This window comes from Phoxinus phoxinus (genome assembly GCF_949152265.1).
Source record: "Phoxinus phoxinus genome assembly, chromosome: 8".
Taxonomy (NCBI): domain Eukaryota; kingdom Metazoa; phylum Chordata; class Actinopteri; order Cypriniformes; family Leuciscidae; genus Phoxinus; species Phoxinus phoxinus.
This window is the reverse complement of record NC_136883.1, coordinates 15,744,568-15,816,656: the sequence shown is the minus strand read 5'-3', so window position 1 is coordinate 15,816,656 and position 72,089 is coordinate 15,744,568. Positions and strand designations below refer to the sequence as shown.

General features: G+C 41.0%; 1 long non-coding RNA gene across 1 annotated transcript; it reads left to right on the top strand.

The window, feature by feature from the left end:
* Nucleotides 1-17,876: 17,876 nt before the first annotated feature.
* LOC307002986 lies at nucleotides 17,877-62,101 on the top strand. Its single transcript, XR_013798592.1, has 4 exons — nucleotides 17,877-18,487; nucleotides 20,081-20,391; nucleotides 21,891-22,124; nucleotides 61,800-62,101. It is a non-coding gene; the product is annotated as an uncharacterized lncRNA (long non-coding RNA).
* The last annotated feature ends 9,988 nt before the right edge of the window (nucleotides 62,102-72,089 follow it).

The following is a 72,089-nucleotide window of genomic DNA, read 5'->3' as shown; positions in this document are numbered from 1 at the left end:
GACAACCAATCACAATCGATATACTCACCAGATGCATCTTATCACTCCGTCTTGGATACCACTCCATCAACACCTCCTATACATTAGAAGCTATGTTCATCCTAGCATTCTTCGGTTTCCTCCGCTGTTCCGAACTGACCATCACTTCCTTATTCGACCCAAATATCCATCCCACTATTTCAGACCTTCAGGTCGTAGATAATGATACCATATTATTTTTCATTAAACAAAGCAAAACGGACAAAGATAAAAGAGGTCACTTCGTATATATATTTTCAATCTACAAACTCCCATCCACGTACCATGCGCTTTTTAATTACCTGCAGTACAAATGTTCCACGTCCAAATCCCCACTCGACCCACTTTTCACTAACGACTCCAATCATTCAGCTATGAGATTCTGGTTCCAAAAGCATCTTAAAGCAGTCCTCATCAAATCCGGCGTCTCAGCAGAGCATTTCTCAAGCCACTCATTCCGCATCGGAGCAGCTACCACAGCTGCACAAAAAGGTCTCTCCCAACAACAAATCAAAACCCTCGGTCGCTGGTCATCGAATGCCTTCATAACCTATATTAGATCTAGCCGTTTTTACATCAGAAATGCTCACCAAGCGAGGCTTACCCGTACGATGCCGTGAGCATATAACTTCCCATCGGATGCCGCGAGAGCCCTCCTAGGTGAACGGTTAAACTCGTCCACAAATTCACGCTCGCATAATTCTTGCGTCAGCGAGCTGTCAGTTCAACTGCAGAATGGGCTTATCCGTCCGATGCTGTGAGCATCCAAGTTCCCGTCGGACATTGCGAGAGCCTTCCCAGTCGAACAGGCAAGCTTGTTCCTTGGTAAATACATACCCTTCACTTTTTGGGGGATTAAATTCTACGCTCGCTGTCCTTCGTTTATCTGGCATTTGGGGGAGTACTCTGGGGTCGGGCCGAATTCTGAGCTCGGAGCCCTCCCCCCGGACAGCAAGCCAAATACGCATTATAATATTACATCAGATTTCATTAACATGTAAACTCGTGAAATGAAGTTTTATGTAACAAAGTTCGGGAGGAACATGTTCAGGTAATCATCCAATCAGCACAAGAAGGAGCCAGTATAAATAAAGCCTTCCCTTACCTCCTGTCTCATGACTAATTTCTCAGCATCCCACCTCCACCCCTTCACCCCACATTCGGCTGGGTCCGTTCATAGATACCTATGATCTCTAAAAGTGTGGAGGAGATGACGACAGCCTTCACGTGGCCTCCTCCGTGAGTAGCAAGAAATGGTGCAAGACCAGCTTGCGAAACTAATGTCGCCAACCAGTCATCATCATCATCATCATCATCATCTAGCTGGCAGACCGAGGTACAAGAGACCGAAGGGACATGGTGCGTCCTTGTCAGGACGAGTGACCATCCCGACCATCGAGTACCAAGGTCTGGCGGTATTCCAACTTAATGTAGAGGGCCTTACCACCGCCAAAATGGAAGTCATCTGCCATCTCGCTGACTCCCACAAAGTAGCAGCCGTCCTCCTCCAGGAGACACACTGCGACAGTGATAACATCCTCAAACTGCCCGGTTTCCAGCTTGCTGGGTCTACCCTCTTTGTAAGGTACAACCTTAGTTGGACAGCCACTGGCCAATCTCCACCAGGCTCGAGTATCGAATGGCTGTCCACTAAGGTGCAGACCACAACAACTGTTGTCAATGTCTACAAGCCCCCACCATCAATGCTGACCATGGCATCACTTCCACCGGTACCTGCACCCGCCATCTATGCAGGGGACTTTAACTGCCAACACATAGATTGGGGTTACAGTCATACTACACCAAATGGAGAGATATTAAGCCAATGGGCCTCCAGTGCCAATGCGTTGCTGCTGTTCGACCCCAAAGAACCTCCAAGCTTCTTTTCAGCACGCTGGAACACCCACACCAACCCGGATTTGGCTTTCGTTGTGTGGCACACGGCTCAAAAGCCAGAGAGACGTGTTCTGGATAGGTTCCCCCGCTCACACCACCGACCGTCCATTATAAAGGTCCCATCCCTGGTGCAGCCAGTTGTAGGGAAACCCGTCAGGAGATGGAACTTTCGTAAGGCAAATTGGCGGTCATTCACTGAGGAGACAGAAAAAACATCATTCTGTCTCCCAGATCCAGACAACGCCAATGTGGATGCTGGGTATGCAGCCTACTGCAGAGTACTCCTTGGGGCAGCAAGGAAAACCATCCCCCGTGGCTTTAACACAAATTACATCCCGGGCTGGGATGGAGAATGTAGCCACCTCCTGCATATCCACCAGCAGGCAAGCTCCAGGGAGGAAGTTAAAGAATCTGCAACGGTAATTCTGCAGAAGCTAGATGCCACCCGAAGGTCAAGGTGGATAGAAGTAGTTCAGTCAATTGACTTCACCCACTCCAGCCGTAAGGCGTGGCGGACAATAAACCAGCTGACAGGTAGAACACCATCGATCTCAAGGTGCCCAATAACAGCAAACGCCATCGCATCACAGCTCCTTAAGAACAGCTGTTTCCCTGATGCTGATAAGAACTTTGCCCGCACAACATCACACCAGGTGACTTCCCTGTGTAGAGCAGCTAGTGTGGACGCCAACTTGTCAGGGGAATTTACAACAGCGGAACTCCAGACTGCCTTGAGTAAGACCAAACAAGGGAAAGCACCAGGCCATGATTACATCCACCCTGAGTTTGTGACTCATCAGAGTGTAAGAACATCTGTATGGCTCTGCTCATTCTATTCGACATGCCTTCGGAGGTCCAAGCTCCCGAAGATATGGCGCCGCGCTACTGTTATAGCCCTCCCAAAACCAAACAAGCCTGCTGAAGACCCCAAATCCTACCGACCCATCTCACTGCTCTGCGTTCCATTCAAAATCCTGGAGAGGCTGATCTATAATCGTATCGAGCCAATAGTGGACCCTCAACTCCCACGGGAACAAGCTGGCTTTCGGCGCGGTCGGTCAACGGTTGACCAGGTGACACTGCTCACCCAAGACATTGAGGACAGCTTTCAGGAAAAACAGAAGGCTGGAGTAGTGTTGCTTGATCTCACAGCCGCTTACGATACCATTTGGCACCGCGGACTCCACCTAAAGCTACTAAAGATCATTACCGACCGGCACATGGTGAAGTTCATCATGGAGATGGTGACGAACCGTAGCTTCACCTTAAAGACCAGTGATGGTCAATGCAGCAGGCTTAGAAGGCTGAGGAATGGTGTTCCGCAGGGTTCTGTCCTCGCACCGATGTTATTCAATATCTACATCCATGACTTACCGGAAACAACATCCCGGAAATATGGTTACGCCGACAACCTGGCCATTATGATGAGACGACAAACATGGGAGCAGATGCAGGCCAGCCTAAACCAGGACATGGACACCTTGGCAGCCTACCTGCGTGAGTGGCGTTTACAGCTCAGTATCGGCAAGACAGTTGCAGCAGCTTACCACCTGAACAACAGTGAGGCCAGACGGGAACTGGACATATTCGTTAATAACAAGCGTCTTGAGTTCCAGCAAGCCCCACGGTACCTTGGCGTACGCCTGGATAGATCCTTAACATTCAAACAACACCTTGAAGAAGTGATGGCCAAAGTGTCATCAAGGGTCGCAATAATTCGACGTCTGGCTGGTACTAGCTGGGGTGCAACTGCCAATGTGCTTCGAATATCAACAGTAGCTCTCGTCTTCTCCACAGCTGAATACTGTGTCCCAGCCTGGTGCAGAAGCCCACACGCCAGGAAAGTCGACACTGCCATAAACACCGCCCTTCGGACTATAACTGGCTGCCTGAATTCTACACCTGTCTACCATCTGCCAACACTAGCGGGAATTGCCCCGGCCGGCCTCCGACGAGAGGCTGCTACCCTCGCTCTTGCAAGGAAAGCCCAAAAATACAACTGGCATATCCTGCACAATACCACCACAACAGCACTGCCTCCTCATAGACTGAAGTCCTGCCACCCGTACAACAAGACGGCACAAGATCTGCTCAGGTCCATCACTGAGGACCTGTCTACAGAGTCATGGCTCGAGGCAGCTTGGAAGCAGGAGTGGGATTCAGCAGGGCCCTCACGAATCCACCGTTACATCTATGACCCTGGAGGCGGTCTTGAAGGAGAGGATCTGCCACGCCGGCAATGGACTCTGCTAAACCGCCTGCGAACTGGGGTTGGACGTTACAAAGCATCGATGAGGAAGTGGGGCCTGGAGGACAGAGCAGTGTGTGAGTGTGGGGAGCCAGAGCAGACCGCTGAGCACATAATCACCAACTGTCCACTGTATAAACCACCTTCGGAGGCCGGCCTCTTCGACGTGGGACCTGAGATGAGAACGTGGCTGCACTGAAAAAAGTGATTTTGGAGAGTGGTAAATATAATCTGTGGAAACCATATAAAATGTACATGATTATTGCAGCCAGCCAACGAATTCTAAAGTAATGGGTAAATTCTACATATGCTACCCATTCGTCAACAGTAAGAACCATCACATAGAAAAATGCAGTAAAATATACCCCCAAACCAAGAGATTTTTGCTTTAAATTGCGCATGCGTCAGTCCGCGTTTTTGAATGAGTGTGGGCGACGCTGGATCCTCTCATGGCTGCCATCGAACAGCAGAAGTGAAGGTAAGCTATTTACATAGAAGTGCTGTATATATATTTTTTAATTATGAGATATTACACTTCACTTGTATTCGGCTTTCGTTTGTTTAACATGCCATTAGCCTACTTGAAATGTAAGTTTGAATCTGTCGCTTGCGTCACCATGGCCCGGGACACATCAAGCCGACGGTCGGCCGTTGGGCAACGTGTTCAAAGTTACTATCAGATTTAATGTGATTACCTTGACAAATTATACATTATTAAAAAGATATAAGACGCAGGTTTCAGTATTTGACCACTATTTTATTCTGATAAACTCATAGTGAGCGTTATGTATTAATTTATTTCAGGAGTTATGCAATAAAAAAACAGTCGATACCTTTAATATGAATTATCCACTCCCATTCATAAATAACTCTGTTGTCGTCATGACAGAGCTGACCTAACAACGTCCCTCAGTGCTTTCAGCTCAAAAATATGCAGATTCGGATAAATATTTATAGATTATCATAGGTTTATGTCAGATTTCTGTATAGAGGAATTATATTTATTATTGAATATATGATGTAATCATAAGAGCGCTGGATACTCAGACGTAGTGTGTTTTCAATACACACTGGCAGCCGGGGGGCGCCGTGTGCACATTATTATACTCCATATATATATTACGAAGAAGAGCCACATGACATGTCCATGTGACACCTGAAACAACCTGACCACAACAAAGTTTCCAAAGATCGCTGAATACATGCAGATAAGGATGTTTTGGACACAAAAAACTTGATTGCAACGATTTATGATGTATTTGTGTTCTTCAAGCCATGCAGATATCTTCATAATAATATATTATATTTATAATGTAACGTTAATGCTAATCGATATAATCTTTATGATAGTGCAGAATAATACTATATTTTATGTCCGATTTTTTATCCGAAGCCAAATCAGATCAAAAAAGCAGAGGTTAATTACCTCCATCCGCACCCTACTGGTGAAAGCCAAGAGACTCTGGAGAAAGAGAGGCTTGAATTAATTTGTGAAATTAAAAAGAAAAACAATGCAAAGATAATTGCAGTTAAAATGAATAAAACCTTCTCTAGCCGAAGAGTTGAAGTGGTCAGCCTCAGCCCCTTTGTGGGTGTGTTTAAAGAAAGGTGGCCAGCATTATTCACTGAGGCTCAGGTGAGAATGTCTTGTAATTTTTTCTTCCCACTAGGATACATTCATGTGATTACTATGAGAGCTGGTCTTTAATTTAAAATGTAATTTTTGGTCCTTTTACTTCCTAGATCAATGAGGAGTTTAGACGCATCACAACAGTTTCCTTGGAGGAGACATTCATGCGGAAGCTTGATGAGTACACACCAGGTCTTTTGCGGCTAATGCGTGCCAAAGGAGGAGCAGCTGGTAGCAAGATGCGTCCTCTGCTGGACACTTTAAATGACGTATGTTATTTTATTTTTTCACAAATATGTAATTATTGATATGAGTGAATTAAAAGTAAAGTAATTTGTAAACAATTGCTTTGTTGTGCGCAAAGTTGAGCTCCTTACCAACTTAAACCTTTTAACATCAATGTGTGAATTCGGTCTTATCCATCCATTTTCTTTACTGCTTTGTCTGTTCGGGTCACAAGATTTTTGAGCCAACCCAGCATGTATCAGGCGAAGGGGCAGGGTTCACTCTGGACAGGTCGCCAGTCTGTTGCAGGGCCAGAATTCGGTCTTAGTATATGTAAATCACTCCCCACTCCGCTAACAGTCTTATCACTAAATTGTATCTCCCTACAGACACAGAACATTGAGAAAAAAGGAGATGCTGTTGTCTGCTGCCTTTATTAACTACCTCGGTGAAAGACAAGAATATATTTTTTATGACTGCCAGGTATGTCATATTGATAACAGATTTTTGATTAACTCAAGGGATCCTCCTCTCCTCTCCACCTTCTCCTTTTGCCTTCCACTCCGCCTCTGCTCTCCTTTTAGATAAACTGAAATATATTGAAACAGCATCTTAAATAAAATAAAAATGTGTATGCTTTTTGTTTGTTTCTTTTTAACATGTAGGAATGTGAGGACTACACAGACAAAACGAAGGTGATTGTGAAGCACAATGTCATGGCTGAGGAGGATCCATCAGATTTGTCTATTGTAATCGAGGGAAACCAAGTGATGGAAGGATCCGGGAATAAAGGCGAAAGGGAAGCCGAATAAAGGCATGCATACTGCTAATGGGACTCATTTATGCAATCAACATCGAATATCCAAAGGAGCTGAAGAACACGTTTGAAGCTTTTCAAAAACTTTTTTTGGAAATTGACGGGGCAAATCTACTGAAAAAGGTCCACAGCCTCAAAAATAAGCTCATGCAGTAGACACACATTTCCCCTCTTGTTTGAACAGGATCTTTTGTCTGGACATACTTTTAATGGAGTTGTAATGGTTCTTTACTTGAAATGTTGTGTAAAGCTGTTGTGCTGCACTATATTTTGAGTGTCCATAAGATTTTTTGGATTAAAAACATTGATCTGATGAACCATCTGAATGTCTTTATTGTGGGGGGGTACATTTTACCTTCTCTGAATAAGTAATTGTTATTAACTGATATTAATAAACTTTGATTTGAAGAGATTATTTTTACCTAATTTTAATGTGTTGAATATATACCTAAATGTGAGGTATTGTTACCCAATTTATGCAAGTATTTAATAGCTTTTTTCTTCAGATAGTTTATACTCAATAAAAATTAATGGGATTAAATCTACCCCACCAAAGTCGATGCAAATTGTTACCTCACATTTATTGGGTAAATTCTATAGATTAGTTTTTACAGTGTGAGTTCTACTGAGCTGGACATTTGATGACGACACACGAAAGAAGAAGAAGAAGAATCTCTAAAAGTTATGGGGGGAGTACTCTGGGGTCGGGCCGAATTCTGAGCTCGGAGCCCTCCCCCCGGACAGCAAGCCAAATACACATTATAATATTACATCAGATTTCATTAACATGTAAACTCGTGAAACATCACTGAACTTACTTAAGCTGGACTGTGACGCTATTTTCTTTTGGGGGAAAAAAAAACGTTTTAGCATTATTTTCCTGTTATCTCTGTAAAGATGCTTTGAAACAATCTGTATTGTAAAAAGCGGTAAATAAATAAATGTGACTTGACTTGACTATATTATAATTCAAGATATGTCATAATAGCAACAATGTGAATTCAAATTAAATTACTTTATTCAATTAGCCTACAGGTTGTAATGAATAGCAAAGATATCTAAAATGGTCATCAAATCAATAAATAAAAACCCTGTAAATTAGTTTTACATTAAAGGGACAATCTGTAGTTTTTTAGGTATTTTATTATCCAAAATCAACATTTTTATTCATAAATATGTCCTCGGTGGTGTACAAATACCTCTGCCAATGATCTGACTTATCCTCGTAAACGGAGAATTTATCATCTTTATATACATGGGACGGGTAGGTCCATGGAGGCTTCCATGTAGTTCCGCCATCAAAACTATAATAGCAGAGAGGGACAAAAAGTACTAGGCCAACGCGTTTTTCAGGTGGAAAGAGCTAATGCAGGAGAAAGATTTCAAAAGAGACGCTCAAGTTGCCTGCTTTCTTCTCGACAGGTAAGTCAATGTTACAGTCTTAATTACAAGCTTTTTTTCATTGCTTGGTTGTGTACTTTATTATAAGGCATCTTTGTTGTCCTGGTATTGACTCTCGCTCTCCTCCTATTCCTCGTTGTCCACCTCCTCGCCTAGATCCCATTGATCCACTGCCTCTCTGTCCTCGCTCTCCCTCTACCTCTTCCTCTCCCTACTGTTGAATCATCTGATGATGATATCTAACAATGCACGTATTTCAGAAAATATAACGAATAAAGGCATAACTACTAATTACAATAGTTCATGTTTTTCACAGTCAGTAATTAATACTGTAACATTCGTTTATATATATTCGTTAAATAAACAAACCTGTTCACCCGAAGGAAAACTCGATGAAGTGCTATTAGAAGACATTCTGTCATAGCTTTTTGATACATATCGGCTACCATAGATGCAACACACATTTGAAAAAGCAAGGCGCTGGAGAGCACAATTCATTTGAATGCAAAATACAATTTCACCGCTAGATGGGAGAAATTCCTACACAATGTCTCTTCAAATAATAATAATAATAACAACAACAAATATAGCTGCAAGCAGCAATCACCGGGGCCAAGCGCAAGCAAGACGACAAGACATGCCAAAGTGGCTGGAAGTGAGAGACCAACTGCAGCAAGGAGCAATTGAAGACATTTAAAGATGAATTTTGGCAAAATGGTTGAAAAATCACATACAATAACTAAAAATATGATTATCACTTTCGACCAATAGGTGGCGCAGTTACGAAACTGATGTGATGTGGTCAGAGTGAAGTGACAATGACACATACAAAGTTTGGTGTCAATATGTCAAGGCATTGCAGATATAAAGCCTGAATAGTCATTTTGGCATCATGCCTCAACTTTGCCACAGCGGTATACGAAAACGGTTTCGTCTATCGACACGAAATCCATAACTTTTACTCGGCACGGTCTGGAGATGACACGATCCAATTTTGGTGAAAATCGGACGTTCGGTCTAGGAGGAGTTCGAAAAAGTAGGTTTTAAAAGAAAATAAAGATGGCGGACAGGAAGTTTGACTGACAATGGCAAAATTGGTATCTATGTTTTCAGCATAACCCAAGGAATCTATTGAGATCAATGTCATTACTATAGGCAAATTTATTCAAAAGTTATTAGCATTTTTGGAAATTTCATTATAACTTTTGACCAAAAGGTGGCGCTGTCTCATAATCTTTTGAGTACCTTTAGGGCCTTGTACTGATGACCCATACTGAGTTTCGTAACGATACGTTCATGCGTTCATCAAATACAGCATTTTAGCACATAATTCAAAATGGCCGACAGCCAAAATGGCCGATATGGGAAAATTGGATATCAGTCAACTCAGCACGACGCCCTGAATCTAACGAGACCACTTTTGTGATTTTTGGACAAACCGTTCAGAAGTTATAAGCAAAAATATAAATTCTTCATATCTCCGGACCAGTAGGTGGCGCTGCGCCGAAACGCTGCATGTAGCCTCAGGTCATGCTTATGATGACATGTACCAAGTTTGGTCTGAATACAATAAAGCGTTGCGGAGATACAGCCTTACGTCTGTTTTCGCAAGTGCTATGTAAAATTTGTTTGTACGTTTATCAAAAACGGTTAAGCGAATCAACTTGAATTCCATAACTTTTTGTCGGCACTGCCTGAAGATGATCTGGTTCAATTTTGGTGAGAATCGGACAAACCGTCTAGGACGAGTTCGAAAAAGTAGTTTTTTCGGAAAATTCAAAATGGCGGGAAAACTATTATGACGGAAAATGACGTCATAGGGTGCAGTCGAATCGTCGTGAGCTCAGGAATCAGAGGAAAAAAGAATTTTGTTTCTAGCCCGTGTGGTACAAAAGTTATTAGCATAAACATGAGTGAAACTTTGGACAGCTGGTGGCGCTAGAGGGAATGAGTTGGAGACTCCAAATTTGCTATGGTGATAGTTCAGGCTGTCCTCTATCACTGTGCCAATTTGTATAAGTTTCCCGCAAACGGTTCTATAGGCTGCCATAGACGCCCAGTCGGAAGAAAAAAAAGAAAAAAAAGAAGAAGAAATATAGCTGCAAGCAGCAATCACCGGGGCCAAGCGCAAGCAAGACGACAAGACATGCCAAAGTGGCTGGGAGTGTGAGACCCACTGCAGCAAGGAGCAATTGAAGACATTTGAAGATGAATTTTGGCAAAATGGTTGAAAAATCACATACAATAACTAAAAATATGATTATCACTTTCGACCAATAGGTGGCGCAGTTACGAAACTGATGTGATGTGGTCAGAGTGAAGTGACAATGACACATACAAAGTTTGGTGTCAATATGTCAAGGCATTGCAGATATAAAGCCTGAATAGTCATTTTGGCATCATGCCTCAACTTTGCCACTGCGGTATACGAAAACGGTTTTGTCTATCGACACGAAATCCATAACTTTTACTCGGCACAGTCTGGAGATGACACGATCCGATTTTGGTGAAAATCGGACGTTCGGTCTAGGAGGAGTTCGAAAAAGTAGGTTTTAAAAGAAAATAAAGATGGCGGACAGGAAGTTTGGCTGACTATGGCAAAATTGGTATCTATGTTTTCAGCATAACCCAAGGAATCTATTGAGATCAGTGTCATTACTATAGGCAAATTTATTCAAAAGTTATTAGCATTTTTGGAAATTTCATTATAACTTTTGACCAAAAGGTGGCGCTGTCTCATAAATTTTTGAGTACTTTTAGGGCGTTGTACTGATGACCCATACTGAGTTTCGTAACGATACGTTCATGCGTTCATAAAATACAGCATTTTAGCACATAATTCAAAATGGCCGACAGCCAAAATGGCCGATATGGGAAAATTGGATATCAGTCAACTCAGCACGACGCCCTGAATCTAACGAGACCACTTTTGTGATTTTTGGACAAACTGTTCAGAAGTTATAAGCAAAAACATAAATTCTTCATATCTCCGGACCAGTAGGTGGCGCTGCGCCGAAACGCAGCATGTAGCCTCAGGTCATGCTTGTGATGACATGTACCAAATTTGGTCTGAATCCGATAAAGCGTTGTGGAGATACGGCCTTACGTCTGTTTTCGCAAGCGCTACGTAAAATTTATTTGCGTGGTATTCGAGAACGGTAATTCGAATCAACTTGAATTCCATAACTTTTGGTCGTCAAGGTCTGGAGATGATCTGGTTAATTTTTCGTGAAATTCGGAGCAACGGCCTAGGAGGAGTTCGAAAAAGTAGGTTTTTCGGAAAATTCAAAATGGCGGGAAAACTATTATGAAGGAAAATGACGTCATATGGTGCAGTCGAATCGTCATGAGCTCAGGAATCAGAGGAAAAAAGAATTTTGTTTCTAGCCCTTGTGGTTCAAAAGTTATTAGCATAAACATGAGTGAAACTTTGGACAGCTGGTGGCGCTAGAGGGAATGAGTTGGAGACTCCAAATTTGCTATGGTGATAGTTCAGGCTGTCCTCTATCACTGTGCCAATTTGTATAAGTTTCCCGCAAACGGTTCTATAGGCTGCCATAGACGCCCAGTCGGAAGAAAAAAAAGAAAAAATATAGCTGCAAGCAGCAATCACCGGGGCCAAGCGCAAGCAAGACGACAAGACATGCCAAAGTGGCTGGGAGTGTGAGACCCACTGCAGCAAGGAGCAATTAAAGACATTTGAAGATGAATTTTGGCAAAATGGTTGAAAAATCACATACAATAACTAAAAATATGATTATCACTTTCGACCAATAGGTGGCGCAGTTACGAAACTGATGTGATGTGGTCAGAGTGAAGTGACAATGACACATACAAAGTTTGGTGTCAATATGTCAAGGCATTGCAGATATAAAGCCTGAATAGTCATTTTGGCATCATGCCTCAACTTTGCCACTGCGGTATACGAAAACGGTTTTGTCTATCGACACGAAATCCATAACTTTTACTCGGCACAGTCTGGAGATGACACGATCCGATTTTGGTGAAAATCGGACGTTCGGTCTAGGAGGAGTTCGAAAAAGTAGGTTTTAAAAGAAAATAAAGATGGCGGACAGGAACTTTGATTGACTATGGCAAAATTGGTATCTATGTTTTCAGCATAACCCAAGGAATCTATTGAGATCAGTGTCATTACTATAGGCAAATTTATTCAAAAGTTATTAGCATTTTTGGAAATTTCATTATAACTTTTGACCAAAAGGTGGCGCTGTCTCATAAATTTTTGAGTACTTTTAGGGCGTTGTACTGATGACCCATACTGAGTTTCGTAACGATACGTTCATGCGTTCATAAAATACAGCATTTTAGCACATAATTCAAAATGGCCGACAGCTAAAATGGCCGATATGGGAAAATTGGATATCAGTCAACTCAGCACGATGCCCTGAATCTAACGAGACCACTTTTGTGATTTTTGGACAAACCGTTCAGAAGTTATAAGCAAAAACATACATTCTTCATATCTCCGGACCAGTAGGTGGCGCTGCGCCGAAACGCAGCATGTAGCCTCAGGTCATGCTTGTGATGACATGCACCAAATTTGGTCTGAATCCGATAAAGCGTTGTGGAGATACGGCCTTACGTCTGTTTTCGCAAGCGCTACGTAAATTTTATTTGCGCGGTATTCGAGAACGGTAATTCGAATCAACTTGAATTCCATAACTTTTGGTCGTCAAGGTCTGGAGATGATCTGGTTCATTTTTCGTGAAATTCGGAGGAACGGCCTAGGAGGAGTTCGAAAAAGTAGGTTTTTCGGAAAATTCAAAATGGCGGGAAAACTATTATGACGGAAAATGACGTCATAGGGTGCAGTCGAATCGTCATGAGCTCAGGAATCAGAGGAAAAAAGAATTTTGTTTCTAGCCCTTGTGGTTCAAAAGTTATTAGCATAAACATGAGTGAAACTTTGGACAGCTGGTGGCGCTAGAGGGAATGAGTTGGAGACTCCAAATTTGCTATGGTGATAGTTCAGGCTGTCCTCTATCACTGTGCCAATTTGTATAAGTTTCCCGCAAACGGTTCTATAGGCTGCCATAGACGCCCAGTCGGAAGAAAAAGAAAAAGAAATATAGCTGCAAGCAGCAAACACCGGGGCCAAGCGCAAGCAAGACGACAAGACATGCCAAAGTGGCTGGGAGTGTGAGACCCACTGCAGCAAGGAGCAATTAAAGACATTTGAAGATGAATTTTGGCAAAATGGTTGAAAAATCACATACAATAACTAAAAATATGATTATCACTTTCGACCAATAGGTGGCGCAGTTACGAAACTGATGTGATGTGGTCAGAGTGAAGTGACAATGACACATACAAAGTTTGGTGTCAATATGTCAAGGCATTGCAGATATAAAGCCTGAATAGTCATTTTGGCATCATGCCTCAACTTTGCCACTGCGGTATACGAAAACGGTTTTGTCTATCGACACGAAATCCATAACTTTTACTCGGCACAGTCTGGAGATGACACGATCCGATTTTGGTGAAAATCGGACGTTCGGTCTAGGAGGAGTTCGAAAAAGTAGGTTTTAAAAGAAAATAAAGATGGCGGACAGGAACTTTGATTGACTATGGCAAAATTGGTATCTATGTTTTCAGCATAACCCAAGGAATCTATTGAGATCAGTGTCATTACTATAGGCAAATTTATTCAAAAGTTATTAGCATTTTTGGAAATTTCATTATAACTTTTGACCAAAAGGTGGCGCTGTCTCATAAATTTTTGAGTACTTTTAGGGCGTTGTACTGATGACCCATACTGAGTTTCGTAACGATACGTTCATGCGTTCATAAAATACAGCATTTTAGCACATAATTCAAAATGGCCGACAGCCAAAATGGCCGATATGGGAAAATTGAATATCAGTCAACTCAGCACGACGCCCTGAATCTAACGAGACCACTTTTGTGATTTTTGGACAAACCGTTCAGAAGTTATAAGCAAAAACATAAATTATTCATATCTCCGGACCAGTAGGTGGCGCTGCGCCGAAACGCAGCAAGTAACCTCAGGTCATGCTTGTGACGACATGTACCAAATTTGGTCTGAATCCGATAAAGCGTTGTGGAGATACGGCCTTACGTCTGTTTTTGCAAGCGCTACGTAAAATTTATTTGCGCGGTATTCGAGAACGGTAATTCGAATCAACTTGAATTCCATAACTTTTGGTCGTCATAGTCTGGAGATGATCTGGTTCATTTTTCGTGAAATTCGGAGCAACGGCCTAGGAGGAGTTCGAAAAAGTAGGTTTTTCGGAAAATTCAAAATGGCGGGAAAACTATTATGACGGAAAATGACGTCATAGGGTGCAGTCGAATCGTCGTGAGCTCAGGAATCAGAGGAAAAAAGAATGTTGTTTCTAGCCCTTGTGGTTCAAAAGTTATTAGCATAAACATGAGTGAAACTTTGGACAGCTGGTGGCGCTAGAGGGAATGAGTTGGAGACTCCAAATTTGCTATGGTGATAGTTCAGGCTGTCCTCTATCACTGTGCCAATTTGTATAAGTTTCCCGCAAACGGTTCTATAGGCTGCCATAGACGCCCAGTCGGAAGAAAAAGAAAAAAAAGAAAAAGAAAAAGAAGAAATATAGCTGCAAGCAGCAATCACCGGGGCCAAGCGCAAGCAAGACGACAAGACATGCCAAAGTGGCTGGGAGTGTGAGACCCACTGCAGCAAGGAGCAATTAAAGACATTTGAAGATGAATTTTGGCAAAATGGTTGAAAAATCACATACAATAACTAAAAATATGATTATCACTTTCGACCAATAGGTGGCGCAGTTACGAAACTGATGTGATGTGGTCAGAGTGAAGTGACAATGACACATACAAAGTTTGGTGTCAATATGTCAAGGCATTGCAGATATAAAGCCTGAATAGTCATTTTGGCATCATGCCTCAACTTTGCCACTGCGGTATACGAAAACGGTTTTGTCTATCGACACGAAATCCATAACTTTTACTCGGCACAGTCTGGAGATGACACGATCCGATTTTGGTCAAAATCGGACGTTCGGTCTAGGAGGAGTTCGAAAAAGTAGGTTTTAAAAGAAAATAAAGATGGCGGACAGGAACTTTGATTGACTATGGCAAAATTGGTATCTATGTTTTCAGCATAACCCAAGGAATCTATTGAGATCAGTGTCATTACTATAGGCAAATTTATTCAAAAGTTATTAGCATTTTTGGAAATTTCATTATAACTTTTGACCAAAAGGTGGCGCTGTCTCATAAATTTTTGAGTACTTTTAGGGCGTTGTACTGATGACCCATACTGAGTTTCGTAACGATACGTTCATGCGTTCATAAAATACAGCATTTTAGCACATAATTCAAAATGGCCGACAGCCAAAATGGCCGATATGGGAAAATTGGATATCAGTCGACTCAGCACGATGCCCTGAATCTAACGAGACCACTTTTGTGATTTTTGGACAAACCGTTCAGAAGTTATAAGCAAAAACATAAATTATTCATATCTCCGGACCAGTAGGTGGCGCTGCGCCGAAACGCAGCAAGTAACCTCAGGTCATGCTTGTGACGACATGTACCAAATTTGGTCTGAATCCGATAAAGCGTTGTGGAGATACGGCCTTACGTCTGTTTTTGCAAGCGCTACGTAAAATTTATTTGCGCGGTATTCGAGAACGGTAATTCGAATCAACTTGAATTCCATAACTTTTGGTCGTCATAGTCTGGAGATGATCTGGTTCATTTTTCGTGAAATTCGGAGCAACGGCCTAGGAGGAGTTCGAAAAAGTAGGTTTTTCGGAAAATTCAAAATGGCGGGAAAACTATTATGACGGAAAATGACGTCATAGGGTGCAGTCGAATCGTCGTGAGCTCAGGAATCAGAGGAAAAAAGAATGTTGTTTCTAGCCCTTGTGGTTCAAAAGTTATTAGCATAAACATGAGTGAAACTTTGGACAGCTGGTGGCGCTAGAGGGAATGAGTTGGAGACTCCAAATTTGCTATGGTGATAGTTCAGGCTGTCCTCTATCACTGTGCCAATTTGTATAAGTTTCCCGCAAACGGTTCTATAGGCTGCCATAGACGCCCAGTTGGAAGAAAAAGAAAAAAAAGAAAAAGAAAAAGAAAAAGAAGAAATATAGCTGCAAGCAGCAATCACCGGGGCCAAGCGCAAGCAAGACGACAAGACATGCCAAAGTGGCTGGGAGTGTGAGACCCACTGCAGCAAGGAGCAATTAAAGACATTTGAAGATGAATTTTGGCAAAATGGTTGAAAAATCACATACAATAACTAAAAATATGATTATCACTTTCGACCAATAGGTGGCGCAGTTACGAAACTGATGTGATGTGGTCAGAGTGAAGTGACAATGACACATACAAAGTTTGGTGTCAATATGTCAAGGCATTGCAGATATAAAGCCTGAATAGTCATTTTGGCATCATGCCTCAACTTTGCCACTGCGGTATACGAAAACGGTTTTGTCTATCGACACGAAATCCATAACTTTTACTCGGCACAGTCTGGAGATGACACGATCCGATTTTGGTGAAAATCGGACGTTCGGTCTAGGAGGAGTTCGAAAAAGTAGGTTTTAAAAGAAAATAAAGATGGCGGACAGGAACTTTGATTGACTATGGCAAAATTGGTATCTATGTTTTCAGCATAACCCAAGGAATCTATTGAGATCAGTGTCATTACTATAGGCAAATTTATTCAAAAGTTATTAGCATTTTTGGAAATTTCATTATAACTTTTGACCAAAAGGTGGCGCTGTCTCATAAATTTTTGAGTACTTTTAGGGCGTTGTACTGATGACCCATACTGAGTTTCGTAACGATACGTTCATGCGTTCATAAAATACAGCATTTTAGCACATAATTCAAAATGGCCGACAGCCAAAATGGCCGATATGGGAAAATTGGATATCAGTCGACTCAGCACGATGCCCTGAATCTAACGAGACCACTTTTGTGATTTTTGGACAAACCGTTCAGAAGTTATAAGCAAAAATATAAATTCTTCATATCTCCGGACCAGTAGGTGGCGCTGCGCCGAAACGCAGCATGTAGCCTCAGGTCATGCTTGTGATGACATGTACCAAATTTGGTCTGAATCCGATAAAGCGCTGTGGAGATACGGCCTTACGTCTGTTTTTGCAAGCGCTACGTAAAATTTATTTGCGCGGTATTCGAGAACGGTAATTCGAATCAACTTGAATTCCATAACTTTTTGTCGTCATGGTCTGGAGTTGATCTGGTTCAATTTTCGTGAAATTCGGAGCAACGGCCTAAGAGGAGTTCGAAAAAGTAGTTTTTTTGGAAAATTCAAAATGGCGGGAAAACTATTATGACGGAAAATGACGTCATAGAGTGCAATTGAATCGGCATGAGCTCAGGAATCAGAGGAAAAAAGAATTTTGTTGATAGGCCTTACGGTTCAAAAGTTATTAGCATACAATTTCTGAAACTTTGGACAGGTGGTGGCGCTAGAGGGAATGAGTTAGAAACACCAAAATTGGTGTATTTGATGTTGGGAATGTCCTCTATCAGAATGTCAAACCAAAACAACTTTCCCGCATACGCTTCTATGGGCTGCCATAGACGCCCAGTCGGAAGAAAAAAAAGAAGAAATATAGCTGCAAGCAGCAATCACCGGGGCCAAGCGCAAGCAAGACGACAAGACATGCCAAAGTGGCTGGGAGTGTGAGACCCACTGCAGCAAGGAGCAATTAAAGACATTTGAAGATGAATTTTGGCAAAATGGTTGAAAAATCACATACAATAACTAAAAATATGATTATCACTTTCGACCAATAGGTGGCGCAGTTACGAAACTGATGTGATGTGGTCAGAGTGAAGTGACAATGACACATACAAAGTTTGGTGTCAATATGTCAAGGCATTGCAGATATAAAGCCTGAATAGTCATTTTGGCATCATGCCTCAACTTTGCCACTGCGGTATACGAAAACGGTTTTGTTTATCGACACGAAATCCATAACTATTACTCGGCACGGTCTGGAGATGACACGATCCAATTTTGGTGAAAATCGGACGTTCGGTCTAGGAGGAGTTCGAAAAAGTAGGTTATAAAAGAAAATAAAGATGGCGGACAGGAAGTTTGACTGACTATGGCAAAATTGGTATCTATGTTTTCAGCATAACCCAAGCAATCTATTGAGATCAGTGTCATTACTATAGGCAAATTTATTCAAAAGTTATTAGCATTTTTGGAAATTTCATTATAACTTTTGACCAAAAGGTGGCGCTATCTCATAAATTTTTGAGTACCTTTAGGGCGTTGTACTGATGACCCATACTGAGTTTCGTAACGATACGTTCATGCGTTCATAAAATACAGCATTTTAGCACATAATTCAAAATGGCCGACAGCCAAAATGGCCGATATGGGAAAATTGGATATCAGTCAACTCAGTATGACGCCCTGAATCTAACGAGGCCACTTTTGTGATTTTTGGACAAACCGTTCAGAAGTTATAAGCAAAAACATAAATTCTTCATATCTCCGGACCAGTAGGTGGCGCAGCGCCGAAACGCAGCATGTCGCCTCAGGTCATGCTTGTGATGACATGTACCAAATTTGGTCTGAATCCGATAAAGCGTTGTGGAGATACGGCCTTACGTCTGTTTTCGCAAGCGCTACGTAAAATTTATTTGCGCGGTATTCGAGAACGGTAATTCGAATCAACTTGAATTCCATAACTTTTTGTCGTCAAGGTCTGGAGATGATCTGGTTAATTTTTCGTGAAATTCGGAGCAACGGCCTAGGAGGAGTTCGAAAAAGTAGGTTTTTCGGAAAATTCAAAATGGCGGGAAAACTATTATGACGGAAAATGACGTCATATGGTGCAGTCGAATCGTCGTGAGCTCAGGAATCAGAGGAAAAAAGAATTTTGTTTCTAGCCCTTGTGGTTCAAAAGTTATTAGCATAAACATGAGTGAAACTTTGGACAGCTGGTGGCGCTAGAGGGAATGAGTTGGAGACTCCAAATTTGCTATGGTGATAGTTCAGATTGTCCTCTATCACTGTGCCAATTTTCATAAGTTTCCCGCAAACGGTTCTATAGGCTGCCATAGACGCCCAGTCGGAAGAAGAAAAAGAAAAAGAAAAAGAAAAAGAAAAAGAAAAAGAAAAAGAAAAAGAAGAATAAGAACGGGAACAGATACAATAGGTGCCCGCACCTTCAGTGCTTGGCCCCTAAATATAGCTGCAAGCAGCCATCACGGGGCCAAGCGCAAAAGCAGACGACGAGATATGCCTACATGGCTGAAAGTGTGAGACAAACTGCAGCAAGGAGCAATTAAAGACATTTGAAGATCAATTTTGGCAAATTGGTTGAAAAATCACATACATTAACTAAAAATATGATTATCACTTTCGACCAATAGGTGGCGCAATTACGAAACTGATGTGATGTGGTCAGAGTGAAGTGACAATGACACTTACAAAGTTTGGTGTCAATATGTCAAGGCATTGCAGATATAAAGCCTGAATAGTCATTTTGGCATCATGCCTCAACTTTGCCACTGCGGTATATGAAAACGGTTTCGTCTATCGACACGAAATCCATAACTTTTACTCGGCACGGTCTGGAGATGACACGATCCGATTTTGGTGAAAATCGGACGTTCGGTCTAGGAGGAGTTTGAAAAAGTAGGTTTTAAAAGAAAATAAATATGGCGGACAGGAAGTTTGGCTGACTATGGCAAAATTGGTATCTATGTTTTCAGCATAACCCAAGGAATCTATTGAGACCAGTGTCATTACTATAGGCTAATTTATTCAAAAGTTATTAGCATTTTTGGAAATTTCATTATAACTTTTGACCAAAAGGTGGCGCTGTCTCATAAATTTTTGAGTACCTTTAGGGCGTTGTACTGATGACCCATACTGAGTTTCGTAGCGATACGTTCATGCGTTCATAAAATACAGCATTTTAGCACATAATTCAAAATGGCCGACAGCCAAAATGGCCGATATGGGAAAATTGGATATCAGTCAACTCAGCACGACGCCCTGAATCTAACGAGACCACTTTTGTGATTTTTGGACAAACCGTTCAGAAGTTATAAGCAAAAACATAAATTCTTCATATCTCCGGACCAGTAGGTGGCGCTGCGCCGAAACGCAGCATGTAGCCTCAGGTCATGCTTGTGATGACATGTACCAAATTTGGTCTGAATCCGATAAAGCGTTGTGGAGATACGGCCTTACATCTGTTTTCGCAAGCGCTACGTAAAATTTATTTGCGCGGTATTCGAGAACGGTAATTCGAATCAACTTGAATTCCATAACTTTTGGTCGTCAAGGTCTGGAGATGATCTGGTTAATTTTTCGTGAAATTCGGAGCAACGGCCTAGGAGGAGTTCGAAAAAGTAGGTTTTTTGGAAAATTCAAAATGGCGGGAAAACTATTATGACGGAAAATGACTTCATATGGTGCATTCGAATCGTCATGAGCTCAGGAATCAGAGGAAAAAATAATTTTGTTTCTAGCCCTTGTGGTTCAAAAGTTATTAGCATAAACATGAGTGAAACTTTGGACAGCTGGTGGCGCTAGAGGGAATGAGTTGGAGACTCCAAATTTGCTATGGTGATAGTTCAGGCTGTCCTCTATCACTGTGCCAATTTTCATAAGTTTCCCGCAAACGGTTCTATAGGCTGCCATAGACGCCCAGTCGGAAAAAGAAAAAAAAGGAAGAAGAAATATAGCTGCAAGCAGCAATCACCGGGGCCAAGCGCAAGCAAGCCGACAAGACATGCCAAAGTGGCTGGGAGTGTGAGACCCACTGCAGCAAGGAGCAATTGAAGACATTTAAAGATGAATTTTGGCACAATGGTTGATACATTAACTAAAAATATGATTATCACTTTCGACCAATAGGTGGCGCAGTTGCGAAACTGATGTGATGTGGTCAGAGTGAAGTGACAATGACACATACAAAGTTTGGTGTCATTATGTCAAGGCATTGCAGATATAAAGCCTGAATAGTCATTTTGGCATCATGCCTCAACTTTGCCACTGCGGTATACGAAAACGGTTTTTTTTGTCTATCGACACGAAATCCATAACTTTTACTCGGCACGGTCTGGAGATGACACGATCCAATTTTGGTGAAAATCGGACATTCGGTCTAGGAGGAGTTCGAAAAAGTAGGTTTTAAAAGAAAATAAAGATGGCGGACAGGAAGTTTGACTGACTATGACAAAATTGGTATCTATGTTTTCAGCATAACCCAAGGAATCTATTGAGATCAGTGTCATTACTATAGGCAAATTTATTCAAAAGTTATTAGCATTTTTGGAAATTTCATTATAACTTTTGACCAAAAGGTGGCGCTGTCTCATAATCTTTTGAGTACCTTTAGGGCCTTGTACTGATGACCCATACTGAGTTTCGTAACGATACGTTCATGCGTTCATAAAATACAGCATTTTAGCACATCATTCACAATGGCCGACAGCCAAAATGGCCGATATGGGAAAATTGGATATCAGTCAACTCAGTATGACGCCCTGAACCTAACGAGACCACTTTTGTGATTTTTGGACAAACCGTTCAGAAGTTATAAGTAAAATAAGCAAATTTTCATATCTCCAGAACATTAGGTGGCACTGTGCCGAAACGCAGCATGTAGCCTCAGGTCATGCTTGTGACAACATGTACCAAATTTGGTCTGAATCCGACAAAGCGTTGTGGAGATACAGCCTTGAATCTGTTTTTGCAAGCTCTACATACAATTTATTTTCGCGGTATTCGAGAACGGTTATTCGAATCAACTTGATTTCCATAACTTTTTGTCGTCACGGTCTGGAGATGATCTGGTTCAATTTTCGTGAAATTCGGAGCAACGGCCTAGGAGGAGTTCGAAAAAGTAGTTTTTTCTGAAAATTCAAAATGGCGGGAAAACTATTATGACGGAAAATGACGTCATAGGGTGCAGTCGAATCGTCATGAGCTCAGGAATCAGAGGAAAAAAGAATTTTGTTTCTAGCCCTTATGGTTCAAAAGTTATTAGCATACAATTTCTGAAACTTTGGACAGGTGGTGGCGCTAGAGGGAATGAGTTAGAAACACCAAAATTGGTGTATTTGATGTTGGGAATGTCCTCTATCAGAATGTCAAACCAAAACAACTTTCCCGCATACGCTTCTATGGGCTGTCATAGACGCCCAGTCGGAAGAAGAAAAAGAAAAAGAAGAACTGCAAGCAGCAATCACCGGGGCCAAGCGCAAGCAAGACGACAAGACATGCCAAAGTGGCTGGGAGTGTGAGACCCACTGCAGCAAGGAGCAATTAAAGACATTTGAAGATGAATTTTGGCAAAATGGTTGAAAAATCACATACAATAACTAAAAATATGATTATCACTTTCGACCAATAGGTGGCGCAGTTACGAAACTGATGTGATGTGGTCAGAGTGAAGTGACAATGACACATACAAAGTTTGGTGTCAATATGTCAAGGCATTGCAGATATAAAGCCTGAATAGTCATTTTGGCATCATGCCTCAACTTTGCCACTGCGGTATACGAAAACGGTTTTGTCTATCGACACGAAATCCATAACTTTTACTCGGCACAGTCTGGAGATGACACGATCCGATTTTGGTGAAAATCGGACGTTTGGTCTAGGAGGAGTTCGAAAAAGTAGGTTTTAAAAGAAAATAAAGATGGCGGACAGGAACTTTGATTGACTATGGCAAAATTGGTATCTATGTTTTCAGCATAACCCAAGGAATCTATTGAGATCAGTGTCATTACTATAGGCAAATTTATTCAAAAGTTATTAGAATTTTTGGAAATTTCATTATAACTTTTGACCAAAAGGTGGCGCTGTCTTATAAATTTTTGAGTACTTTTAGGGCGTTGTACTGATGACCCATACTGAGTTTCGTAACGATACGTTCATGCGTTCATAAAATACAGCATTTTAGCACATAATTCAAAATGGCCGACAGCCAAAATGGCCGATATGGGAAAATTGGATATCAGTCGACTCAGCACGATGCCCTGAATCTAACGAGACCACTTTTGTGATTTTTGGACAAACCGTTCAGAAGTTATAAGCAAAAATATAAATTCTTCATATCTCCGGACCAGTAGGTGGCGCTGCGCCGAAACGCAGCATGTAGCCTCAGGTCATGCTTGTGATGACATGTACCAAATTTGGTCTGAATCCGATAAAGCGTTGTGGAGATACGGCCTTACGTCTGTTTTTGCAAGCGCTACGTAAAATGTATTTGCGCGGTATTCGAGAACGGTAATTCGAATCAACTTGAATTCCATAACTTTTTGTCGTCATGGTCTGGAGTTGATCTGGTTCAATTTTCGTGAAATTCGGAGCAACGGCCTAGGAGGAGTTCGAAAAAGTAGGTTTTTTGGAAAATTCAAAATGGCGGGAAAACTATTATGACGGAAAATGACGTCATATGGTGCAATCGAATCGTCGTGAGCTCAGGAATCAGAGGAAAAAAGAATTTTGATTCTAGCCCTTACGGTTCAAAAGTTATCAGCATAGACATGAGTGAAACTTTGGACTGTTGGTGGCGCTAGAGGGAATGAGTTGGAGACACCAAAATTGGTGTATTTAATGTTGGGACTGTCCTCTATCAGAATGTCAAATAAAATCAACTTTCCCGCAAGCGGTTCATAGGGCTGCCATAGACTTCAATGGCGGAAGAAGAAGAAGAAGAATAATTATAAATATAGCTGCAAGCAGCAATCACCGGGGCCAAGCGCAAGCAAGACGACAAGACATGCCAAAGTGGCTGGAAGTGAGAGACCAACTGCAGCAAGGAGCAATTGAAGACATTTAAAGATGAATTTTGGCAAAATGGTTGAAAAATCACATACATTAACTAAAAATATGATTATCACTTTCGACCAATAGGTGGCGCAGTTACGAAACTGATGTGATGTGGTCAGAGTGAAGTGACAATGACACTTACAAAGTTTGGTGTCAATATGTCAAGGCATTGCAGATATAAAGCCTGAATAGTCATTTTGGCATCATGCCTCAACTTTGCCACTGCGGTATACGAAAACGGTTTCGTCTATCGACACGAAATCCATAACTTTTACTCGGCACGGTCTGGAGATGACACGATCCGATTTTGGTGAAAATCGGACCTTCGGTCTAGGAGGAGTTCGAAAAAGTAGGTTTTAAAAGAAAATAAAGATGGCGGACAGGAAGTTTGGCTGACTATGGCAAAATTGGTATCTATGTTTTCAGCATAACCCAAGGAATCTATTGAGATCAGTGTCATTACTATAGGCAAATTTATTCAAAAGTTATTAGCATTTTTGGAAATTTTATTATAACTTTTGACCAAAAGGTGGCGGTGTCTCATAAATTTTTGAGTACCTTTAGGGTGTTGTACTGATGACCCATACTGAGTTTCGTAACGATACGTTCATGCGTTCATAAAATACAGCATTTTAGCACATAATTCAAAATGGCCGACAGCCAAAATGGCCGATATGGGAAAATTGGATATCAGTCAACTCAGCACGACGCCCTGAATCTAACGAGACCACTTTTGTGATTTTTGGACAAACCGTTCAGAAGTTATAAGCAAAAACATAAATTCTTCATATCTCCGGACCAGTAGGTGGCGCTGTGCCGAAACGCAGCATGTAGCCTCAAGTCATGCTTGTGATGACATGTACCAAATTTGGTCTGAATCCGATAAAGCGTTGTGGAGATACGGCCTTACGTCTGTTTTCGCAAGCGCTACGTAAAATTTATTTGCGCGGTATTCGAGAACGGTAATTCGAATCAACTTGAATTCCATAACTTTTGGTCGTCAAGGTCTGGAGATGATCTGGTTCATTTTTCGTGAAATTCGGAGCAACGGCCTAGGAGGAGTTCGAAAAAGTAGGTTTTTCGGAAAATTCAAAATGGCGGGAAAACTATTATGACGGAAAATGACGTCATAGGGTGCAGTCGAATCGTCATGAGCTCAGGAATCAGAGGAAAAAAGAATTTTGTTTCTAGCCCTTGTGGTTCAAAAGTTATTAGCATAAACATGAGTGAAACTTTGGACAGCTGGTGGCGCTAGAGGGAATGAGTTGGAGACTCCAAATTTGCTATGGTGATAGTTCAGGCTGTCCTCTATCACTGTGCCAATTTGTATAAGTTTCCCGCAAACGGTTCTATAGGCTGCCATAGACGCCCAGTCGGAAGAAAAAAAAGAAAAAAAAGAAAAAGAAAAAGAAGAAGAATAAGAACGGGAACAGATACAATAGGTGCCCGCACCTTCAGTGCTTGGCCCCTAAATATAGCTGCAAGCAGCAATCACCGGGGCCAAGCGCAAGCAAGACGACAAGACATGCCAAAGTGGCTGGGAGTGTGAGACCCACTGCAGCAAGGAGCAATTAAAGACATTTGAAGATGAATTTTGGCAAAATGGTTGAAAAATCACATACAATAACTAAAAATATGATTATCACTTTCGACCAATAGGTGGCGCAGTTACGAAACTGATGTGATGTGGTCAGAGTGAAGTGACAATGACACATACAAAGTTTGGTGTCAATATGTCAAGGCATTGCAGATATAAAGCCTGAATAGTCATTTTGGCATCATGCCTCAACTTTGCCACTGCGGTATACGAAAACGGTTTTGTCTATCGACACGAAATCCATAACTTTTACTCGGCACAGTCTGGAGATGACACGATCCGATTTTGGTGAAAATCGGACGTTCGGTCTAGGAGGAGTTCGAAAAAGTAGGTTTTAAAAGAAAATAAAGATGGCGGACAGGAACTTTGATTGACTATGGCAAAATTGGTATCTATGTTTTCAGCATAACCCAAGGAATCTATTGAGATCAGTGTCATTACTATAGGCAAATTTATTCAAAAGTTATTAGCATTTTTGGAAATTTCATTATAACTTTTGACCAAAAGGTGGCGCTGTCTCATACATTTTTGAGTACTTTTAGGGCGTTGTACTGATGACCCATACTGAGTTTCGTAACGATACGTTCATGCGTTCATAAAATACAGCATTTTAGCACATAATTCAAAATGGCCGACAGCCAAAATGGCCGATATGGGAAAATTGGATATCAGTCGACTCAGCACGATGCCCTGAATCTAACGAGACCACTTTTGTGATTTTTGGACAAACCGTTCAGAAGTTATAAGCAAAAATATAAATTCTTCATATCTCCGGACCAGTAGGTGGCGCTGCGCGGAAACGCAGCATGTAGCCTCAGGTCATGCTTGTGATGACATGTACCAAATTTGGTCTGAATCCGATAAAGCGTTGTGGAGATACGGCCTTACGTCTGTTTTTGCAAGCGCTACGTAAAATTTATTTGCGCGGTATTCGAGAACGGTAATTCGAATCAACTTGAATTCCATAACTTTTTGTCGTCATGGTCTGGAGTTGATCTGGTTCAATTTTCGTGAAATTCGGAGCAACGGCCTAGGAGGAGTTCGAAAAAGTAGGTTTTTTGGAAAATTCAAAATGGCGGGAAAACTATTATGACGGAAAATGACGTCATAGGGTGCAATCGAATCGTCGTGAGCTCAGGAATCAGAGGAAAAAAGAATTTTGATTCTAGCCCTTACGGTTCAAAAGTTATCAGCATAGACATGAGTGAAACTTTGGACTGTTGGTGGCGCTAGAGGGAATGAGTTGGAGACACCAAAATTGGTGTATTTAATGTTGGGACTGTCCTCTATCAGAATGTCAAATAAAATCAACTTTCCCGCAAGCGGTTCATAGGGCTGCCATAGACTTCAATGGCGGAAGAAGAAGAAGAAACGGAAGAATAATAATAAGAACGCCAACAAAAACAATAGGTGCCTCCGCACTTTCAGTGCTTGGCCCCTAAATATAGCTGCAAGCAGCAATCACCGGGGCCAAGCGCAAGCAAGACGACAAGACATGCCAAAGTGGCTGGGAGTGTGAGACCCACTGCAGCAAGGAGCAATTAAAGACATTTGAAGATGAATTTTGGCAAAATGGTTGAAAAATCACATACAATAACTAAAAATATGATTATCACTTTCGACCAATAGGTGGCGCAGTTACGAAACTGATGTGATGTGGTCAGAGTGAAGTGACAATGACACATACAAAGTTTGGTCAATATGTCAAGGCATTGCAGATATAAAGCCTGAATAGTCATTTTGGCATCATGCCTCAACTTTGCCACTGCGGTATACGAAAACGGTTTTGTCTATCGACACGAAATCCATAACTTTTACTCGGCACAGTCTGGAGATGACACGATCCGATTTTGGTGAAAATCGGACGTTCGGTCTAGGAGGAGTTCGAAAAAGTAGGTTTTAAAAGAAAATAAAGATGGCGGACAGGAACTTTGATTGACTATGGCAAAATTGGTATCTATGTTTTCAGCATAACCCAAGGAATCTATTGAGATCAGTGTCATTACTATAGGCAAATTTATTCAAAAGTTATTAGCATTTTTGGAAATTTCATTATAACTTTTGACCAAAAGGTGGCGCTGTCTCATAAATTTTTGAGTACTTTTAGGGCGTTGTACTGATGACCCATACTGAGTTTCGTAACGATACGTTCATGCGTTCATAAAATACAGCATTTTAGCACATAATTCAAAATGGCCGACAGCCAAAATGGCCGATATGGGAAAATTGGATATCAGTCGACTCAGCACGATGCCCTGAATCTAACGAGACCACTTTTGTGATTTTTGGACAAACCGTTCAGAAGTTATAAGCAAAAATATAAATTCTTCATATCTCCGGACCAGTAGGTGGCGCTGCGCCGAAACGCAGCATGTAGCCTCAGGTCATGCTTGTGATGACATATACCAAATTTGGTCTGAATCCGATAAAGCGTTGTGGAGATACGGCCTTACGTCTGTTTTTGCAAGCGCTACGTAAAATTTATTTGCGCGGTATTCGAGAACGGTAATTCGAATCAACTTGAATTCCATAACTTTTTGTCGTCATGGTCTGGAGTTGATCTGGTTCAATTTTCGTGAAATTCGGAGCAACGGCCTAGGAGGAGTTCGAAAAAGTAGGTTTTTTGGAAAATTCAAAATGGCGGGAAAACTATTATGACGGAAAATGACGTCATAGGGTGCAATCGAATCGTCGTGAGCTCAGGAAACAGAGGAAAAAAGAATTTTGTTGATAGGCCTTACGGTTCAAAAGTTATTAGCATACAATTTCTGAAACTTTGGACAGGTGGTGGCGCTAGAGGGAATGAGTTAGAAACACCAAAATTGGTGTATTTGATGTTGGGAATGTCCTCTGTCAGAATGTCAAACCAAAACAACTTTCCCGCATACGCTTCTATGGGCTGCCATAGACGCCCAGTCGGAAGAAAAAGAAGAAGAAGAAGAACCGGAACAGATACAATAGGTGCCCGCACCTTCAGTGCTTGGCCCCTAAATATAGCTGCAAGCAGCCATTACGGGGCCAAGCGCAAAAGCAGACGACGAGCTATGCCTACATGGCTGAAAGTGTGAGACAAACTGCAGCAAGGAGCAATTAAAGACATTTGAAGATGAATTTTGGCAAAATGGTTGAAAAATCACATACAATAACTAAAAATATGATTATCACTTTCGACCAATAGGTGGCGCAGTTACGAAACTGATGTGATGTGGTCAGAGTGAAGTGACAATGACACATACAAAGTTTGGTGTCAATATGTCAAGGCATTGCAGATATAAAGCCTGAATAGTCATTTTGGCATCATGCCTCAACTTTGCCACTGCGGTATACGAAAACGGTTTCGTCTATCGACACGAAATCCATAACTTTTACTCGGCACGGTCTGGAGATGACACGATCCGATTTTGGTGAAAATCGGACGTTCGGTCTAGGAGGAGTTCGAAAAAGTAGGTTTTAAAAGAAAATAAAGATGGCGGACAGGAAGTTTGGCTGACTATGGCAAAATTGGTATCTATGTTTTCAACATAACCCAAGGAATCTATTGAGATCAGTGTCATTACAATAGGCAAATTTATTCAAAAGTTATTAGCATTTTTGGAAATTTCATTATAACTTTTGACCAAAAGGTGGCGCTGTCTCATAATCTTTTGAGTACCTTTAGGGCGTTGTACTGATGACCCATACTGAGTTTCGTAACGATACGTTCATGTGTTCATAAAATACAGCATTTTAGCACATAATTAAAAATGGCCGACAGCCAAAATGGCCGATATGGGAAAATTGAATATCAGTCAACTCAGCACGACGCCCTGAATCTAACGAGACCACTTTTGTTATTTTTGGACAAACCGTTCAGAAGTTATAAGCAAAAACATAAATTCTTCATATCTCCAGACCAGTAGGTGGCGCTGCGCCGAAACGCAGCATGTAGCCTCAGATCATGCTTGTGATGACATGTACCAAATTTGGTCTGAATCCGATAAAGCGTTGTGGAGATACGGCCTTACGTCTGTTTTCGCAAGCGCTACGTAAAATTTATTTGCGCGGTATTCGAGAACGGTAATTCGAATCAACTTGAATTCCATAACTTTTGGTTGTCCAGGTCTGGAGATGATCTGGTTCATTTTTCGTGAAATTCGGAGCAACGGCCTAGGAGGAGTTCGAAAAAGTAGGTTTTTCGGAAAATTCAAAATGGCGGGAAAACTATTATGACGGAAAATGACGTCATAGGGTGCAGTCGAATCGTCATGAGCTCAGGAATCAGAGGAAAAAAGAATTTTGTTTCTAGCCCTTGTGGTTCAAAAGTTATTAGCATAAACATGAGTGAAACTTTGGACAGCTGGTGGCGCTAGAGGGAATGAGTTGGAGACTCCAAATTTGCTATGGTGATAGTTCAGGCTGTCCTCTATCACTGTGCCAATTTTCATAAGTTTCCCGCAAACGGTTCTATAGGCTGCCATAGACGCCCAGTCGGAAGAAGAAAAAGAAAAAGAAATATAGCTGCAAGCAGCAATCACCGGGGCCAAGCGCAAGCAAGACGACAAGACATGCCAAAGTGGCTGGGAGTGTGAGACCCACTGCAGCAAGGAGCAATTAAAGACATTTGAAGATGAATTTTGGCAAAATGGTTGAAAAATCACATACAATAACTAAAAATATGATTATCACTTTCGACCAATAGGTGGCGCAGTTACGAAACTGATGTGATGTGGTCAGAGTGAAGTGACAATGACACATACAAAGTTTGGTGTCAATATGTCAAGGCATTGCAGATATAAAGCCTGAATAGTCATTTTGGCATCATGCCTCAACTTTGCCACAGCGGTATACGAAAACGGTTTCGTCTATCGACACGAAATCCATAACTTTTACTCGGCACGGTCTGGAGATGACACGATCCGATTTTGGTGAAAATCGGACGTTCGGTCTAGGAGGAGTTCGAAAAAGTAGGTTTTAAAAGAAAATAAAGATGGCGGACAGGAACTTTGATTGACTATGGCAAAATTGGTATCTATGTTTTCAGCATAACCCAAGGAATCTATTGAGATCAGTGTCATTACTATAGGCAAATTTAATCAAAAGTTATTAGCATTTTTGGAAATTTCATTATAACTTTTGACCAAAAGGTGGCGCTGTCTCATAAATTTTTGAGTACTTTTAGGGCGTTGTACTGATGACCCATACTGAGTTTCGTAACGATACGTTCATGCGTTCATAAAATACAGCATTTTAGCACATAATTCAAAATGGCCGACAGCCAAAATGGCCGATATGGGAAAATTGGATATCAGTCGACTCAGCACGATGCCCTGAATCTAACGAGACCACTTTTGTGATTTTTGGACAAACCGTTCAGAAGTTATAAGCAAAAATATAAATTCTTCATATCTCCGGACCAGTAGGTGGCGCTGCGCCGAAACGCTGCATGTAGCCTCAAGTCATGCTTATGATGACATGTACCAAGTTTGGTCTGAATACAATAAAGCGTTGCGGAGATACAGCCTTACGTCTGTTTTCGCAAGTGCTATGTAAAATTTGTTTGTACGTTTATCAAAAACGGTTAAGCGAAACAACTTGAATTCCATAACTTTTTGTCGGCACTGCCTGAAGATGATCTGGTGCAATTTTGGTGAGAATCGGACAAACCGTCTAGGACGAGTTCGAAAAAGTAGGTTTTTCGGAAAATTCAAAATGGCGGGAAAACTATTATGACGGAAAATGACGTCATAGGGTCCAGGCAAGTCGTCATGAGCTCAGGAATCAGAGGAAAAAAGAATTTTGTTTCTAGCCCGTGTGGTTCAAAAGTTATTAGCATAAACATGAGTGCAACTTTGGACAGCTGGTGGCGCTAGAGGGAATGAGTTGGAGACTCCAAATTTGCTATGGTGATAGTTCAGGCTGTCCTCTATCACTGTGCCAATTTTCATAAGTTTCCCGCAAACGGTTCTATAGGCTGCCATAGACGCCCAGTCGGAAGAAAAAAAAGAAAAAGAAAAAGAAATATAGCTGCAAGCAGCAATCACCGGGGCCAAGCGCAAGCAAGACGACAAGACATGCCAAAGTGGCTGGGAGTGTGAGACCCACTGCAGCAAGGAGCAATTAAAGACATTTGAAGATGAATTTGGGCAAAATGGTTGAAAAATCACATACAATAACTAAAAATATGATTATCACTTTCGACCAATAGGTGGCGCAGTTACGAAACTGATGTGATGTGGTCAGAGTGAAGTGACAATGACACATACAAAGTTTGGTGTCAATATGTCAAGGCATTGCAGATATAAAGCCTGAATAGTCATTTTGGCATCATGCCTCAACTTTGCCACTGCGGTATACGAAAACGGTTTCGTCTATCGACACGAAATCCATAACTTTTACTCGGCACGGTCTGGAGATGACACGATCCGATTTTGGTGAAAATCGGACGTTCGGTCTAGGAGGAGTTCGAAAAAGTAGGTTTTAAAAGAAAATAAAGATGGCGGACAGGAAGTTTGGCTGACTATGGCAAAATTGGTATCTATGTTTTCAGCATAACCCAAGGAATCTATTGAGATCAGTGTCATTACTATAGGCAAATTTATTCAAAAGTTATTAGCATTTTTGGAAATTTCATTATAACTTTTGACCAAAAGGTGGCGCTGTCTCATAATATTATGAGTACCTTTAGGGCTTTGTACTGATGACCCATACTGAGTTTCGTAACGATACGTTCATGCGTTCATAAAATACAGCATTTTAGCACATAATTCAAAATGGCCGACAGCCAAAATGGCCGATATGGAAAAATTGGATATCAGTCAACTCAACATGACGCCCTGAATCTATCGAGACCACTTTTATGATTTTTGGACAAACCGTTCAGAAGTTATAAGCAAAAATAGCCTTTTTTCATATCTCCAGACCAGTAGGTGGCGCTGCGCCGAAACGCAGCATGTAGCCTCAGGTCATGCTTGTGATGACATGTAGGAAGTTTGGTTTGAATACGATTAAGCGATGCGGAGATACAGCCTTATGTCTGTTTTCGCAAGCGCTACATAAAATTTGTTTGCGCGTTTATCGAAAACGGTTTGACGAATCAACTTGAATTCCATAACTTTTTGTCCCCACAGCCTGAAGATGATCTGGTGCAATTTTGGTGCAAATCGGACAAACCGTCTAGGACGAGTTCGCAAAAGAAGGTTTTTTGGACAATTCAAAATGGCGGCCATATTTTTATGACGGAAAATGACGTCATAGGATGAAATCGAATCGTCATGAGCTCAGGAATCAGAGGAAAAAATTATTTTGTTGATAGGCCTTACGGTTTAAAAGTTATTAGCATAATATAAGTGAAACTTTGGACAGGTGGTGGCGCTAGAGGGAATGAGTTAGAGACACCAAAATTGGTGCAATTACTGTTGGGACTGTCCTCTATCAGAATGTCAAACCGGAACAACTTTCCCGGAAACGGTTCTATGGGCTGCCATAGACGCCCAGTCGGAAGAAGCAGAATAATAATAATAATAATAATAATAATAAGAACCGGAACGAAAACAATAGGTGCCTCCGCACTTTCAGTGCTTGGCCCCTAAATATAGCTGCAAGCAGCAATCACCGGGGCCAAGCGCAAGCAAGACGACAAGACATGCCAAAGTGGCTGGGAGTGTGAGACCCACTGCAGCAAGGAGCAATTGAAGACATTTAAAGATGAATTTTGGCACAATGGTTGATACATTAACTAAAAATATGATTATCACTTTCGACCAATAGGTGGCGCAGTTACGAAACTGATGTGATAATGTCAGAGTGAAGTGACAATGACACATACAAAGTTTGGTGTCAATCTGTCAAGGCATTGCAGATATAAAGCCTGAATAGTCATTTTGGCATCATGCCTCAACTTTGCCACTGCGGTATACAAAAACGGTTTTGTCTATCGACACGAAATCCATAACTTTTACTCGGCACGGTCTGGAGATGACACGATCCGATTTTGGTGAAAATCGGACGTTCGGTCTAGGAGGAGTTCGAAAAAGTAGGTTTTAAAAGAAAATAAAGATGGCGGACAGGAAGTTTGGCTGACTATGGCAAAATTGGTATCTATGATTTCAGCATAACCCAAGGAATCTATTGAGATCAGTGTCATTACTATAGGCAAATTTATTCAAAAGTTATTAGCATTTTTGGAAATTTCATTATAACTTTTGACCAAAAGGTGGCGCTGTCTCATAATCTTTTGAGTACCTTTAGGGCTTTGTACTGATGACCCATACTGAGTTTCGTAACGATACGTTCATGCGTTCATAAAATACAGCATTTTAGCACATAATTCAAAATGGCCGACAGCCAAAATGGCCGATATGGAAAAATTGGATATCAGTCAACTCAACATGACGCCCTGAATCTAACGAGACCACTTTTGTGATTTTTGGACAAACCGTTCAGAAGTTATAAGCAAAAATAGCCTTTTTTCATATCTCCAGACCAGTAGGTGGCGCTGCGCCGAAACGCAGCATGTAGCCTCAAGTCATGCTTGTGATGACATGTAGGAAGTTTGGTTTGAATACGATTAAGCGATGCGGAGATACAGCCTTATGTCTGTTTTCGCAAGCGCTACGTAAAATTTGTTTGCGCGTTTATCGAAAACGGTTTGACGAATCAACTTGAATTCCATAACTTTTTGTCCCCACAGCCTGAAGATGATCTGGTGCAATTTTGGTGCAAATCGGACAAACCGTCTAGGACGAGTTCGCAAAAGAAGGTTTTTTGGACAATTCAAAATGGCGGCCATATTTTTATGACGGAAAATGACGTCATAGGGTCCAGTCGAATCGTCGTGAGCTCAGGAATCAGAGGAAAAAAGAATTTTGTTGATAGGCCTTACGGTTTAAAAGTTATTAGCATAATATAAGTGAAACTTTGGACAGGTGGTGGCGCTAGAGGGAATGAGTTAGAGACACCAAAATTGGTGCAATTACTGTTGGGAATGTCCTCTATCAGAATGTCAAACCGGAACAACTTTCCCGCATACGCTTCTATGGGCTGCCATAGACGCCCAGTCGGAAGAAGCAGAATAATAATAATAATAATAATAATAAGAACCGGAACGAAAACAATAGGTGCCTCCGCACTTTCAGTGCTTGGCCCCTAAAAAGAAGAATAAGAACGGGAACAGATACAATAGGTGCCCGCACCTTCAGTGCTTGGCCCCTAAATATAGCTGCAAGCAGCAATCACCGGGGCCAAGCGCAAGCATATCGAAGGCCAAAAGGGCCAAAACGTGTGAAACTTACGCGTTAACACGCATTTACGCGTTAACACGCATTTACGTGTTAACACGCAATTTACGTGTTAACGCGTAAATGCGTGTTAACACGTAAATTGCGTGTTAACGCGTAAATGCATTTTTGGGACATTAGCACCACCTGCTGGTTTGCTGCTCAAACACAGAGAAAGCTTGTAAATACCAGTTTTTAATGTGAAATACATGTTCAACAATGTACTTTTCATCGGTTAAAACTAGGCATATACATATAAGTAGGCTACAGCATATTTTAAATAAGCCTCTAAAAGTCATGCCATTTTCACAAAGTTTTGTTTGGATAATTACACATTTCCTTCAAATAGTATTTTTTTGTTTAGCTGTAATTTTTCCATGTCCATGTTCTTTAAAAAAAAAAAATTCCCTTACAAACTTGCTTGGCTTTGATGTATACTATTACATTATATACTAAGCTGTGTGCTTGTATTATAAATATATAAATTGATTAAAATCAATGGTTATATACATTTATTCTTTGAAATGTGGGGTTTTATTTGTAAAAGTGGAGATATAACCTTATAATTCCAAACAGAATCAGAGCTCTCGGAATTATAAGGTTCTATCTTCATTTGGGCCACCTTAAAAAAATATAAAGTATAAAGTAGGCTATAATTTTTTTTAATATAATTGATATCAATGATTTATTTATCTTGTAGGCTAAATGCCATACAAATGTGGGGAAATATTAAATGTGTTAAGACATAGGCTTGCCTATGCTAGTAGTATAACTCGCTGTTAATAGACATATCACAGGGGTTAAATGACCAAATAAGTCGAAGAAAATGCATAACTCTGAAACAACATAAACTCTTATGGATTCCAACTGCAACGGCATTTTTTATGTATTGCATATAATGGCAGGCTGTCGCGCTAATTGCGAAGCAACAATCTCATGACAAAATTAAATAGGCAAAAGTAGGCTAAATAAAATATATGGCATAGCCTATTCAACCCACCGTAATGTTTAACAGTTTTTATTAGGCTATAACCGAAAGCTAGTTTGTTTTCACAGTTACCTGTAAAGAAGTGTAATATATAATTTGGAAAAAGTATGTATAGGCTAGGCTATGGATTCCCGTCTCTCTATACGAAGCTCATCACCGGCGCGCACCGAACGGAAGATGTCAGGTGACGTAGGCTCATCGTAACCATTAGGTAAGCGCTTTTTCACAATCTCATGAATAAATACAATAAAACGAAGGTGTGCATCACTAAATTAATAGTCATGAGAATGATTACAAACAGTAACGACATGCGGTGTCATCGTGACACAACACCTTTATTTTATTTGCATTATTCATGATAGAGTGACTCAAGCACTACGCTGAGCTTACCTCATGAGCCATCGTGAGCGATGAGCCAACGACACTGATGGCAGTTTCCAGGAAACTGAATAGATAAATCACGAGTATTAGCACTCCAAATCTATCCAACATTTAGGCGAGAATATGATTACGTTTGGTCCTATATTCATTTCACATTTTAATATCCATTGTAAAATGACATTAAAAGCGGAAGTTCTGTTTGAGTTCATTTATTAAAAATTCAAGCCACTCACTTTAGATTATTATTATTACGCATGTGTGTGTGTGTAGTGTGTAGTAATATATATATATATATAGCCTATATGTGCTTCTCAATAAAGTAGGCTAGACTCATTACATGCAAAGTGAGATATTTCAAGCCTTTATTTGTTATAATTTTGATGATTATGGCTTACAGCTTTTTAACCCCCCAAATTCAAAGTCAAAATTTGAATATTACATGAAATCAACAAAAAAAAAGGATTTTAAATACAGAAATGTTCCTCTCAAAAATATAATCATGCATATGTACTCAGTACTTGGTTTGGGCCACTTTTGAGTGAAGAATTTCAATTAAGTTCAGAAATTGGTATATACAAAAGTAAATATTTGCTGCATGTTTGTATTGGATATGTAATTGTTTGGGGTATCAGTATGTTTAATGTAATATGTGTAAAGTGTAGTGTGTGTGTTGATATATATCAATCAGATTCACATGGCTTAATGTGTTATCAGAAGGGGCTATTATATACTATAATGCATATAGTTAAATTATAAAAAGATGCTTTAGAAATATGCTACAGTAGGAGTGTAGGACATGAAAATACTATTTGAAGGAAATGTGTAATTATTCAAACAAAACTTTGTGAAAATGGCATGACTTTTAGAGGCTTATTTAAAATATGCTGTACTTATATGTATATGCCTAGTTTTAACCGATGAAAAGTACATTGTTGAACATGTATTTCACATTAAAAACTGGTATTTACAAGCTTTCTCTGTGTTTGAGCAGCAAACCAGCAGGTGGTGCTAATGTCCCAAAAATGCATTTACGCGTTAACACGCATTTACGTGTTAACACGCATTTACGCGTTAACACGTAAATTGCGTGTTAACACGTAAATGCGTGTTAACGCGTAAATGCGTGTTAACGCGTAAGTTTCACACGTTTTGGCCCTTTTGGCCTTCCATACAAGCAAGACGACAAGACATGCCAAAGTGGCTGGGAGTGTGAGACCCACTGCAGCAAGGAGCAATTAAAGACATTTGAAGATGAATTTTGGCAAAATGGTTGAAAAATCACATACAATAACTAAAAATATGATTATCACTTTCGACCAATAGGTGGCGCAGTTACGAAACTGATGTGATGTGGTCAGAGTGAAGTGACAATGACACATACAAAGTTTGGTGTCAATATGTCAAGGCATTGCAGATATAAAGCCTGAATAGTCATTTTGGCATCATGCCTCAACTTTGCCGCTGCGGTATACGAAAACGGTTTTGTCTATCAACACGAAATCCATAACTTTTACTCGGCACAGTCTGGAGATGACACGATCCGATTTTGGTGAAAATCGGACGTTCGGTCTAGGAGGAGTTCGAAAAAGTAGGTTTTAAAAGAAAATAAAGATGGCGGACAGGAAGTTTGGCTGACTATGGCAAAATTGGTATCTATGTTTTCAGCATAACCCAAGGAATCTATTGAGATCAGTGTCATTACTATAGGCAAATTTATTCAAAAGTTATTAGCATTTTTGGAAATTTCATTATAACTTTTGACCAAAAGGTGGCGCTGTCTCATACATTTTTGAGTACTTTTAGGGCGTTGTACTGATGACCCATACTGAGTTTCGTAACGATACGTTCATGCGTTCATAAAATACAGCATTTTAGCACATAATTCAAAATGGCCGACAGCCAAAATGGCCGATATGGGAAAATTGGATATCAGTCGACTCAGCACGATGCCCTGAATCTAACGAGACCACTTTTGTGATTTTTGGACAAACCGTTCAGAAGTTATAAGCAAAAATATAAATTCTTCATATCTCCGGACCAGTAGGTGGCGCTGCGCCGAAACGCAGCATGTAGCCTCAGGTCATGCTTGTGATGACATGTACCAAATTTGGTCTGAATCCGATAAAGCGTTGTGGAGATACGGCCTTACGTCTGTTTTTGCAAGCGCTACGTAAAATTTATTTGCGCGGTATTCGAGAACGGTAATTCGAATCAACTTGAATTCCATAACTTTTTGTCGTCATGGTCTGGAGTTGATCTGGTTCAATTTTCGTGAAATTCGGAGCAACGGCCTAGGAGGAGTTCGAAAAAGTAGGTTTTTTGGAAAATTCAAAATGGCGGGAAAACTATTATGACGGAAAATGACGTCATAGAGTGCAATCGAATCGGCATGAGCTCAGGAATCAGAGGAAAAAAGAATTTTGTTGATAGGCCTTACGGTTCAAAAGTTATTAGCATACAATTTCTGAAACTTTGGACAGGTGGTGGCGCTAGAGGGAATGAGTTAGAAACACCAAAATTGGTGTATTTGATGTTGGGAATGTCCTCTATCAGAATGTCAAACCAAAACAACTTTCCCGCATACGCTTCTATGGGCTGCCATAGACGCCCAGTCGGAAGAAAAAAAAGAAGAAATATAGCTGCAAGCAGCAATCACCGGGGCCAAGCGCAAGCAAGACGACAAGACATGCCAAAGTGGCTGGGAGTGTGAGACCCACTGCAGCAAGGAGCAATTAAAGACATTTGAAGATGAATTTTGGCAAAATGGTTGAAAAATCACATACAATAACTAAAAATATGATTATCACTTTCGACCAATAGGTGGCGCAGTTACGAAACTGATGTGATGTGGTCAGAGTGAAGTGACAATGACACATACAAAGTTTGGTGTCAATATGTCAAGGCATTGCAGATATAAAGGCTGAATAGTCATTTTGGCATCATGCCTCAACTTTGCCACTGCGGTATACGAAAACGGTTTTGTCTATCGACACGAAATCCATAACTTTTACTCGGCACAGTCTGGAGATGACACGATCCGATTTTGGTGAAAATCGGACGTTCGGTCTAGGAGGAGTTCGAAAAAGTAGGTTTTAAAAGAAAATAAAGATGGCGGACAGGAACTTTGATTGACTATGGCAAAATTGGTATCTATGTTTTCAGCATAACCCAAGGAATCTATTGAGATCAGTGTCATTACTATAGGCAAATTTATTCAAAAGTTATTAGCATTTTTGGAAATTTCATTATAACTTTTGACCAAAAGGTGGCGCTGTCTCATAAATTTTTGAGTACTTTTAGGGCGTTGTACTGATGACCCATACTGAGTTTCGTAACGATACGTTCATGCGTTCATAAAATACAGCATTTTAGCACATAACTCAAAATGGCCGACAGCCAAAATGGCCGATATGGGAAAATTGGATATCAGTCGACTCAGCACCATGCCCTGAATCTAACGAGACCACTTTTGTGATTTTTGGACAAACCGTTCAGAAGTTATAAGCAAAAATATAAATTCTTCATATCTCCGGACCAGTAGGTGGCGCTGCGCCGAAACGCAGCATGTAGCCTCAGGTCATGCTTGTGATGACATGTACCAAATTTGGTCTGAATCCGATAAAGCGTTGTGGAGATACGGCCTTACGTCTGTTTTTGCAAGCGCTACTTAAAATTTATTTGCGCGGTATTCGAGAACGGTAATTCGAATCAACTTGAATTCCATAACTTTTTGTCGTCATGGTCTGGAGTTGATCTGGTTCAATTTTCGTGAAATTCGGAGCAACGGCCTAGGAGGAGTTCGAAAAAGTAGGTTTTTTGGAAAATTCAAAATGGCGGGAAAACTATTATGACGGAAAATGACGTCATAGGGTGCAATCGAATCGTCGTGAGCTCAGGAATCAGAGGAAAAAAGAATTTTGATTCTAGCCCTTACGGTTCAAAAGTTATCAGCATAAACATGAGTGAAACTTTGGACAGCTGGTGGCGCTAGAGGGAATGAGTTGGAGACTCCAAATTTGCTATTGGAATAGTTCAGGCTGTCCTCTATCACTGTGCCAATTTTCATAAGTTTCCCGCAAACGGTTCTATAGGCTGCCATAGACGCCCAGTCGGAAGAAGAAAAAGAAGAATAAGAACGGGAACAGATACAATAGGTGCCCGCACCTTCAGTGCTTGGCCCCTAATAAGAACGGGAACAGATACAATAGGTGCCCGCACCTTCAGTGCTTGGCCCCTAATAAGAACGGGAACAGATACAATAGGTGCCCGCACCTTCAGTGCTTGGCCCCTAAATATAGCTGCAAGCAGCCATTACGGGGCCAAGCGCAAAAGCAGACGACGAGATATGCCTACATGGCTGAAAGTGTGAGACAAACTGCAGCAAGGAGCAATTAAAGACATTTGAAGATGAATTTTGGCAAAATGGTTGAAAAATCACATACAATAACTAAAAATATGATTATCACTTTCGACCAATAGGTGGCGCAGTTACGAAACTGATGTGGTCAGAGTGAAGTGACAATGACACATACAAAGTTTGGTGTCAATATGTCAAGGCATTGCAGATATAAATCCTGAATAGTCATTTTGGCATCATGCCTCAACTTTGCATCTGCGGTATACGAAAACAGTTTCGTCTATCGACACGAAATCCATAACTTTTACTCGGCACGGTCTGGAGATGACACGATCCGATTTTGGTGAAAATCGGACCTTCGGTCTAGGAGGAGTTCGAAAAAGTAGGTTTTAAAAGAAAATAAAGATGGCGGACAGGAAGTTTGGCTGACTATGGCAAAATTGGTATCTATGTTTTCAGCATAACCCAAGGAATCTATTGAGATCAGTGTCATTACTATAGGCAAATTTATTCAAAAGTTATTAGCATTTTTGGAAATTTCATTATAACTTTTGACCAAAAGGTGGCGCTGTCTCATAAATTTTTGAGTACCTTTAGGGCGTTGTACTGATGACCCATACGGAGTTTCGTAACGATACGTTCATGCGTTCATAAAATACAGCATTTTAGCACATAATTAAAAATGGCCGACAGCCAAAATGGCCGATATGGGAAAATTGGATATCAGTCAACTCAACACGACGCCCTGAATCTAACGAGACCACTTTTGTGATTTTTGGACAAACCGTTCAGAAGTTATAAGCAAAAACATAAATTCTTCATATCTCCGGACCAGTAGGTGGCGCTGCGCCGAAACGCAGCATGTAGCCTCAGGTCATGCTTGTGATGACATGTACCAAATTTGGTCTGAATCCGATAAAGCGTTGTGGAGATACGGCCTTACGTCTGTTTTTGCAAGCGCTACGTAAAATTTATTTGCGCGGTATTCGAGAACGGTAATTCGAATCAACTTGAATTCCATAACTTTTGGTCGTCAAGGTCTGGAGATGATCTGGTTCAATTTTCGTGAAATTCGGAGCAACGGCCTAGGAGGAGTTTGAAAAAGTAGGTTTTTCGGAAAATTCTAAATGGCGGGAAAACTATTATGACGGAAAATGACGTCATAGGGTGCAGTCGAATCGTCAATAGCTCAGGAATCAGAGGAAAAAAGAATTTTGTTTCTAGCCCTTGTGGTTCAAAAGTTATTAGCATAAACATGAGTGAAACTTTGGACAGCTGGTGGCGCTAGAGGGAATGAGTTGGAGACTCCAAATTTGCTATGGTGATAGTTCAGGCTGTCCTCTATCACTGTGCCAATTTGTATAAGTTTCCCGCAAACGGTTCTATAGGCTGCCATAGACGCCCAGTCGGAAAAAGAAAAAAAAGAAGAAGAATAAGAACCGGAACAGATACAATAGGTGCCCGCACCTTCAGTGCTTGGCCCCTAATAAGAACCGGAACAGATACAATAGGTGCCCGCACCTTCAGTGCTTGGCCCCTAATAAGAACCGGAACAGATACAATAGGTGCCCGCACCTTCAGTGCTTGGCCCCTAAATATAGCTGCAAGCAGCAATCACCGGGGCCAAGCGCAAGCAAGACGACAAGACATGCCAAAGTGGGTGGGAGTGTGAGACCAACTGCAGCAAGGATCAATTGAAGACATTTAAAGATGAATTTTGGCAAAATGGTTGAAAAATCACATACAGTAACTAAAAATATGATTATCACTTTCGACCAATAGGTGACGCAGCTACGAAACTGATGTGATGTGGTCAGAGTGAAGTGACAATGACACATACAAAGTTTGGTGTCAATCTGTCAAGGCATTGCATATATAAAGCCTGAATAGTCATTTTGGCATCATGCCTCAACTTTGCCACTGCGGTATACGAAAACGGTTTCGTCTATCGACACGAAATCCATAACTTTTACTCGGCACGGTCTGGAGATGACACGATCCAATTTTGGTGAAAATCGGACGTTCGGTCTAGGAGGAGTTCGAAAAAGTAGGTTTTAAAAGAAAATAAAGATGGCGGACAGGAAGTTTGGCTGACTATGGCAAAATTGGTATCTATGTTTTCAGCATAACCCAATGAATCTTTTGAGATCAGTGTCATTACTATAGGCAAATTTATTCAAAAGTTATTAGCATTTTTGGAAATTTCATTATAACTTTTGACCAAAAGGTGGCGCTGTCTCATAAATTTTTGAGTACCTTTAGGGCCTTGTACTGATGACGCATACTGAGTTTCGTAACGATACGTTCATGCGTTCATAAAATACAGCATTTTAGCACATAATTCAAAATGGCCGACAGCCAAAATGGCCGATATGGGAAAATTGGATATCAGTCGACTCAGTATGACGCCCTGAACCTAACGAGACCACTTTAGTGATTTTTGGACAAACCGTTCAGAAGTTATAAGCAAAAACATAATTTATTCATATCTCTGGACCAGTAGGTGGCGCTGCGCCGAAACGCAGCATGTAGCCTCAGGTCATGCTTGTGATGACATGTACCAAATTTGGTCTGAATCCGATAAAGCGTTGTGGAGATACGGCCTTACGTCTGTTTTCGCAAGCGCTACGTAAAATTTATTTGCGCGGTATTCGAGAACGGTAATTCGAATCAACTTGAATTCCATAACTTTTGGTCGTCAAGGTCTGGAGATGATCTGGTTCATTTTTCGTGAAATTCGGAGCAACGGCCTAGGAGGAGTTCGAAAAAGTAGGTTTTTCGGAAAATTCAAAATGGCGGGAAAATTATTATGACGGAAAATGACGTCATAGGGTGCAGTCGAATCGTCATGAGCTCAGGGATCAGAGGAAAAAAGAATTTTGTTTCTAGCCCTTGTGGTTCAAAAGTTATTAGCATAAACATGATTGAAACTTTGGACAGCTGGTGGCGCTAGAGGGAATGAGTTGGAGACTCCAAATTTGCTATGGTGATAGTTCAGGCTGTCATTTATCACTGTGCCAATTTTCATAAGTTTCCTGCAAACGGTTCTATAGGCTGCCATAGACGCCCAGTCGGAAGAAAAAGAAAAAAAAGAAGAACAAGCAGCCATTACGGGGCCAAGCGCAAAAGCAGACGACGAGATATGCCTACATGGCTGAAAGTGTGAGACAAACTGCAGCAAGGAGCAATTAAAGACATTTGAAGATGAATTTTGGCAAAATGGTTGAAAAATCACATACAATAACTAAAAATATGATTATCACTTTCGACCAATAGGTGGCGCAGTTACGAAACTGATGTGATGTGGTCAGAGTGAAAGTGACAATGACACATACAAAGTTTGGTGTCAATATGTCAAGGCATTGCAGATATAAAGCCTGAATAGTCATTTTGGCATCATGCCTCAACTTTGCTCCTGCGGTATACGAAAACGGTTTTGTCTATCGACACGAAATCCATAACTTTTACTCGGCACGGTCTGGAGATGACACGATCCGATTTTGGTGAAAATCGGACGTTCGGTCTAGGAGGAGTTCGAAAAAGTAGGTTTTAAAAGAAAATAAAGATGGCGGACAGGAAGTTTGGCTGACTATGGCAAAATTGGTATCTATGTTTTCAGCATAACCCAAGGAATCTATTGAGATCAGTGTCATTACTATAGGCCAATTTATTCAAAAGTTATTAGCATTTTTGGAAATTTCATTATAACTTTTGACCAAAAGGTGGCGCTGTCTCATAAATTTTTGAGTACCTTTAGGGCGTTGTACTGATGACCCATACTGAGTTTCGTAACGATACGTTCATGCGTTCATAAAATACAGCATTTTAGCACATAATTCAAAATGGCCGACAGCCAAAATGGCCGATATGGGAAAATTGGATATCAGTCAACTCAGCACGACGCTCTGAATCTAACGAGACCACTTTTGTGATTTTTGGCCAAACCGTTCAGAAGTTATAAGCAAAAACATAAATTCTTCATATCTCCGGACCAGTAGGTGGCGCTGCGCCGAAACGCAGCATGTAGCCTCAGGTCATGCTTTTGATGACATGTACCAAATTTGGTCTGAATCCGATAAAGCGTTGTGGAGATACAGCTTTACGTCTGTTTTCGCAAGCGCTACGTAAAATTTATTTGCGCGGTATTCGAGAACGGTAATTCGAATCAACTTGAATTCCATAACTTTTGGTCTTCAAGGTCTGGAGATGATCTGGTTCAATTTTCGTGAAATTCGGAGCAACGGTCTAGGAGGAGTTCGAAAAAGTAGGTTTTTCGGAAAATTCTAAATGGCGGGAAAACTTTTATGACGGAAAATGACGTCATATGGTGCAATCGAATCGTCGTGAGCTCAGGAATCAGAGGAAAAAAGAATTTTGTTTCTAGCCCTTGTGGTTCAAAAGTTATTAGCATAAACATGAGTGAAACTTTGGACAGCTGGTGGCGCTAGAGGGAATGAGTTGGAGACTCCAAATTTGCTATGGTGATAGTTCAGGCTGTCCTCTATCACTGTGCCAATTTGTATAAGTTTCCCGCAAACGGTTCTATAGGCTGCCATAGACGCCCAGTCGGAAGAAAAAGAAAAAGAAAAAGAAAAAGAAAAAGAAGAAATATAGCTGCAAGCAGCAATCACCGGGGCCAAGCGCAAGCAAGACGACAAGACATGCCAAAGTGGCTGGGAGTGTGAGACCAACTGCAGCTAGGAGCAATTGAAGACATTTAAAGATGAATTTTGGCAAAATGGTTGAAAATCACATACAATAACTAAAAATATGATTATCACTTTCGACCAATAGGTGGCGCAATTACGAAACTAATGTGATGTGGTCAGAGTGAAGTGACAATGACACTTACAAAGTTTGGTGTCAATATGTCAAGGCATTGCAGATATAAAGCCTGAATAGTCATTTTGGCATCATGCCTCAACTTTGCCACTGCGGTATACAAAAACGGTTTCGTCTATCGACACGAAATCCATAACTTTTACTCGGCACAGTCTGGAGATGACACAATCCGATTTTGGTGAAAATCGGACGTTCGGTCTAGGAGGAGTTCGAAAAAGTAGGTTTTAAAACAAAATAAAGATGGCGGACAGGAAGTTTGACTGACTATGGCGAAATTGGTATCTATGTTTTCAGCATAACCCAAGGAATCTATTGAGATCAGTTTCATTACTATAGGCAAATTTATTCAAAAGTTATTAGCATTTTTGGAAATTTCATTATAACTTTTGACCAAAAGGTGGCGCTGTCTCATAATCTTTTGAGTACCTTTAGGGCGTTGTACTGATGACTCATACTGAGTTTCGTAACGATACGTTCATGCATTCATAAAATACAGCATTTTAGCACATAATTCAAAATGGCCGACAGCCAAAATGGCCGATATGGGAAAATTGGATATCAGTCATTTCAGCACGACGCCCTGAATCTAACGAGACCACTTTTGTGATTTTTGGACAAACCGTTCAGAAGTTATAAGCAAAAACATAAATTCTTCATATCTCCGGACCAGTAGGTGGCGCTACGCCGAAACGCAGCATGTAGCCTCAGGTCATGCTTGTGATGACATGTACCAAATTTGGTCTGAATCCGATAAAGCGTTGTGGAGATACGGCCTTACGTCTGTTTTCGCAAGCGCTACGTAAAATTTATTTGCGCGGTATTCGAGAACGGTAATTCGAATCAACTTGAATTCCATAACTTTTGGTCGTCAAGGTCTGGAGATGATCTGGTTCATTTTTCGTGAAATTCGGAGCAACGGCCTAGGAGGAGTTCGAAAAAGTAGTTTTTTCGGAAAATTCAAAATGGCGGGAAAACTATTATGACGGAAAATGACGTCATAGGGTGCAGTCGAATCGTCGTGAGCTCAGGAATCAGAGGAAAAAGGAATTTTGTTTCTAGCCCTTGTGGTTCAAACGTTATTAGCATAAACATGAGTGAAACTTTGGACAGCTGGTGGCGCTAGAGGGAATGAGTTGGAGACTCCAAATTTGCTATGGTGATAGTTTAGGCTGTTCTCTATCACTGTGCCAATTTGTATAAGTTTCCCGCAAACGGTTCTATAGGCTGCCATAGACGCCCAGTCGGAAGAAGAAAAAGAAAAAGAAAAAGAAGAATAAGAACGGGAACAGATACAATAGGTGCCCGCACCTTCAGTGCTTGGCCCCTAAAAAGAAGAATAAGAACGGGAACAGATACAATAGGTGCCCGCACCTTCAGTGCTTGGCCCCTAAATATAGCTGCAAGCAGCCATTACGGGGCCAAGCGCAAGCAAGACGACAAGACATGCCAAAGTGGCTGGGAGTGTGAGACCAACTGCAGCAAGGATCAATTGAAGACATTTAAAGATGAATTTTGGCAAAATGGTTGAAAAATCACATACAATAACTAAAAATATGATTATCACCTTCGACCAATAGGTGGCGCAGTTACGAAACTGATGTGATGTGGTCAGAGTGAAGTGACAATGACACATACAAAGTTTGGTGTCAATATGTCGAGGCATTGCATATATAAAGCCTGAATAGTCATTTTGGCATCATGCCTCAATTTTGCCACTGCGGTATACAAAAACAGTTTCGTCTATCGACACGAAATCCATAACTTTTACTCGGCACCGTCTGGAGATGACACGATCCGATTTTGGTGAAAATCGGACGTTCGGTCTAGGAGGAGTTCGAAAAAGTAGGTTTTAAAAGAAAATAAAGATGGCGGACAGGAAGTTTGACTGACTACACCAAAATTGGTATCTATGTTTTCAGCATAACCCAAGGAATCTATTGAGATCAGTGTCATTACTATAGGCAAATTTATTCAAAAGTTATTAGCATTTTTGGAAATTTCATTATAACTTTTGACCAAAAGGTGGCGCTGTCTCATAATCTTTTGAGTACCTTTAGGGCGTTGTACTGATGACCCATACTGAGTTTCGTAACGATACGTTCATGCATTCATAAAATACAGCATTTTAGCACATAATTAAAAATGGCCGACAGCCAAAATGGCCGATATGGACAAATTGGATATCAGTCAACTCAAAATGACGCCCTGAATCTATCGAGACCACTTTTATGATTTTTGGACAAACCGTTCAGAAGTTATAAGCAAAAATAGCCTTTTTTCATATCTCCGGACCAGTAGGTGGCGCTGCGCCGAAACGGAGCATGTAGCCTCAGGTCACGCTTGTGATGACATGTAGGAAGTTTGGTTTGAATACGATTAAGCGTTGCGGAGATACAGCCTTACGTCTGTTTTTGCAAGCGCTACGTAAAATTTGTTTGTGGGTTTTTTCGAAAATTGCTAAGCGAATCAACTTGAATTCCATAACTTTTTGTCGGCATGGTCTGTAGATGATCTGATTAAATTTTCATGGAAATTGGAGCAACGGCCTAGGAGGAGTTCGAAAAAGTAGCTTTTTCGGAAAATTCAAAATGGCGGAAAACTTTTCATGGCGCAAAATGACGTCATTGGGTGCAATCGAATCGTCACGAGGTCAGGAATCAGAGGAAAAAATAATTTTGTTTCTAGCCCTTGTGGTTCAAAAGTTATTAGAATAAACATGAGTGAAACTTTGGACAGTTGGTGGCGCTAGAGGGAATGACTTAGACACACCAAAATTGGTGTATTTAATGTTGGGACTGTCCTCTATCCGAATGTCAAACCATTACAACTTTCCCGCGATCGGTTCTATGGGCTGCCATAGACTCCCAGAGCGGAAGAAGAAGAAGAATTATTTTTGGTACGGGAACAGATACAATAGGTGCCCGCACCTTCAGTGCTTGGCCCCTAACAAGCGCAAGCAAGACGACAAGACATGCCAAAGTGGCTGGGAGTGTGAGACCAACTGCAGCTAGGAGCAATTGAAGACATTTAAAGATGAATTGTGGCAAAATGGTTGAAAAATCACATACATTAACTAAAAATATGATTATCACTTTCGACCAATAGGTGGCGCAGTTACGAAACTAATATGATGTGGTCAGAGTGAAGTGACAATGACACATACAAAGTTTGGTGTCAATATGTCAAGGTATTGCAGATATAAAGCCTGAATAGTAATTTTGGTATCATGCCTAAACTTTGCCACTGCGGTATACGAAAACGGTTTTGTCTATCAACACGAAATCCATAACTTTTATTCGGCACGGTCTGGAGATGACACGATCCAATTTTGGTGAAAATCGGACGTTCAGTCTAGGAGGAGTTCGAAAAAGTAGGTTTTAAAAGAAAATAAAGATGGCGGACAGGAAGTTTGACTGACTATGGCAAAATTGGTATCTATGTTTTCAGCATAACCCAAGGAATCTATTAAGATCAGTGTCATTACAATAGGCAAATGTATGCAAAAGTTATTAGCATTTTTGGAAATTTAATTATAACTTTTGACCAAAAGGTGGCGCTGTCTTGAAATCTTTTGAGTACCTTCAAGGCCTTGTACTGATGACCCATACTGAGTTTCGTAATGATACGTTCATGCGTTCATAAAATACAGCATTTTAGCACATAATTCAAAATGGCCGACAGCCAAAAAGGCCGATATGGGAAAATTGGATATCAGTCAACTCAGTATGACGCCCTGAAACTAACGAGACCACTTTTGTGATTTTTGGACAAACCGTTCAGAAGTTATAAGCAAAAACATAAATTCTTCATATCTCCGGACCAGTAGGTGGCGCTGCGCCGAAACGCAGCATGTAGCCTCAAGTCATGCTTGTGATGACATGTACCAAATTTGGTCTGAATCCGATAAAGCGTTGTGGAGATACAGCCTTACGTCTGTTTTCGCAAGCGCTACGTAAAATTTATTTGCGCGGTATTCGAGAACGGTAATTCGAATCAACTTGAATTCCATAACTTTTGGTCGTCAAGGTCTGGAGATGATCTGGTTCATTTTTCGTGAAATTCGGAGTAACGGCCTAGGAGGAGTTCGAAAAAGTAGGTTTTTCGGAAAATTCAAAATGGCCGGAAAACTATTATGACGGAAAATGACGTCATATGGTGCAGTCGAATCGTCATGAGCTCAGGAATCAGAGGAAAAAAGAATTTTGTTTCTAGCCCTTGTGGTTCAAAAGTTATTAGCATAAACATGAGTGAAACTTTGGACAGCTGGTGGCGCTAGAGGGAATGAGTTGGAGACTCCAAATTTGCTATGGTGATAGTTCAGGCTGTCCTCTATCACTGTGCCAATTTGTATAAGTTTCCCGCAAACGGTTCTATAGGCTGCCATAGACGCCCAGTCGGAAGAAAAAGAAAAAGAAAAAGAAGAAATATAGCTGCAAGCAGCAATCACCGGGGCCAAGCGCAAGCAAGACGACAAGACATGCCAAAGTGGCTGGGAGTGTGAGACCCACTGCAGCAAGGAGCAATTAAAGACATTTGAAGATGAATTTTGGCAAAATGGTTGAAAAATCACATACAATAACTAAAAATATGATTATCACTTTCGACCAATAGGTGGCGCAGTTACGAAACTGATGTGATGTGGTCAGAGTGAAGTGACAATGACACATACAAAGTTTGGTGTCAATATGTCAAGGCATTGCAGATATAAAGCCTGAATAGTCATTTTGGCATCATGCCTCAACTTTGCCACTGCGGTATACGAAAACGGTTTTGTCTATCGACACGAAATCCATAACTTTTACTCGGCACAGTCTGGAGATGACACGATCCGATTTTGGTGAAAATCGGACGTTCGGTCTAGGAGGAGTTCGAAAAAGTAGGTTTTAAAAGAAAATAAAGATGGCGGACAGGAACTTTGATTGACTATGGCAAAATTGGCATCTATGTTTTCAGCATAACCCAAGGAATCTATTGAGATCAGTGTCATTACTATAGGCAAATTTATTCAAAAGTTATTAGCATTTTTGGAAATTTCATTATAACTTTTGACCAAAAGGTGGCGCTGTCTCATAAATTTTTGAGTACTTTTAGGGCGTTGTACTGATGACCCATACTGAGTTTCGTAACGATACGTTCATGCGTTCATAAAATACAGCATTTTAGCACATAATTCAAAATGGCCGACAGCCAAAATGGCCGATATGGGAAAATTGGATATCAGTCGACTCAACACGATGCCTTGAATCTAACGAGACCACTTTTGTGATTTTTGGACAAACCGTTCAGAAGTTATAAGCAAAAATATAAATTCTTCATATCTCCGGACCAGTAGGTGGCGCTGCGCCGAAACGCAGCATGTAGCCTCAGGTCATGCTTGTGATGACATGTACCAAATTTGGTCTGAATCCGATAAAGCGTTGTGGAGATACGGCCTTACGTCTGTTTTTGCAAGCGCTACGTAAAATTTATTTGCGCGGTATTCGAGAACGGTAATTCGAATCAACTTGAATTCCATAACTTTTTGTCGTCATGGTCTGGAGTTGATCTGGTTCAATTTTCGTGAAATTCGGAGCAACGGCCTAGGAGGAGTTCGAAAAAGTAGGTTTTTTGGAAAATTCTAAATGGCGGGAAAACTATTATGACGGAAAATGACGTCATAGGGTGCAATCGAATCGTCGTGAGCTCAGGAATCAGAGGAAAAAAGAATTTTATTGATAGGCCTTACGGTTCAAAAGTTATTAGCATACAATTTCTGAAACTTTGGACAGGTGGTGGCGCTAGAGGGAATGAGTTAGAAACACCAAAATTGGTGTATTTGATGTTGGGAATGTCCTCTATCAGAATGTCAAACCAAAACAACTTTCCCGCATACGCTTCTATGGGCTGTCATAGACGCCCAGTCGGAAGAAGAAAAAGAAGAAATATAGCTGCAAGCAGCAATCACCGGGGCCAAGCGCAAGCAAGACGACAAGACATGCCAAAGTGGCTGGAAGTGAGAGACCAACTGCAGCAAGGAGCAATTGAAGACATTTAAAGATGAATTTTGGCAAAATGGTTGAAAAATCACACACAATAACTAAAAATATGATTATCACTTTCGACCAATAGGTGGCGCAGTTACGAAACTGATGTGATGTGGTCAGAGTGAAGTGAAAATGACACATACAAAGTTTGGTGTCAATATGTCAAGGCATTGCAGATATAAAGCCTGAATAGTCATTTTGGCATCATGCCTCAAATTTGCCACTGCGGTATATGAAAACGGTTTCGTCTATCGACACGAAATCCATAACTTTTACTCGGCATGGTCTGGAGATGACACGATCCGATTTTGGTGAAAATCGGACGTTCGGTCTAGGAGGAGTTCGAAAAAGTAGGTTTTAAAAGAAAATAAATATGGCGGACCGGAAGTTTGGCTGACTATGGCAAAATTGGTATCTATGTTTTCAGCATAACCCAAGGAATCTATTGAGATCAGTGTCATTACTATAGGCAAATTTATTCAAAAGTTATTAGCATTTTTGGAAATTTCATTATAACTTTTGACCAAAAGGTGGCGCTGTCTCATAAATTTTTGAGTACCTTTAGGGCGTTGTACTGATGACTCATACTGAGTTTCGTAACGATTCGTTCATGCGTTCATAAAATACAGCATTTTAGCACATAATTCAAAATGGCCGACAGCCAAAATGGCCGATATGGAAAAATTGGATATCAGTCAACTCAGCACGACGCCCTGAATCTAACGAGACCACTTTTGTGATTTTTGGACAAACCGTTCAGAAGTTATAAGCAAAAACATAAATTCTTCATATCTCCGGACCAGTAGGTGGCGCTGCGCCGAAACGCAGCATGTAGCCTCAGGTCATGCTTGTGATGACATGTACCAAATTTGGTCTGAATCCGATAAAGCGTTGTGGAGATACAGCCTTACGTCTGTTTTTGCAAGCGCTACGTAAAATTTATTTGCACGGTATTCAAAAACGGTAATTCGATTCAACTTGAATTCCATAACTTTTGGTCGTCAAGGTCTGGAGATGATCTGGTTCATTTTTCGTGAAATTCGGAGCAACGGCCTAGGAGGAGTTCGAAAAAGTAGGTTTTTCGGAAAATTCAAAATGGCGGGAAAACTATTATGACGGAAAATGACGTCATATGGTGCAGTCGAATCGTCATGAGCTCAGGAATCAGAGGAAAAAAGAATTTTGTTTCTAGCCCTTGTGGTTCAAAAGTTATTGGCATAAACATGAGTAAAACTTTGGACAGCTGGTGGCGCTAGAGGGAATGAGTTGGAGACTCCAAATTTGCTATGGTGATAGTTCAGGCTGTCCTCTATCACTGTGCCAATTTTCATAAGTTTCCCGCAAACGGTTCTATAGGCTGCCATAGACGCCCAGTCGGAAGAAGAAAAAGAAAAAGAAATATAGCTGCAAGCAGCAATCACCGGGGCCAAGCGCAAGCAAGACGACAAGACATGCCAAAGTGGCTGGGAGTGTGAGACCCACTGCAGCAAGGAGCAATTAAAGACATTTGAAGATGAATTTTGGCAAAATGGTTGAAAAATCACATACAATAACTAAAAATATGATTATCACTTTCGACCAATAGGTGGCGCAGTTACGAAACTGATGTGATGTGGTCAGAGTGAAGTGACAATGACACATACAAAGTTTGGTGTCAATATGTCAAGGCATTGCAGATATAAAGCCTGAATAGTCATTTTGGCATCATGCCTCAACTTTGCCACTGCGGTATACGAAAACGGTTTTGTCTATCGACACGAAATCCATAACTTTTACTCGGCACAGTCTGGAGATGACACGATCCGATTTTGGTGAAAATCGGACGTTCGGTCTAGGAGGAGTTCGAAAAAGTAGGTTTTAAAAGAAAATAAAGATGGCGGACAGGAACTTTGATTGACTATGGCAAAATTGGTATCTATGTTTTCAGCATAACCCAAGGAATCTATTGAGATCAGTGTCATTACTATAGGCAAATTTATTCAAAAGTTATTAGCATTTTTGGAAATTTCATTATAACTTTTGACCAAAAGGTGGCGCTGTCTCATACATTTTTGAGTACTTTTAGGGCGTTGTACTGATGACCCATACTGAGTTTCGTAACGATACGTTCATGCGTTCATAAAATACAGCATTTTAGCACATAATTCAAAATGGCCGACAGCCAAAATGGCCGATATGGGAAAATTGGATATCAGTCGACTCAGCACGATGCCCTGAATCTAACGAGACCACTTTTGTGATTTTTGGACAAACCGTTCAGAAGTTATAAGCAAAAATATAAATTCTTCATATCTCCGGACCAGTAGGTGGCGCTGCGCCGAAACGCAGCATGTAGCCTCAGGTCATGCTTGTGATGACATGTACCAAATTTGGTCTGAATCCGATAAAGCGTTGTGGAGATACGGCCTTACGTCTGTTTTTGCAAGCGCTACGTAAAATTTATTTGCGCGGTATTCGAGAACGGTAATTCGAATCAACTTGAATTCCATAACTTTTTGTCGTCATGGTCTGGAGTTGATCTGGTTCAATTTTCGTGAAATTCGGAGCAACGGCCTAGGAGGAGTTCGAAAAAGTAGGTTTTTTGGAAAATTCAAAATGGCGGGAAAACTATTATGACGGAAAATGACGTCATAGGGTGCAATCGAATCGTCGTGAGCTCAGGAATCAGAGGAAAAAAGAATTTTGATTCTAGCCCTTACGGTTCAAAAGTTATCAGCATAGACATGAGTGAAACTTTGGACTGTTGGTGGCGCTAGAGGGAATGAGTTGGAGACACCAAAATTGGTGTATTTAATGTTGGGACTGTCCTCTATCAGAATGTCAAATAAAATCAACTTTCCCGCAAGCGGTTCATAGGGCTGCCATAGACTTCAATGGCGGAAGAAGAAGAAGAAACGGAAGAATAATAATAAGAACGCCAACAAAAACAATAGGTGCCTCCGCACTTTCAGTGCTTGGCCCCTAAATATAGCTGCAAGCAGCAATCACCGGGGCCAAGCGCAAGCAAGACGACAAGACATGCCAAAGTGGCTGGGAGTGTGAGACCCACTGCAGCAAGGAGCAATTAAAGACATTTGAAGATGAATTTGGGCAAAATGGTTGAAAAATCACATACAATAACTAAAAATATGATTATCACTTTCGACCAATAGGTGGCGCAGTTACGAAACTGATGTGATGTGGTCAGAGTGAAGTGACAATGACACATACAAAGTTTGGTGTCAATATGTCAAGGCATTGCAGATATAAAGCCTGAATAGTCATTTTGGCATCATGCCTCAACTTTGCCACTGCGGTATACGAAAACGGTTTCGTCTATCGACACGAAATCCATAACTTTTACTCGGCACGGTCTGGAGATGACACGATCCGATTTTGGTGAAAATCGGACGTTCGGTCTAGGAGGAGTTCGAAAAAGTAGGTTTTAAAAGAAAATAAAGATGGCGGACAGGAAGTTTGGCTGACTATGGCAAAATTGGTATCTATGTTTTCAGCATAACCCAAGGAATCTATTGAGATCAGTGTCATTACTATAGGCAAATTTATTCAAAAGTTATTAGCATTTTTGGAAATTTCATTATAACTTTTGACCAAAAGGTGGCGCTGTCTCATAATCTTTTGAGTACCTTTAGGGCTTTGTACTGATGACCCATACTGAGTTTCGTAACGATACGTTCATGCGTTCATAAAATACAGCATTTTAGCACATAATTCAAAATGGCCGACAGCCAAAATGGCCGATATGGAAACATTGGATATCAGTCAACTCAACATGACGCCCTGAATCTATCGAGACCACTTTTGTGATTTTTGGACAAACCGTTCAGAAGTTATAAGCAAAAATAGCCTTTTTTCATATCTCCAGACCAGTAGGTGGCGCTGCGCCGAAACGCAGCATGTAGCCTCAGGTCATGCTTGTGATGACATGTAGGAAGTTTGGTTTGAATACGATTAAGCGATGCGGAGATACAGCCTTATGTCTGTTTTCGCAAGCGCTACGTAAAATTTGTTTGCGCGTTTATCGAAAACGGTTTGACGAATCAACTTGAATTCCATAACTTTTTGTCCCCACAGCCTGAAGATGATCTGGTGCAATTTTGGTGCAAATCGGACAAACCGTCTAGGACGAGTTCGCAAAAGAAGGTTTTTTGGACAATTCAAAATGGCGGCCATATTTTTATGACGGAAAATTACGTCATAGGGTCCAGTCGAATCGTCGTGAGCTCAGGAATCAGAGGAAAAAAGAATTTTGTTGATAGGCCTTACGGTTTAAAAGTTATTAGCATAATATAAGTGAAACTTTGGACAGGTGGTGGCGCTAGAGGGAATGAGTTAGAGACACCAAAATTGGTGCAATTACTGTTGGGAATGTCCTCTATCAGAATGTCAAACCGGAACAACTTTCCCGCATACGCTTCTATGGGCTGCCATAGACGCCCAGTCGGAAGAAGCAGAATAATAATAATAAATATAGCTGCAAGCAGCAATCACCGGGGCCAAGCGCAAGCAAGACGACAAGACATGCCAAAGTGGCTGGGAGTGTGAGACCCACTGCAGCAAGGAGCAATTGAAGACATTTAAAGATGAATTTTGGCACAATGGTTGATACATTAACTAAAAATATGATTATCACTTTCGACCAATAGGTGGCGCAGTTACGAAACTGATGTGATAATGTCAGAGTGAAGTGACAATGACACATACAAAGTTTGGTGTCAATCTGTCAAGGCATTGCAGATATAAAGCCTGAATAGTCATTTTGGCATCATGCCTCAACTTTGCCACTGCGGTATACAAAAACGGTTTTGTCTATCGACACGAAATCCATAACTTTTACTCGGCACGGTCTGGAGATGACACGATCCGATTTTGGTGAAAATCGGACGTTCGGTCTAGGAGGAGTTCGAAAAAGTAGGTTTTAAAAGAAAATAAAGATGGCGGACAGGAAGTTTGGCTGACTATGGCAAAATTGGTATCTATGATTTCAGCATAACCCAAGGAATCTATTGAGATCAGTGTCATTACTATAGGCAAATTTATTCAAAAGTTATTAGCATTTTTGGAAATTTCATTATAACTTTTGACCAAAAGGTGGCGCTGTCTCATAATCTTTTGAGTACCTTTAGGGCTTTGTACTGATGACCCATACTGAGTTTCGTAACGATACGTTCATGCGTTCATAAAATACAGCATTTTAGCACATAATTCAAAATGGCCGACAGCCAAAATGGCCGATATGGAAAAATTGGATATCAGTCAACTCAACATGACGCCCTGAATCTAACGAGACCACTTTTGTGATTTTTGGACAAACCGTTCAGAAGTTATAAGCAAAAATAGCCTTTTTTCATATCTCCAGACCAGTAGGTGGCGCTGCGCCGAAACGCAGCATGTAGCCTCAAGTCATGCTTGTGATGACATGTAGGAAGTTTGGTTTGAATACGATTAAGCGATGCGGAGATACAGCCTTATGTCTGTTTTCGCAAGCGCTACATAAAATTTGTTTGCGCGTTTATCGAAAACGGTTTGACGAATCAACTTGAATTCCATAACTTTTTGTCCCCACAGCCTGAAGATGATCTGGTGCAATTTTGGTGCAAATCGGACAAACCGTCTAGGACGAGTTCGCAAAAGAAGGTTTTTTGGACAATTCAAAATGGCGGCCATATTTTTATGACGGAAAATGACGTCATAGGGTCCAGTCGAATCGTCGTGAGCTCAGGAATCAGAAGAAAAAAGACTTTTGTTGATAGGCCTTACGGTTTAAAAGTTATTAGCATAATATAAGTGAAACTTTGGACAGGTGGTGGCGCTAGAGGGAATGAGTTAGAGACACCAAAATTGGTGCAATTACTGTTGGGAATGTCCTCTATCAGAATGTCAAACCGGAACAACTTTCCCGCATACGCTTCTATGGGCTGCCATAGACGCCCAGTCGGAAGAAGCAGAATAATAATAATAATAATAATAAATATAGCTGCAAGCAGCAATCACCGGGGCCAAGCGCAAGCAAGACGACAAGACATGCCAAAGTGGCTGGAAGTGAGAGACCAACTGCAGCAAGGAGCAATTGAAGACATTTAAAGATGAATTTTGGCAAAATGGTTGAAAAATCACATACATTAACTAAAAATATGATTATCACTTTCGACCAATAGGTGGCGCAGTTACGAAACTGATGTGATGTGGTCAGAGTGAAGTGATAATGACACTTACAAAGTTTGGTGTCAATATGTCAAGGCATTGCAGATATAAAGCCTGAATAGTCATTTTGGCATCATGCCTCAACTTTGCCACTGCGGTATACGAAAACGGTTTCGTCTATCGACACGAAATCCATAACTTTTACTCGGCACGGTCTGGAGATGACACGATCCGATTTTGGTGAAAATCGGACCTTCGGTCTAGGAGGAGTTCGAAAAAGTAGGTTTAAAAAGAAAATAAAGATGGCGGACAGGAAGTTTGGCTGACTATGGCAAAATTGGTATCTATGTTTTCAGCATAACCCAAGGAATCTATTGAGATCAGTGTCATTACTATAGGCAAATTTATTCAAAAGTTATTAGCATTTTTGGAAATTTCATTATAACTTTTGACCAAAAGGTGGCGGTGTCTCATAAATTTTTGAGTACCTTTAGGGCGTTGTACTGATGACCCATACTGAGTTTCGTAACGATACGTTCATGCGTTCATAAAATACAGCATTTTAGCACATAATTCAAAATGGCCGACAGCCAAAATGGCCGATATGGGAAAATTGGATATCAGTCAACTCAGCACGACGCCCCGAATCTAACGAGACCACTTTTGTGATTTTTGGACAAACCGTTCAGAAGTTATAAGCAAAAACATAAATTCTTCATATCTCCGGACCAGTAGGTGGCGCTGTGCCGAAACGCAGCATGTAGCCTCAAGTCATGCTTGTGATGACATGTACCAAATTTGGTCTGAATCCGATAAAGCGTTGTGGAGATACGGCCTTACGTCTGTTTTCGCAAGCGCTACGTAAAATTTATTTGCGCGGTATTCGAGAACGGTAATTCGAATCAACTTGAATTCCATAACTTTTGGTCGTCAAGGTCTGGAGATGATCTGGTTCATTTTTCGTGAAATTCGGAGCAACGGCCTAGGAGGAGTTCGAAAAAGTAGGTTTTTCGGAAAATTCAAAATGGCGGGAAAACTATTATGACGGAAAATGACGTCATAGGGTGCAGTCGAATCGTCATGAGCTCAGGAATCAGAGGAAAAAAGAATTTTGTTTCTAGCCCTTGTGGTTCAAAAGTTATTAGCATAAACATGAGTGAAACTTTGGACAGCTGGTGGCGCTAGAGGGAATGAGTTGGAGACTCCAAATTTGCTATGGTGATAGTTCAGGCTGTCCTCTATCACTGTGCCAATTTGTATAAGTTTCCCGCAAACGGTTCTATAGGCTGCCATAGACGCCCAGTCGGAAGAAAAAAAAGAAAAAAAAGAAAAAGAAAAAGAAGAAGAATAAGAACGGGAACAGATACAATAGGTGCCCGCACCTTCAGTGCTTGGCCCCTAATAATAAGAACCGGAACGAAAACAATAGGTGCCTCCGCACTTTCAGTGCTTGGCCCCTAATAATAATAAATATAGCTGCAAGCAGCAATCACCGGGGCCAAGCGCAAGCAAGACGACAAGACGTGCCAAAGTGGCTGGGAGTGAGAGATCAACTGCAGCAAGGAGCAATTGAAGACATTTAAAGATAAATTTTGGCAAAATGGTTGAAAAATCACATGCATTAACTTAAAAATATGATTTAATAGATTATCACTTTCGACCAATAGGTGGCGCAGTTACAAAACTGTTGTGATGTGGTCAGAGTGAAGTGACGACGACACATACAAAGTTTGGTGTCAATATGTCAAGGCATTGCAGATATAAAGCCTGAATAGTCACTTTGGCATTATGCCTCAACTTTGCATCTGCGGTATACGACCATGGTTTTGTCTATCGACACAAAATCCATAACTTTTACTTGGCACGGTCTGGAGATGACAAGATCCGATTTTGGTGAAAATCGGACAGTCGGTCTAGGAGGAGTTTGAAAAAGTACATTTTAAAAGGAAATAAAGATGGCGGACAGGAAGTTTGGCTGACTATGAAGAAATTGGTATCTATGTTTTCAGCATAACCCAAGGAATCTATTAAGACCAGTTTCATTACTATAGGCAAATGTATGCAAAAGTTATTAGCATTTTAGGAAATTTTGTTACAACTTTTGACCAAAAGGTGGCGCTATCTCGTAATCTTTTGAGTACCTTTAGGGCGTTGTACTGATGACCCATACTGAGTTTCGTAACGATACGTTCATGCGTTCATAAAATACAGCATTTTAGCACATAATTCAAAATGGCCGACAGCCAAAAGGGCCGATATGGGAAAATTGGATATCAGTCAACTCAGCACGACGCCCTGAATCTAACGAGACCACTTTTGTGATTTTTGGACAAACCGTTCAGAAGTTATAAGCAAAAACAAAAATTCCTTATATCTCCGGACCAGTAGGTGGCGCTGTGCCGAAACGCAGCATGTAGCCTCAGGTCATGCTTGTGATGACATGTACCAAATTTGGTCTGAATCCGATAAAGCGTTGTGGAGATACAGCCTTACGTCTGTTTTCGCAAGCGCTACGTAAAATTTATTTGCGCGGTATTCGAGAACGGTAATTCGATTCAACTTGAATTCCATAACTTTTGGTCGTCAAGGTCTGGAGATGATCTGGTTAATTTTTCGTGAAATTCGGAGCAACGGCCTAGGAGGAGTTCGAAAAAGTAGGTTTTTCGGAAAATTCAAAATGGCGGGAAAACTATTATGACGGAAAATGACGTCATATGGTGCAATCGAATCGTCATGAGCTCAGGAATCAGAGGAAAAAAGAATTTTGTTTCTAGCCCTTGTGGTTCAAAAGTTATTGGCATAAACATGAGTGAAACTTTGGACAGCTGGTGGCGCTAGAGGGAATGAGTTGGAGACTCCAAATTTGCTATGGTGATAGTTCAGGCTGTCCTCTATCACTGTGCCAATTTTCATAAGTTTCCCGCAAACGGTTCTATAGGCTGCCATAGACGCCCAGTCGGAAGAAGAAAAAGAAAAAGAAATATAGCTGCAAGCAGCAATCACCGGGGCCAAGCGCAAGCAAGACGACAAGACATGCCAAAGTGGCTGGAAGTGAGAGACCAACTGCAGCAAGGAGCAATTGAAGACATTTAAAGATGAATTTTGGCAAAATGGTTGAAAAATCACATACATTAACTAAAAATATGATTATCACTTTCGACCAATAGGTGGCGCAGTTACGAAACTGATGTGATGTGGTCAGAGTGAAGTGACAATGACACTTACAAAGTTTGGTGTCAATATGTCAAGGCATTGCAGATATAAAGCCTGAATAGTCATTTTGGCATCATGCCTCAACTTTGCCACTGCGGTATACAAAAACGGTTTCGTCTATCGACACGAAATCCATAACTTTTACTCGGCACGGTCTGGAGATGACACGATCCGATTTTGGTGAAAATCGGACCTTCGGTCTAGGAGGAGTTCGAAAAAGTAGGTTTTAAAAGAAAATAAAGATGGCGGACAGGAAGTTTGGCTGACTATGGCAAAATTGGTATCTATGTTTTCAGCATAACCCAAGGAATCTATTGAGATCAGTGTCATTACTATAGGCAAATTTATTCAAAAGTTATTAGCATTTTTGGAAATTTCATTATAACTTTTGACCAAAAGGTGGCGGTGTCTCATAAATTTTTGAGTACCTTTAGGGCGTTGTACTGATGACCCATACTGAGTTTCGTAACGATACGTTCATGCGTTCATAAAATACAGCATTTTAGCACATAATTCAAAATGGCCGACAGCCAAAATGACCGATATGGGAAAATTGGATATCAGTCAACTCAGCACGACGCCCTGAATCTAACGAGACCACTTTTGTGATTTTTGGACAAACCGTTCAGAAGTTATAAGCAAAAACATAAATTCTTCATATCTCCGGACCAGTAGGTGGCGCTGTGCCGAAACGCAGCATGTAGCCTCAAGTCATGCTTGTGATGACATGTACCAAATTTGGTCTGAATCCGATAAAGCGTTGTGGAGATACGGCCTTACGTCTGTTTTCGCAAGCGCTACGTAAAATTTATTTGCGCGGTATTCGAGAACGGTAATTCGAATCAACTTGAATTCCATAACTTTTGGTCGTCAAGGTCTGGAGATGATCTGGTTCATTTTTCGTGAAATTCGGAGCAACGGCCTAGGAGGAGTTCGAAAAAGTAGGTTTTTCGGAAAATTCAAAATGGCGGGAAAACTATTATGACGGAAAATGACGTCATAGGGTGCAGTCGAATCGTCATGAGCTCAGGAATCAGAGGAAAAAATAATTTTGTTTCTAGCCCTTGTGGTTCAAAAGTTATTAGCATAAACATGAGTGAAACTTTGGACAGCTGGTGGCGCTAGAGGGAATGAGTTGGAGACTCCAAATTTGCTATGGTGATAGTTCAGGCTGTCCTCTATCACTGTGCCAATTTGTATAAGTTTCCCGCAAACGGTTCTATAGGCTGCCATAGACGCCCAGTCGGAAGAAAAAGAAAAAAAAGAAAAAGAAAAAGAAGAATAAGAACGGGAACAGATACAATAGGTGCCCGCACCTTCAGTGCTTGGCCCCTAATAAGAACGGGAACAGATACAATAGGTGCCCGCACCTTCAGTGCTTGGCCCCTAAATATAGCTGCAAGCAGCCATTACGGGGCCAAGCGCAAAAGCAGACGACGAGATATGCCTACATGGCTGAAAGTGTGAGACAAACTGCAGCAAGGAGCAATTAAAGACATTTGAAGATGAATTTTGGCAAAATGGTTGAAAAATCACATACAATAACTAAAAATATGATTATCACTTTCGACCAATAGGTGGCGCAGTTACGAAACTGATGTGATGTGGTCAGAGTGAAGTGACAATGACACATACAAAGTTTGGTGTCAATATGTCAAGGCATTGCAGATATAAAGCCTGAATAGTCATTTTGGCATCATGCCTCAACTTTGCCACTGCGGTATACGAAAACGGTTTCGTCTATCGACACGAAATCCATAACTTTTACTCGGCACGGTCTGGAGATGACACGATCCGATTTTGGTGAAAATCGGACGTTCGGTCTAGGAGGAGTTCGAAAAAGTAGGTTTTAAAAGAAAATAAAGATGGCGGACAGGAAGTTTGGCTGACTATGGCAAAATTGGTATCTATGTTTTCAGCATAACCCAAGAAATCTATTGAGACCAGTGTCATTACTATAGGCAAATTTATTCAAAAGTTATTAGCATTTTTGGAAATTTCATTATAACTTTTGACCAAAAGGTGGCGCTGTCTCATACATTTTTGAGTACCTTTAGGGAGTTGTACTGATGACTCATACTGAGTTTCGTAACGATACGTTCATGCGTTCATAAAATACAGCATTTTAGCACATAATTCAAAATGGCCGACAGCCAAAATGGCCGATATGGGAAAATTGGATATCAGTCAACTCAGCACGACGCCCTGAATCTAACGAGACCACTTTTGTGATTTTTGGACAAACCGTTCAGAAGTTATAAGCAAAACATAAATTCTTCATATCTCCGGACCAGTAGGTGGCGCTTTGCCGAAACGCAGCATGTAGCCTCAGGTCATGCTTGTGACGACATGTACCAAATTTGGTCTGAATCCGATAAAGCGTTGTGGAGATACGGCCTTACGTCTGTTTTTGCAAGCGCTACGTAAAATGTATTTGCGCGGTATTCGAGAACGGTAATTCGAATCAACTTGAATTCCATAACTTTTGGTCCTCAAGGTCTGGAGATGATCTGGTTCATTTTTCGTGAAATTCGGAGCAACGGCCTAGGAGGAGTTCGAAAAAGTAGGTTATTCGGAAAATTCAAAATGGCGGGAAAACTATTATGACGGAAAATGACGTCATAGGGTGCAGTCGAATCGTCGTGAGCTCAGGAATCAGAGGAAAAAAGAATTTTGTTTCTAGCCCTTGTGATTCAAAAGTTATTAGCATAAACATGAGTGAAACTTTGGACAGCTGGTGGCGCTAGAGGGAATGAGTTGGAGACTCCAAATTTGCTATGGTGATAGTTCAGGCTATCCTCTATCACTGTGCCAATTTGTATAAGTTTCCCGCAAACGGTTCTATAGGCTGCCATAGACGCCCAGTCGGAAGAAAAAGAAAAAGAAAAAGAAGAATATAGCTGCAAGCAGCAATCACCGGGGCCAAGCGCAAGCAAGACGACAAGACATGCCAAAGTGGCTGGGAGTGTGAGACCCACTGCAGCAAAGAGCAATTAAAGACATTTGAAGATGAATTTTGGCAAAATGGTTGAAAAATCACATACAATAACTAAAAATATGATTATCACTTTCGACCAATAGGTGGCGCAGTTACGAAACTGATGTGATGTGGTCAGAGTGAAGTGACAATGACACATACAAAGTTTGGTGTCAATATGTCAAGGCATTGCAGATATAAAGCCTGAATAGTCATTTTGGCATCATGCCTCAACTTTGCCACTGCGGTATACGAAAACGGTTTTGTCTATCGACACGAAATCCATAACTTTTACTCGGCACGGTCTGGAGATGACACGATCCGATTTTGGTGAAAATCGGACGTTCGGTCTAGGAGGAGTTCGAAAAAGTAGGTTTTAAAAGAAAATAAAGATGGCGGACAGGAAGTTTGGCTGACTATGGCAAAATTGGTATCTATGTTTTCAGCATAACCCAAGGAATCTATTGAGATCAGTGTCATTACTATAGGCAAATTTATTCAAAAGTTATTAGCATTTTTGGAAATTTCATTATAACTTTTGACCAAAAGGTGGCGCTGTCTCATAATCTTTTGAGTACCTTTAGGGCTTTGTACTGATGACCCATACTGAGTTTCGTAACGATACGTTCATGCGTTCATAAAATACAGCATTTTAGCACATAATTCAAAATGGCCGACAGCCAAAATGGCCGATATGGAAAAATTGGATATCAGTCAACTCAACATGACGCCCTGAATCTATCGAGACCACTTTTGTGATTTTTGGACAAACCGTTCAGAAGTTATAAGCAAAAATAGCCTTTTTTCATATCTCCAGACCAGTAGGTGGCGCTGCGCCGAAACGCAGCATGTAGCCTCAGGTCATGCTTGTGATGACATGTAGGAAGTTTGGTTTGAATACGATTAAGCGATGCGGAGATACAGCCTTATGTCTGTTTTCGCAAGCGCTACGTAAAATTTGTTTGCGCGTTTATCGAAAACGGTTTGACGAATCAACTTGAATTCCATAACTTTTTGTCCCCACAGCCTGAAGATGATATGGTGCAATTTTGGTGCAAATCGGACAAACCGTCTAGGACGAGTTCGCAAAAGAAGGTTTTTTGGACAATTCAAAATGGCGGCCATATTTTTATGACGGAAAATGACGTCATAGGGTCCAGTCGAATCGTCGTGAGCTCAGGAATCAGAGGAAAAAAGAATTTTGTTGATAGGCCTTACGGTTTAAAAGTTATTAGCATAATATAAGTGAAACTTTGGACAGGTGGTGGCGCTAGAGGGAATGAGTTAGAGACACCAAAATTGGTGCAATTACTGTTGGGAATGTCCTCTATCAGAATGTCAAACCGGAACAACTTTCCCGCATACGCTTCTATGGGCTGCCATAGACGCCCAGTCGGAAGAAGCAGAATAATAATAATAATAATAATAAATATAGCTGCAAGCAGCAATCACCGGGGCCAAGCGCAAGCAAGACGACAAGACATGCCAAAGTGGCTGGGAGTGTGAGACCAACTGCAGCTAGGAGCAATTGAAGACATTTAAAGATGAATTTTGGCAAAATGGTTGAAAAATCACATACATTAACTAAAAATATGATTATCACTTTCGACCAATAGGTGGCGCAGTTACGAAACTGATGTGATGTGGTCAGAGTGAAGTGACAATGACACTTACAAAGTTTGGTGTCAATATGTCAAGGCATTGCAGATATAAAGCCTGAATAGTCATTTTGGCATCATGCCTCAACTTTGCCACTGCGGTATACGAAAACGGTTTCGTCTATCGACACGAAATCCATAACTTTTACTCGGCACGGTCTGGAGATGACACGATCCGATTTTGGTGAAAATCGGACCTTCGGTCTAGGAGGAGTTCGAAAAAGTAGGTTTTAAAAGAAAATAGAGATGGCGGACAGGAAGTTTGGCTGACTATGGCAAAATTGGTATCTATGTTTTCAGCATAACCCAAGGAATCTATTGAGATCAGTGTCATTACTATAGGCAAATTTATTCAAAAGTTATTAGCATTTTTGGAAATTTCATTATAACTTTTGACCAAAAGGTGGCGGTGTCTCATAAATTTTTGAGTACCTTTAGGGCGTTGTACTGATGACCCATACTGAGTTTCGTAACGATACGTTCATGCGTTCATAAAATACAGCATTTTAGCACATAATTCAAAATGGCCGACAGCCAAAATGGCCGATATGGGAAAATTGGATATCAGTCAACTCAGCACGACGCCCTGAATCTAACGAGACCACTTTTGTGATTTTTGGACAAACCGTTCAGAAGTTATAAGCAAAAACATAAATTCTTCATATCTCCGGACCAGTAGGTGGCGCTGTGCCGAAACGCAGCATGTAGCCTCAAGTCATGCTTGTGATGACATGTACCAAATTTGGTCTGAATCCGATAAAGCGTTGTGGAGATACGGCCTTACGTCTGTTTTCGCAAGCGCTACGTAAAATTTATTTGCGCGGTATTCGAGAACGGTAATTCGAATCAACTTGAATTCCATAACTTTTGGTCGTCAAGGTCTGGAGATGATCTGGTTCATTTTTCGTGAAATTCGGAGCAACGGCCTAGGAGGAGTTCGAAAAAGTAGGTTTTTCGGAAAATTCAAAATGGCGGGAAAACTATTATGACGGAAAATGACGTCATAGGGTGCAGTCGAATCGTCATGAGCTCAGGAATCAGAGGAAAAAAGAATTTTGTTTCTAGCCCTTGTGGTTCAAAAGTTATTAGCATAAACATGAGTGAAACTTTGGACAGCTGGTGGCGCTAGAGGGAATGAGTTGGAGACTCCAAATTTGCTATGGTGATAGTTCAGGCTGTCCTCTATCACAGTGCCAATTTGTATAAGTTTCCCGCAAACGGTTCTATAGGCTGCCATAGACGCCCAGTCGGAAGAAAAAAAAGAAAAAAAAGAAAAAGAAAAAGAAGAAGAATAAGAACGGGAACAGATACAATAGGTGCCCGCACCTTCAGTGCTTGGCCCCTAATAAGAACCGGAACGAAAACAATAGGTGCCTCCGCACTTTCAGTGCTTGGCCCCTAAATATAGCTGCAAGCAGCAATCACCGGGGCCAAGCGCAAGCAAGACGACAAGACATGCCAAAGTGGCTGGGAGTGTGAGACCCACTGCAGCAAGGAGCAATTGAAGACATTTAAAGATGAATTTTGGCACAATGGTTGATACATTAACTAAAAATATGATTATCACTTTCGACCAATAGGTGGCGCAGTTACGAAACTGATGTGATAATGTCAGAGTGAAGTGACAATGACACATACAAAGTTTGGTGTCAATCTGTCAAGGCATTGCAGATATAAAGCCTGAATAGTCATTTTGGCATCATGCCTCAACTTTGCCACTGCGGTATACAAAAACGGTTTTGTCTATCGACACGAAATCCATAACTTTTACTCGGCACGGTCTGGAGATGACACGATCCGATTTTGGTGAAAATCGGACGTTCGGTCTAGGAGGAGTTCGAAAAAGTAGGTTTTAAAAGAAAATAAAGATGGCGGACAGGAAGTTTGGCTGACTATGGCAAAATTGGTATCTATGATTTCAGCATAACCCAAGGAATCTATTGAGATCAGTGTCATTACTATAGGCAAATTTATTCAAAAGTTATTAGCATTTTTGGAAATTTCATTATAACTTTTGACCAAAAGGTGGCGGTGTCTCATAATCTTTTCAGTACCTTTAGGGCTTTGTACTGATGACCCATACTGAGTTTCGTAACGATACGTTCATGCGTTCATAAAATACAGCATTTTAGCACATAATTCAAAATGGCCGACAGCCAAAATGGCCGATATGGAAAAATTGGATATCAGTCAACTCAACATGACGCCCTGAATCTAACGAGACCACTTTTGTGATTTTTGGACAAACCGTTCAGAAGTTATAAGCAAAAATAGCCTTTTTTCATATCTCCAGACCAGTAGGTGGCGCTGCGCCGAAACGCAGCATGTAGCCTCAAGTCATGCTTGTGATGACATGTAGGAAGTTTGGTTTGAATACGATTAAGCGATGCGGAGATACAGCCTTATGTCTGTTTTCGCAAGCGCTACGTAAAATTTGTTTGCGCGTTTATCGAAAACGGTTTGACGAATCAACTTGAATTCCATAACTTTTTGTCCCCACAGCCTGAAGATGATCTGGTGCAATTTTGGTGCAAATCGGACAAACCGTCTAGGACGAGTTCGCAAAAGAAGGTTTTTTGGACAATTCAAAATGGCGGCCATATTTTTATGACGGAAAATGACGTCATAGGGTCCAGTCGAATCGTCGTGAGCTCAGGAATCAGAGGAAAAAAGAATTTTGTTGATAGGCCTTACGGTTTAAAAGTTATTAGCATAATATAAGTGAAACTTTGGACAGGTGGTGGCGCTAGAGGGAATGAGTTAGAGACACCAAAATTGGTGCAATTACTGTTGGGAATGTCCTCTATCAGAATGTCAAACCGGAACAACTTTCCCGCATACGCTTCTATGGGCTGCCATAGACGCCCAGTCGGAAGAAGCAGAATAATAATAATAATAAATATAGCTGCAAGCAGCCATTACGGGGCCAAGCGCAAGCAAGACGACAAGACATGCCAAAGTGGCTGGGAGTGTGAGACCAACTGCAGCAAGGATCAATTGAAGACATTTAAAGATGAATTTTGGCAAAATGGTTGAAAAATCACATACAATAACTAAAAATATGATTATCACCTTCGACCAATAGGTGGCGCAGTTACGAAACTGATGTGATGTGGTCAGAGTGAAGTGACAATGACACATACAAAGTTTGGTGTCAATATGTCGAGGCATTGCATATATAAAGCCTGAATAGTCATTTTGGCATCATGCCTCAATTTTGCCACTGCGGTATACAAAAACGGTTTCGTCTATCGACACGAAATCCATAACTTTTACTCGGCACCGTCTGGAGATGACACGATCCGATTTTGGTGAAAATCGGACGTTCGGTCTAGGAGGAGTTCGAAAAAGTAGGTTTTAAAAGAAAATAAAGATGGCGGACAGGAAGTTTGACTGACTACACCAAAATTGGTATCTATGTTTTCAGCATAACCCAAGGAATCTATTGAGATCAGTGTCATTACTATAGGCAAATTTATTCAAAAGTTATTAGCATTTTTGGAAATTTCATTATAACTTTTGACCAAAAGGTGGCGCTGTCTCATAATCTTTTGAGTACCTTTAGGGCGTTGTACTGATGACCCATACTGAGTTTCGTAACGATACGTTCATGCATTCATAAAATACAGCATTTTAGCACATAATTCAAAATGGCCGACAGCCAAAATGGCCGATATGGACAAATTGGATATCAGTCAACTCAAAATGACGCCCTGAATCTATCGAGACCACTTTTATGATTTTTGGACAAACCGTTCAGAAGTTATAAGCAAAAATAGCCTTTTTTCATATCTCCGGACCAGTAGGTGGCGCTGCGCCGAAACGGAGCATGTAGCCTCAGGTCACGCTTGTGATGACATGTAGGAAGTTTGGTTTGAATACGATTAAGCGTTGCGGAGATACAGCCTTACGTCTGTTTTCGCAAGCGCTACGTAAAATTTGTTTGTGGGTTTTTTCGAAAATTGCTAAGCGAATCAACTTGAATTCCATAACTTTTTGTCGGCATGGTCTGTAGATGATCTGATTCAATTTTCATGGAAATTGGAGCAACGGCCTAGGAGGAGTTCGAAAAAGTAGCTTTTTCGGAAAATTCAAAATGGCGGAAAACTTTTCATGGCGCAAAATGACGTCATTGGGTGCAATCGAATCGTCACGAGGTCAGGAATCAGAGGAAAAAAAGAATTTTGTTTCTAGCCCTTGTGGTTCAAAAGTTATTAGAATAAACATGAGTGAAACTTTGGACAGTTGGTGGCGCTAGAGGGAATGACTTAGACACACCAAAATTGGTGTATTTAATGTTGGGACTGTCCTCTATCCGAATGTCAAACCATTACAACTTTCCCGCGATCGGTTCTATGGGCTGCCATAGACTCCCAGAGCGGAAGAAGAAGAAGAATTATTTTTGGTACGGGAACAGATACAATAGGTGCCCGCACCTTCAGTGCTTGGCCCCTAAATATAGCTGCAAGCAGCAATCACCGGGGCCAAGCGCAAGCAAGACGACAAGACATGCCAAAGTGGCTGGGAGTGTGAGACCCACTGCAGCAAGGAGCAATTAAAGACATTTGAAGATGAATTTTGGCAAAATGGTTGAAAAATCACATACAATAACTAAAAATATGATTATCACTTTCGACCAATAGGTGGCGCAGTTACGAAACTGATGTGATGTGGTCAGAGTGAAGTGACAATGACACATACAAAGTTTGGTGTCAATATGTCAAGGCATTGCAGATATAAAGCCTGAATAGTCATTTTGGCATCATGCCTCAACTTTGCCACTGCGGTATACGAAAACGGTTTTGTCTATCGACACGAAATCCATAACTTTTACTCGGCACAGTCTGGAGATGACACGATCCGATTTTGGTGAAAATCGGACGTTCGGTCTAGGAGGAGTTCGAAAAAGTAGGTTTTAAAAGAAAATAAAGATGGCGGACAGGAACTTTGATTGACTATGGCAAAATTGGTATCTATGTTTTCAGCATAACCCAAGGAATCTATTGAGATCAGTGTCATTACTATAGGCAAATTTATTCAAAAGTTATTAGCATTTTTGGAAATTTCATTATAACTTTTGACCAAAAGGTGGCGCTGTCTCATACATTTTTGAGTACTTTTAGGGCGTTGTACTGATGACCCATACTGAGTTTCGTAACGATACGTTCATGCGTTCATAAAATACAGCATTTTAGCACATAATTCAAAATGGCCGACAGCCAAAATGGCCGATATGGGAAAATTGGATATCAGTCGACTCAGCACGATGCCCTGAATCTAACGAGACCACTTTTGTGATTTTTGGACAAACCGTTCAGAAGTTATAAGCAAAAATATAAATTCTTCATATCTCCGGACCAGTAGGTGGCGCTGCGCCGAAACGCAGCATGTAGCCTCAGGTCATGCTTGTGATGACATGTACCAAATTTGGTCTGAATCCGATAAAGCGTTGTGGAGATACGGCCTTACGTCTGTTTTTGCAAGCGCTACGTAAAATTTATTTGCGCGGTATTCGAGAACGGTAATTCGAATCAACTTGAATTCCATAACTTTTTGTCGTCATGGTCTGGAGTTGATCTGGTTCAATTTTCGTGAAATTCGGAGCAACGGCCTAGGAGGAGTTCGAAAAAGTAGGTTTTTTGGAAAATTCAAAATGGCGGGAAAACTATTATGACGGAAAATGACGTCATAGGGTGCAATCGAATCGTCGTGAGCTCAGGAATCAGAGGAAAAAAGAATTTTGATTCTAGCCCTTACGGTTCAAAAGTTATCAGCATAGACATGAGTGAAACTTTGGACTGTTGGTGGCGCTAGAGGGAATGAGTTGGAGACACCAAAATTGGTGTATTTAATGTTGGGACTGTCCTCTATCAGAATGTCAAATAAAATCAACTTTCCCGCAAGCGGTTCATAGGGCTGCCATAGACTTCAATGGCGGAAGAAGAAGAAGAAACGGAAGAATAAATATAGCTGCAAGCAGCAATCACCGGGGCCAAGCGCAAGCAAGACGACAACACATGCCAAAGTGGCTAGGAGCGTGAGACCAACTGCAGCAAGAAGCAATTGAAGACATTTAAAGATGAATTTTGGCAAAATTGTTGAAAAATCACATACAGTAACTAAAAATATGATTTAATGGATTATCACTTTCGACCAATAGGTGGCGCAATTACGAAACTAATGTGATGTGGTCAGAGTGAAGTGACAATGACACTTACAAAGTTTTGTGTCAATATGTCAAGGCATTGCAGATATAAAGCCTGAATAGTCATTTTGGCATCATGCCTCAAATTTGCCACTGCGGTATACGAAAACGGTTTCGTCTATCGACACGAAATCCATAACTTTCACTCGGCACGGTCTGGAGATGACACGATCCGATTTTGGTGAAAATCGGACGTTCGGTCTAGGAGGAGTTCGAAAAAGTAGGTTTTAAAAGAAAATAAAGATGGCGGACAGGAAGTTTGGCTGACTATGGCAAAATTGGTATCTATGTTTTCAGCATAACCCAAGGAATCTATTGAGATCAGTGTCATTACTATAGGCAAATTTATTCAAAAGTTATTAGCATTTTTGGAAATTTCATTATAACTTTTGACC